Source organism: Dermacentor variabilis, chromosome 3 (assembly GCF_050947875.1).
Source record: "Dermacentor variabilis isolate Ectoservices chromosome 3, ASM5094787v1, whole genome shotgun sequence".
NCBI classification, from domain to species: Eukaryota; Metazoa; Arthropoda; class Arachnida; order Ixodida; family Ixodidae; genus Dermacentor; species Dermacentor variabilis.
In genome coordinates, this window is record NC_134570.1 from 85,682,488 (window position 1) to 85,752,312 (window position 69,825).

The 69,825-nt window shown below is 45.4% G+C and overlaps 1 long non-coding RNA gene across 1 annotated transcript; it reads left to right on the forward strand.

The window, feature by feature from the left end:
* Positions 1–24,233: 24,233 nt before the first annotated feature.
* LOC142574033 (uncharacterized) lies at positions 24,234–49,121 on the forward strand. Its single transcript, XR_012826398.1, has 3 exons — positions 24,234–24,440; positions 37,405–37,456; positions 48,798–49,121. It is a non-coding gene; the product is annotated as an uncharacterized LOC142574033 (long non-coding RNA).
* The last annotated feature ends 20,704 nt before the right edge of the window (positions 49,122–69,825 follow it).

Below are 69,825 nucleotides of genomic sequence, written 5' to 3' on the forward strand. Positions count from 1 at the left end.
CAAGTTTATAATGATGCAGGATGTCCTGGTAGGACGCCAGTTTGCCCCGCCCTGACCGTTGCTGAGATGTTCCTAATGAAGTCCAAGGGCGATGACAACGTCGCTGCGCGCCGCATGCTGTCTTTGCGCATGAAAGCGCGCTGAGGGAGCAGACGATCGCGGCTCAATCTGGCGCCCCCAAGGCGATAAATCTTAGAGGAAACACGCCGTCTTCCCCCGGCCGAAAGGCCGTGGCGTCCCGAAGAGAGGGCGGTGGCGTTGTTCCCCGGCAGCAACTGCGTATTTCAGGGCGACGTGCAAGAGGTGCCGATGATTGCATCTCAATGTTGCGCGCGCAAGGAAGGAAAGCAAGCAGTCAGCGGGGGAGGGAGGCGGGGCGGTGGGGGTGGTGAAAAACTTTTATTGCTCTCAGAAGAGAAGCACACAGAGGTACGCATGGGCCGGTCCTTAAGGGCCCGCCCCTTAATATACTAGGTGGAATCCCTAGTACGGGACCCCAGTGGTGACGGCCGCTGCCCGGGTGGACTCGACCAAGGCCCTTTGGGCCTGCAGGTCATAGCAGCCGAGCAGGGTCGCCTCCCAGTCCTCCCGAGTGGTGGTTAGGGTGAGGGGCAATAGCTGGGTTAGATGGGCTGGCCCCCACCATGTGGTAGATGTCCGAAGACTTCCTCGCACAGTGCGGACAACTGCCCGTGAAGGAAGGATCAAAACTGAGTGCTGCCGGGCACAGCAGAGTGTTCGTATAGAGACGGAGTAGAAGCCGCTCCTCCGTCTTACATAGTCATTTACTCAGGCGAGGTTAAAGGCTATGGCCAGATTGATAATGCAGGACAACGCCTTTAAAAGCTTACGCGGAAATGAATTCGAGATCCTGATCTAGCGGGTCGAGAAAGGAAGGCCGGAGAGAGAGTGCGCGGGCGGCGGCATCGGCTGCCTTATTTCCCTCGAAACCCATATGAGCCGGAGCCCATACTATGTGCCGGTGAACGCGGTCCCCGGTGTAGGTGCAACTTTGAAGTAGTCGGTAGGCTAAGTATGGAGCCCAGCCTTGCTCAACGTTGCGACAGGCCCCTCGCGAGTCGGAGATAATTGTTCTGGAATCAGAGTGGGTATCAGACACTGAAATGACGACCTCCTCCGCATGAGTCATGTCACGGGCGCGAAATGTAAGCCTGTTAACTGTTTAGGATTGGTGGACGGCTGCGGCCATGTGCCATCCCCTATGGATCAAAAGGACAGAATAACACCAAAAAGGACAGTGACAAAAGTGACATGGTGGAGCCGAAATAACAGCGCTGGTACGACAACGAGGAACCAAGATGGGGCAACGATTACGACGGCTAATGGATAAAAAGGACGTGAGAACAATGGTGCGTCGAGCATTGTGTGATGCAGATAGCTTTCAGTTGCGGGCAAGACGACGATAGGATGACGAAGGTGAAATCGCGGAGATCGACCAAAGGGAACAGCTTAACGACGGTATTGTAACACAAATGCATCATGAAGAGTGCATGAAAACAGAATAACCTGAATGACATAAAAACTACGGCATGCTTTATCGGCTACAACATAATGACGACTGATGTTTGAGTGAGCATGACGGCATGACGACTGCTGTATGACGACCACGCAATCACAACAATGAAACGACGAAGGCGACACGACGACAGCGACATGAGAACAAAGGAATAACGATTCTAAAACGGGGGAGATGTTATGGCAACAGCATAACGAATAAAATGGAATGACGACGGCTGAATGGCAACAATGACGCGGCGTCGATGGCATGACGGTAATTGAGTGACGAAGCTGGAATGACGGCAGAACAAGCAAGATGCATCACGATGTTAAGACCACAAATGCGTGACGACTGTACGACGATGACATACTGACATCGATGTGATGACAACGGCGGGGTGACCACGATAGATTAGCAGCAGCATGAATAAGGTGGCAGGACGTCCCGGTTTGATGATAGTAGAATGACGTCGATAGAATGATGGTGACGGAATGATGATGACAAAATGTCAACGCAGTGGAGACGAGCCAATGAAGATCGTGGAAGGATGACGACAGTATTACAATAAAAGAATGACTATCGTTTAATGAAGGCGACGAAATCGCGATGACAGAAAAATAACGAAAGCTTGATGACGTAGGCGCTTTTGTGTTGGAACAGCGACCGCGCTTACGTACGCCACCTGCATTTTTTTATTTATTTATGAATACTGCGATCTTGTACACAAGATCATAGCAGGTGGGAAACATTGTGTTAAGATACAGAATTACAGACACAAAGAAAACAAAATTGCACATAGAAATTCAACAAGAGAATACAGCGACAAGGTCAATTAACAACAATCAATTCAAATGCTCTTGAAATGAATGTAATGATGTCTGTGTGACAACATTATCCGTGAGGTTATTCCAATCAGTGATGGTCCTTGGAAAAAAGGAATCTTGAAAACCGATCTGAAAGCCTCGCAAAATTCTTTCCCTTGTCTGTCTATGGAAGACTGGATACGTACATGCCACATGCCGTTCCTTGAAGTGACCCTGAACTATCCCTAGAACTTGGTGAAATAATGTAACCCGTAGGTATCATACACTTCTGTGAACATCTCGACCAAGTTTTGCTGCCGTACTCGGTGCGTGAAGCACGCAAATGGACCACGAAATCACCGTTCTTTCAAAAGCTTTCTTTTCAAAAAGAAGCCTGCTCCTTACTCTCTTCTGGTTGCTTTATTTCCCAATAAAGAGGGTCCCATGCGCGGCTGCTATTGGTAGCCGTGCTCGGCTACGCATCCTAGACACCGTGGCCGCCGCTGGGTGCCGCTACGAGTGCTCTCGCTAAGCGCACTGCAGCTCGCTGGGGACAACCGCGTTTCGCTTGCGTTTAGCGCGTCCTATAAACACCAAAATCGTAAGTTCTGGCATCTACGTCAGCCTCCAAAATGACATTTTAACTGCGCGCCACGGTGATATTTAGAAGGTGGAGTTTTGAGGGCAGGCCCCATTCCGCCGTAACCTTCGCATTGCAAGGTATTGATAAAGGAAAGGGAGCCCAGCGGAGGCCGTATTTCGTCGCCAATAGCTTCACTTCTCCTGAACGCATTGAAGTAATTTCTGCGGCAAAGTATTTCTGAAATAGCCTGTTATCACTTGACGTGCCTTTGTCTACTTCGACAAAAAGGAGTTAAGGGCCCCTTTAACCTTGGGCAAAAGCGCACGCAAGTGGAGTGATCGGTGGTTTTGTGTTGTATTTATGAATAGCGCTTCTACGCTTGTGTTTCTTAGAGTAAACGCAAGTGCACCTTCGTTCATTAATTAGTTCATGTGTGTCCATCCCTGCAACACTCCCTCCACCCCTCTGTAAATTTATAACTTCCTCTTGCTGTAGCTGTTCTTCGCAAAGAAAAAGCTTGGCTTGACATTTTGTATCAATCTTAGAAAGAAAGACTGCATGGAAGTTCATTGTTTTCCTTGGTTCCCAATTTTGATGGCAACCTTCCTGCTAGCATCTTCCGATTGCGGGCTTTCTGGCTGCCGTACTCGAACTGATGAACTCCTAGAGGAAATAACTTTTTTTCACTAAATTCTGTCAAGTGAACAATATTTGCTTTTGAAAGTACACTAAAGAAACATGTTGAGTTAAGTAGTATTAATACACGACGGCTTCGCTAATGCCAAGAAGTCCCATTTCCCATTGAAGGAGGGGATGGGTAGTGCAGTGAAGTTTTAAAAATATATAGGGGTGGTGACATTGCATTGGAGTTTCCCGCACTGGCTCGTCAGGACGTCATGAATTTGGCAGCGTTTGCATGTTTGGATGTAGATTTAATTGTTATTTAAAGAAAGACATTACGTCATGTAATTATTATGTACGGCGTTGCTTTTACATTAAGAGCATAGAAAGGGTTTTATCACGGCATGTCTATTTTTTTTATTTCTATTGTTCTTTTTGTGGACGATTTCAGGATAGCGGGCACTTTACTAGCAAAACTGCCAATACTATCGCACTGAGTAAAACAAAAACCGTGAGCGTGTATTATGAAAGCACTCAAGTGACAACAGTAAGTTTCGGCAGTATATCTTGCTCCAAACTCATCATTTACTTTTAAAAAAATGTGAAATTGGCGACGTCACACTTGCATACACTCATTGATGGTTTTGACAAGAAAATTCAAAAACAAATCAATTTTTCAATTCAATTTTTTTTCCAAATATATTGCAAAGGCTTTCGGGAGAATAAAAAAATACAGTTTCGCAAGAATACGTGACCATTCTCAAGTTATTTCAAGCTGGTCACAGTACAGAGAATGTAGACACAACCTAGAAGACACAATGTGTTTATGGCCGCAGCTTTCTTACCCTTCCTTCTCAGGCACCCGCCCGTTTGTTCTATCTTTGCAATGGTAAAAGCGCAACTTCTAATCAGCCGCCTAGCAAGCACACTGTATTCACAATGAAAAATAAGCTAACGTTGCGAAAGTTTGAGGGCATCAAGTTAGCCTGCCCTCCCGAATACAGCGAAAGAGGAGCATTCATGGCCCTTGGATGAGAATTACCAAAGCTGCCAACGACTCGCGTGGGCTTTAAACTCAGCTGATGGTTACACAATTTTAACACTTTTCCACACGTTTTTGAATCTGCCTTGGTAGGACGCTAGCATGTGTTTTCTACTTCGTGTATATATATATATATATATATATATATATATATATATATATATATATATATATATATATATATATATCGCAGTTCTGCATTACGTAAGCGTTCTCACCAAAGTTATAAGGCAAGTGCTGCTAAGTTCACATAACATCTATAAATTGTTCGCTACGTTCCACAAAGGCCGGACGTCGGTAGCAGTCACCCTAGGTCAAATTATCAAAATAGAGCAATTCTGCACCATCAATCTGAAAGCAGTTGGCGAATCGGGCTTGGACTGCCAATCATTCGTCGCAAAGAGAACTCCGCACTAAAACATGCGTTCACTTAAAGTAGACCAAGTTTTCTGAGATTTAGGCAATTATGAAAATTAAACTTCTTTCAAGCAAAGGTGAAACTTTTGAGGAGCTCTGCAGAACATTCTTTTTTTTATTTTTCGAGGTATTAACGCACTTCACTGTTTTCAAAGGCAAAACCTCAGAAGTTCACTGATATTTACATGGGGCCAAGTGGCTATGCCATTATCATTCGCTGCGTACACAAAGCATTACAATAGTCGCAGCAAGGAAGAAGAGTTGTGGAGACTTGGAAACAGACTGTGAATGTAAACCGAGCAGACGAAGAAGTATGCGGGCCAAAGCCGATGCTTCCCGTTAACCTTCGCCATATTTTATATACCCACGCTTACACCCTTGTGCATTCTACCCTAAAACTTTGTATACGAAATTCGCTTATATTCATAACATTTGAATTTTGGTGAGGTGACATGGTAAAAGGCCACACTAAAAATCTATTTCAAGAAGTCACGAATGAACTCTCTATTGTCACACCGTTTTGCAGTTCATGATATATGCGATATACTGGCGCAAGCGCTATTCAATGTAACAAACGCGCCATTGTTTTTCAGCAGTTAATATTCTAGTATTTTCCTTTGTTGATTGTCAAGCATCAACGTGTTTCGCTCTGATGAAGCATGTGCAATGCGTGTATATGTTCACAGCATCCCAATTGTTGCGTCATAAAAAGCAACTGATGAACTGCACTATATAACACTATTGATTATGCACTATTGCACTATTGATTATCCGTTGATGTCGGTGGGGGCGAAATGTAAAAACGCCCTGTCCCGTGCATTTGGGTAACGCTATAGCGTGATCACCATGGCATCTGTGTACAGATCCTTGGTGATCAAAATTCTTACGGAGTCTCCCACATCGCCGTGCCTCATAGGAAAATCATGCTTTTCGCTCGTAAAAGCCCAGAATTCAATTTTTTTAATTATGGAGTTTTATGTGGCACACCACTTTCTGATTATGAGGCAAGCGGATGTGGTAGACTCCAGAAATTTCAATCACCTGGGGCTCTTTGACGTCCACCTAAATCTAAGTACACGGGTGTTTTCGCATTAAGCCCCCATCGAAAAGCGGCCGCCGTGGCCGGGATTCGATTCCGCGACCTCAGTAGCCTAGCACCATAGCAACTGAGCAACCACGGCGGGTAGAAATCAATTCAGTTGTCTGTCTATCTAGCTTCTTACGGTGACCCAGTAGCACAAGTTGGCTCGCTGCTTGGACAAAATGAGCTCGTGATCGGGATGCCATCGAGGAAATCGCATCGTCATAATTCCAGGTTTGTATAACGGCTCTCATCATGCCTTCGTCGTTACACCATCGTAGTCATACAGTCGTACTGCATTCATTGTCACACCGCCATCATGATGCTGTCGTGTCCGTTCCATCGTCGCCATTCCACCTTCGTGATTTTACTTTTCTCATGCCGTCGCCATCACGCTTTCCACCCCTGACCCAGTGGTTCAGGTTGTCTAACAGCTTGGGCCACTAGGTGTGGGATCGTGGTGTGAAGCCCTCATAGTTGTTGCATTGTGGTCATTTTAACTTTTCCATCCGACTTTCGTCATTTCCTTGTCGGCACGGCAACGTCGGCATAGGGCCGTTTTGCGTTCCTGGTCACACAGACATTGTGGTGCCGTCGTGGTCGTTCCACCATCGTCATAGCATCTTCGTGATCTTACTGTCGTCAAGCCGTCGTCGTCACACGATCCACGTCGCAAGGTCTTTGTCATGTCGTCGTCGTCGTGCTATCACTTTATAGTTGTCATCGCTGCAGTTACGTCACCCCACTTTCGTCATACCAACACCGACGTTTCATTGACGCTAGTCTTTCTGCATTCATTCAAGCAAAATTATGCAGGCCTTTTCATGCAGTCAGCGTCAGACAGTCGGTACCAAGCATCCGTTCTAGGACGAGCTTCATTGCCCGACTACCGTTATGCCGTCGTCGCCATGCCAACTTCGTCATACAAGTTTCATGATACTGCCATCGTTGCGCCATTGTCATCATACGATCTTCGTGGTCCCATTGCCTTTACGCCGCTGTAACGCCATTGTCGCTATGGTGTCGCCGCAATACAGTCATCATACACTCGTCATTCCGTCGTTGCGATGCAGTCGCGTTCGTTAAATCGTCGGAATAACTTCGACATCCCATTTCTCTCATACCGCCATCTCAGACTACGGTCATCATAATGTCATCCTTTACCGGTGTCATCATGCTATTGTCGTCATGGCGTCGTTTCACCGTCTTCATTGGTTTCTTCTTCATTGCTTTTATGACGTCATTCCGTTGTCTTCAAGCCCAACGTCGTAATACCGCCTTCGTCGATCCATCGATGACCTTTTGCGCTCGTAAGGATATCGTAATCTTGCTCTCATCATTAAATCGTAAATCCCACCCTTGTCAGACAGACGCTATCATGCATTTGTTGTCATACGTCGTCGTCATGCCACCGCGGTAGGTGGTGGTAGCTTCTTTATCCCGTTGTCGTCATGCCTTCGTCGTCACCTCATCGTCTTCTTACTGTGATCGTCATCATTTATGTAGTGTCATCTGATTTCAATATGCCATCTTCGTCATACAACCTTCGCCATTACGAGAACTTCCTTACTTCTTCATTATTCGATCGTTGTTGCTGCAATGGCAAAAGACATTTGTCGTTGTACCGCCGTGCTCATGCGCGTCTTTAGCAAGCGAGTGTCATAGCAAAGGGGAAGGATAGCGAAGGGTGTCGCATCTAGCTGAAGCAACGGAAGTCTCAGAAGGACCACTAAATATGTTAAATAGGTGAGACTTCAGAAATAGGGTTTGCAGTCATCACCATCATCATCATCATCATCATCAGCCTAGTTACGCCCACTGCAGGGCAAAGGCCTCTCCCATACTTCTCCAACTACCCCGGTCATGTACTAATTGTGGCCATGTCCCTGCAAACGTCTTAATTTCATCCGCCCACCTAACTTTCTGCCGCCCCCTGCTACGCTTCCCTTCCCTTGGAATCCAGTCCGTAACCCTTAATGACCATCGGTTATCTTCCCTCCTCATTACATGTCCTGCCCATGCCCATTTCTTTTTCTTGATTTCAACTAAGATGTCGTTTACCCGCGTTTGTTGCCTCACCCAATCTGCTCTTTTCTTATCCCTTAACGTTACACCCATCATTCTTCTTTCCATAGCTCGTTGCGTCGTCCTCAATTTCAGCAGAACCCTTTTCGTAAGCCTCCAGGTTTCCGCCCCATATGTGAGTACTGGTAACACACAGCTGTTATACACTTTCCTTTTGAGGGATAGTGGCAACCTGCTGTTCATGATTTGAGAATGCCTGCCAAACGCACCCCAGGCCATTCTTATTCTGGTTATTTCAGTCTCATGATCCGGATCCGTGGTCACTACCTGCCCTAAGTAGATGTATTCCCTTACCACTTCCAGTGCTTCGCTACCTATCGTAAACTGCTGTTCTCTTCCGAGACTGTTAAACAATACTTTAGTTTTCTGTAAATTAATTTTCAGACCCACCCTTCTGCTTTGCCTCTCCAGGTCAGTGAGCATGCATTGCAATTGGTCTCCTGAGTTACTAAGCAAGGCAATATCATCAGTGAATTCAATTCTTCCCACTCCAGGCCTCGGAATACCTCCTGTAAACATGCTGTGAATAGCATTGGAGATATCGTATCTCCCTGTCTGACGCCTTTCTTTATAGGGATTTTGTTACTTTCTTTGTGGAGGACTACGGTGGCTGTGGAGCCGCTATAGATATCTTCCAGTATTTTAACATATGGCTCATCTACACCCTGATTCCGTAATACCTCCATGACTGCTGAGGTTTCGACTGAATCAAACGCTTTCTCGTAATCAATGAAAGCTATATATAAGGGTTGGTTATATTCTGCACATTTCTCTATCACTTGATTGACAGTGTGAATATGGTCTATTGTTGAGTAGCCTTTACGGAATCCTGCCTGGTCCTTTGGTTGACAGAAGTCTAAGGTGTTCCTGATTCTATTTGCGATTACCTTAGTAAATACTTTGTAGGCAACGGACAGTAAGCTGATCGGTCTATAATTTTTCAAGTCTTTGGCGTCCCCTTTCTTATGGATTAGGATTATGTTAGCGTTCTTCCAAGATTCCGGTACGCTCGAGGTTATGAGGCATTGCGTATACAGGGTGGCCAGTTTCTCTGGAACAATCTGACCACCATCTTTCAACAAATCTGCTGTTACCTGATCCTCCCCAGCTGCCTTCCCCCTTTGCGTAGCTCCTAAGGCTTTCTTTACTTCTTCTGGCGTTACCTGTGGGATTTCGAATTCCTCTAGACTATTCTCTCTTCCACTATTGTCGTGGGTACCACTGGTACTGTATAAATCTCTATAGAACTCCTCAGCCACTTGAACTATCTCATCCATATTAGTAACGATATTGCCGGCTTTGTCTCTTAACGCACACGTCTCATTCTCGCCTATTCCTAGTTTCTTCTTCACTGTTTTTTGGCTTCCTCCGTTCCTGAGAGCCTGTTCAATTCTGGCCATATTATAGTTTCTGATGTCCGCTGTCTTACGCTTGTTGATTAACTTAGAAAGTTCTGCCAGTTCTATTCTAGCAGTAGGCTTAGAGGCGTTCATACATTGGCGTTTCTTGATCAGATCTTTCGTCTCCTGCGATAGCTTACTGGTTTCCTGTATAACGGCGCTACCACCGACTTCTATTGCGCACTCCTTAATGATGCCCATGAGATTGTCGTTCATTGCTGCAACACTAAGGTCCTCTTCCTGAGTTAAAGCCGAGTACCTGTTCTGTAGCTTGATCCGGAATTCCTCTAGTTTCCCTCTTACCGCTAACTCATTGATTGGCTTCTTGTGTACCAGTTTCTTCCGTTCCCTCGTCAAGTCTAGGCTAATTCGAGTTCTTACCATTCTATGGTCACTGCAGCGTACCTTGCCGAGCACGTCTACATCTTGTATGATGCCAGGGTTCGCGCAGAGTATGAAGTCGATTTCATTTCTAGTCTCACCATTCGGGCTCCTCCACGTCCACTTTCGACTAACCCGCTTGCGGAAAAAGGTGTTCATTATCCGCATATTATTCTGTTCTGCAAACTCTACTAATAATTCTCCTCTGCTATTCCTAGAGCCTATGCCATATTCCCCCACTGACTTGTCTCCAGCCTGCTTCTTGCCTACTCTGGCATTGAAGTCGCCCATCAGTATAGTGTATTTTGTTTTGACTTTACCCATCGCCGATTCCACGTCTTCATAAAACCTTTCGACTTCCTGGTCATCATGACTGCATGTAGGGGCATAGACTTGTACCACCTTCAATTTGTACCTCTTATTAAGCTTCACAACAAGACCTGCCACCCTCTCGTTAATGCTATAGAATTCCTGTATGTTACCAGCTATTTCCTTATTAATCAGGAATCCGACTCCTAGTTCTCGTCTCTCTGCTAAGCCCCGGTAACACAGTACATGCCCGCTTTTTAGCACTGTATATGCTTCTTTTGTCCTCCTAACCTCACTGAGCCCTATTATATCCCATTTACTACCCTCAAATTCCTCCAATAACACTGCTAGACTCGCCTCGCTAGATAGCGTTCTAACGTTAAACGTTGCCAGGTTCAGATTCCAATGGCGGCCTGTCCGGAGCCAGGTATTCTTAGCACCCTCTGCAGCGTCACAGATCTGACCGCCGCCGTGGTCAGTTGTATCGCGGCTGCTGGGGACTGAGGGCCGGGGTTTGATTGTTGTATTCATATAGGAGGTTGTGGCCAAGTACTGCACCAGGGTGGCCAATCCTGCTCTGGTGAGAGAGTGCGTTACCGGTTCTGGTCACCGGGATCAGGCCGCACTCCAGGCCTGTTTGTGCAATTTTCTCAACACACGTTTTTTTGTATTTTCCGGTGGAGATTTGCGCTGCACCGGGATTTGAATCACGGTCCTTTTGCACTGGAGACGGATACTCTATCGTCCCCGCAGGAGTTAAATTAAAAATTAGATTATGGGGTTTTGCGCGACAAAACCACTTTCTGATTATGCACGCCTTAGTGGAGGACTCCGAAAATTTCGACCACCTGGGGTTCTTTAACGTGCACCAAATTCTAAGTACACGGGTGTTTTCGCATTTCGCCCCCATCGAAATGCGGCCGCCGTGGCCGGGGTCCGATCCCGCGACCTCGTGCTCAGCAGTCTAACACCATGACCACTGAGCAACCACGGCGGGTCCCGCAGGAGTTGTACGCCTCATTTAACCTACAGTGGTGCCCAATTTGATCAGTCAAGGTGGGCCAATCTGAGCTCGGTTATACCGCATGGATGGCACTCGCCTAGAGAACCTGGTATTTATGACCTGCACATGTGTGGCCACACATAATTGAGGATATATAATTTTTTTAGGAGGGTTTCCGTACAGTGATAAAATGAAGGAAAAGACATTAAAAAGAAAGAAAAAAAAGGGGGAAAAGAGGAACATAACTTGTGATTTGAACTCGTGATCCTTCAATGTTGCCCGGAAAGGTAGCTCAGTCGGTTGGTTCGTCAAGCCAGCGGTTACTTTCAAGAGCCATAGCTCCTGCTCCGGGCCTCATACTTATGTGGAAAGGGGCTGGTGTTTTCTGCGACAGTTGACAGTCGGTTGGAAGGCATACTTTTTTGGAAAAATGGCCGCCAGAGGAGTAGCGTGAACTCGAGCGGCTTTAGAGACTAGAAAAACTGCCTTACAATATTTAGACTTGAGGGGAAGCTTCGTTAACAAACTATAACACGGCAATCAGCACTCGAATACGACGAGAGAAATTATTGAGACGTGGAAAATTCCCTTGAAATAAATCTGGTTTGCGAGACAAATGCTTGTATGTATTGAATCTCTTAAAAGGTGAGGGGGGAAATATGCGCTCACCGAGAGGGCATCGTCAGCGCGAGACCACCACCAGGCACCTTAGGGGATGTGGAGAGCTTCGCAGCCGGAACGAAGCCTCCCCTCTCCGCCGGCCAGGCGTGGAAAACGCGCTTTCCGATCGCTCAAGGTTGCGCAGGAATAGTATAGCTCTAGCGTCTAGGAAAAGCTTTCACAGGTACGAGGGCGGCACGCATAGCGTGGGAAGCTAGCCGCCGGAATAGCTATCTTCGAGAGCTATTCTATATTATATTCTATTATACTTCGAGAGCTATGACTGATGCTTTTCTATATATATGTATTCATCTCATCTATGCGATCGCATGCGCGCGCTGTTTCTTTGTCTCTGCGTGTAGTAAAGAGAGCCAGTTTAATGGCGGAGAAGAGGGAAGGAAAGGAAAGCAAACTTTCAGCGCCGTGGTTTTAAAGCACAACCGTGGTAGAGAAACGGAAAGGCGATATAAGCATGCGTGGCCATGATACGCACACGACAAACTGCCTTACAATATTTAGACTTGAGGGGTAGTTTCGTTAACAAACTATAACACGGCAATCAGCACTCGAATATAATTATAACCCTAATAATAATTGTAAATATTGATCTCATCTATAGGATCTAAAGCGCGCACTGTTTCTTGTCTCTGCGTGTAGTAGTTAAGAGAGCCAGTTTAAGGGCGGAGAAGAGGGAAGGAAAGGAAAGCAAACTTGCAGCGCCGTGGTTTTAAAGCGCAACCGTGGTAGAGAAACGGAAAGGCGATATAAACATGCGTGGCCATGATACGCACACGACAAACTGCCTTACAATATTTAGACTTGAGGGGTAGTTTCGTTAACAAATTATAACACGGCAATCAGCACTCGAATATAATTATAACCCTAATAATAATTGTAAATATTCATCTCATCTATAGGATCTAAAGCGTGCGCTGTTTCTTGCCTCACGTGTAGTAGTTAAGAGAGCCAGTTTAAGGGCGGAGAAGAGGGAAGGAAAGGAAAGCAAACTTGCAGCGCCGTGGTTTTAAAGCACAACCGTGGTAGAGAAACGGAAAGGCGATATAAGCATGCGTGGCCATGATACGCACGCGACAAACTGCCTTACAATATTTAGACTTGAGGGGTAGTTTCGTTAACAAACTATAACACGGCAATCAGCACTCGAATTTAATTATAACCCTAATAATAATTGTAAATATTCATCTCATCTCTAATATCTAAAGCGCGCACTGTTTCTTGTCTCTGCGTGTACTAGTTAAGAGAGCCAGTTTAAGGGCGGAGAAGAGGGAAGGAAAGGAAAGCAAACTTGCAGCGCCGTGGTTTTAAAGCGCAACCGTGGTAGAGAAACGGAAAGGCGATATAAGCATGCGTGGCCATGATACGCACACGACAAACTGCCTTACAATATTTAGACTTGAGGGGTAGTTTCGTTAACAAACTATAACACGGCAATCAGCACTCGAATATAATTATAACCCTAATAATAATTGTAAATATTCATCTCATCTATAGGATCTAAAGCGCGCGCTGTTTCTTGCCTGTGCGCGTAGTAGTTAAGAGAGCCAGTTTAAGGGCGGAGAAGAGGGAAGGAAAGGAAAGCAAACTTGCAGCGCCGTGGTTTTAAAGAGCAACCGTGGTAGAGAAACGGAAAGGCGATATAAGCATGCGTGGCCATGATACGCACACGACAAACTGCCTTACAATATTTAGACTTGAGGGGAAGCTTCGTTAACGAACTATAACATGGCAATCAGCACTCGAATACGACGAGAGAAATTATTGAGACGTGGAAAATTCCCTTGAAATAAATCTGGTTTGCGAGACAAATGCTTGTATGTATTGAATCTCTTAAAAGATGAGGGGGGAAATATGCGCTCACCGAGAGGGCGCCGTCAGCACGAGACCACCACCAGGCACCTTACGGGGATGTGGAGAGCTTCGCGGCCGGAACGAAGCCTCCCCTCTCCGCCGGCCAGGCGTGGAAAACGCGCTTTCCGATCGCTCAAGGTTGCGCAGGAATAGTATAGCTCTAGCGTCTAGGAAAAGCTTTAACAGGTGCGAGGGCGGCACGCATAGCGTGGGAAGCTAGCCGCCGGAATAGCTATCTTCGAGAGCTATTCTATATTATATTATATTATACTTCGAGAGCTATGACTGATGCTTTTCTATATATATGTATTCATCTCATCTATGCGATCGCATGCGAGCGCTGTTTCTTTGTCTCTGCGTGTAGTAAAGAGAGCCAGTTTAAGGGCGGAGAAGAGGGAAGGAAAGGAAAGCAAACTTGCAGCGCCGTGGTTTTAAAGCACAACCGTGGTAAGAAACGGAAAGGCGACACAAGCATGCGTGGCCATGATACGCACACGACAAACTGCCTTACAATATTTAGACTTGAGGGGTAGTTTCGTTAACAAACTGTAACACGGCAATCAGCACTCGAATATAATTATAACCCTAATAATAATTGTAAATATTCATCTCATGTATAGGATCTAAAGCGCGCGCTGTTTCTTGCCTCTGCGTGTAGTAGTTAAGAGAGCCAGTTTAAGGGCGGAGAAGAGGGAAGGAAAGGAAAGCAAACTTGCAGCGCCGTGGTTTTAACGCGCAACCGTGGTAGAGAAACGGAAAGGCGATATAAGCATGCGTGGCCATGACACGCACACGACAAACTGCCTTACAATATTTAGACTTGAGGGGAAGCTTCCTTAACAAACTATAACACGCCAATCAGCACTCGAATGCGACGAGAGAAATTATTGAGACGTGGAAAATTCCCTTGAAATAAATCTGGTTTGCGAGACATATGCTTGTATGTTTTGAATCTCTTAAAAGATGAGGGGGGAAATATGCGCTCACCGAGAGGGCGCCGTCAGCACGAGACCACCACCAGGCACCTTACGGGGATGTGGAGAGCTTCGCGGCCGGAACGAAGCCTCCCCTCTCCGCCGGCCAGGCGTGGAAAACGCGCTTTCCGATCGCTCAAGGTTGCGCAGGAATAGTATAGCTCTAGCGTCTAGGAAAAGCTTTAACAGGTGCGAGGGCGGCACGCATAGCGTGGGAAGCTAGCCGCCGGAATAGCTATCTTCGAGAGCTATTCTATATTATATTATATTATACTTCGAGAGCTATGACTGATGCTTTTCTATATATATGTATTCATCTCATCTATGCGATCGCATGCGAGCGCTGTTTCTTTGTCTCTGCGTGTAGTAAAGAGAGCCAGTTTAAGGGCGGAGAAGAGGGAAGGAAAGGAAAGCAAACTTGCAGCGCCGTGGTTTTAAAGCACAACCGTGGTAGAGAAACGGAAAGGCGACATAAGCATGCGTGGCCATGATACGCACACGACAAACTGCCTTACAATATTTAGACTTGAGGTGTAGTTTCGTTAACAAACTATAACACGGCAATCAGCACTCGAATATAATTATAACCCTAATAATAATTGTAAATATTCATCTCATCTATAGGATCTAAAGCGCGCGCTGTTTCTTGCCTCTGCGTGTAGTACTTAAGAGAGCCAGTTTAAGGGCGGAGAAGAGGGAAGGAAAGGAAAGCAAACTTGCAGCGCCGTGGTTTTAACGCGCAACCGTGGTAGAGAAACGGAAAGGCGATATAAGCATGCGTGGCCATGACACGCACACGACAAACTGCCCTACAATATTTAGACTTGAGGGGAAGCTTCGTTAACAAACTATAACACGCCAATCAGCACTCGAATGCGACGAGCGAAATTATTGAGACGTGGAAAATTCCCTTGAAATAAATCTGGTTTGCGAGACAAATGGTTGTATGGTTTGAATCTCTTAAAAGATGAGGGGCAAATATGCGCTCACCGAGAGGGCATCGTCAGCACGAGATCACCACCAGGCACCTTACGGGGATGTGCAGAGCTTCGCGGCCGGAACGAAGCCTCCCCTCTGCGCCGGCCAGGCGTGGAAAACGCGCTTTCCGATCGCTCAAGGTTGCGCAGGAATAGTATAGCTCTAGCGTCTAGGAAAAGCTTTAACAGGTGCGAGAACGGCACGCATAGCGTGGGAAGCTAGCCGCCGGAATAGCTATCTTCGAGAGCTATTCTATATTATATTATATTATACTTCGAGAGCTATGACTGATGCTTTTCTATATATATGTATTCATCTCATCTATGCGATCGCATGCGCGCGCTGTTTCTTTGTCTCTGCGTGTAGTAAAGAGAGCCAGTTTAAGGGCGGAGAAGAGGGAAGGAAAGGAAAGCAAACTTGCAGCGCCGTGGTTTTAAAGCACAACCGTGGTAGAGAAACGGAAAGGCGATATAAGCATGCGTGGCCATGATACGCACACGACAAACTGCCTTACAATATTTAGACTTGAGGGGTAGTTTCGTTAACAAACTATAACACGGCAATCAGCACTCGAATATAATTATAACCCTAATAATAATTGTAAATATTCATCTCATCTCTAGGATCTAAAGCGCGCACTGTTTCTTGTCTCTGCGTGTAGTAGTTAAGAGAGCCAGTTTAAGGGCGGAGAAGAGGGAAGGAAAGGAAAGCAAACTTGCAGCGCCGTGGTTTTAAAGCGCAACCGTGGTAGAGAAACGGAAAGGCGATATAAGCATGCGTGGCCACGATACGCACACGACAAACTGCCTTACAAAATTTAGACTTGAGGGGTAGTTTCGTTAACAAACTATAGCACGGCAATCAGCACTCGAATATAATTATAACCCTAATAATAATTGTAAATATTCATCTCATCTATAGGATCTAAAGCGCGCGCTGTTTCTTGCCTCTGCGTGTAGTAGTTAAGAGAGCCAGTTTAAGGGCGAGAAGAGGGAAGGAAAGGAAAGCAAACTTGCAGCGCCATGGTTTTAACGCGCAACCGTGGTAGAGAAACGGAAAGGCGATATAAGCATGCGTGGCCATGATACGCACACGACAAACTGCCTTACAATATTTAGACTTGAGGGGAAGCTTCGTTAACAAACTATAACACGGCAATCAGCACTCGAATACGACGAGAGAAATTATTGAGACGTGGAAAATTCCCTTGAAATAAATCTGGTTTGCGAGACAAATGCTTGTATGTATTGAATCTCTTAAAAGATGAGGGGGGAAATATGCGCTCACCGAGAGGGCATCGTCAGCACGAGACCACCACCAGGCACCTTACGGGGATGTGGAGAGCTTCGCGGCCTGAACGAAGCCTCCCCTCTCCGCCGGCCAGGCGTGGAAAACGCGCTTTCCGATCACTCAAGGTTGCGCAGGAATAGTATAGCTCTAGCGTCTAGGAAAAGCTTTAACAGCTGCGAGGGCGGCACGCATAGCGTGGAAAGCTAGCCGCCGGAATAGCTACCTTCGAGAGCTATTCTATATTATATTATATTATACTTCGAGAGCTATGACTGATGCTTTTCTATATATATGTATTCATCTCATCTATGCGATCGCATGCGCGCACTGTTTCTTGTCTCTGCGTGTAGTAGTTAAGAGCGCCAGTTTAAGGGCGGAGAAGAGGGAAGGAAAGGAAAGCAAACTTGCAGCGCCGCGGTTTTAAAGCACAACCGTGGTAGAGAAACGGAAAGGCGATATAAGCATGCGTGGCCATGATACGCACACGACAAACTGCCTTACAATATTTAGACTTGAGGGGTAGTTTCGTTAACAAACTATAACACGGCAATCAGCACTCGAATAGAATTATAACCCTAATAATAATTGTAAATATTCATCTCATCTATAGGATCTAAAGCGCGCACTGTTTCTTGTCTCTGCGTGTAGTAGTTAAGAGAGCCAGTTTAAGGGCGGAGAAGAGGGAAGGAAAGGAAAGAAAACTTGCAGCGCCGTGGTTTTAAAGCGCAACCGTGGTAGAGAAACGGAAAGGCGATATAAGCATGCGTGGCCATGATACGCACACGAAAAACTGCCTTACAATATTTAGACTTGAGGGGTAGTTTCGTTAACAAACTATAACACGGCAATCAGCACTCGAATATAATTATAACCCTAATAATAATTGTAAATATTCATCTCATCTCTAGGATCTAAAGCGCGCACTGTTTCTTGTCTCTGCGTGTAGTAGTTAAGAGAGCCAGTTTAAGGGCGGAGAAGAGGGAAGGAAAGGAAAGCAAACTTGCAGCGCCGTGGTTTTAAAGCGCAACCGTGGTAGAGAAACGGAAAGGCGATATAAGCATGCGTGGCCATGATACGCACACGACAAACTGCCTTACAATATTTAGACTTGAGGGGAAGCTTCGTTAACAAACTATAACACGGCAATCAGCACTCGAATACGACGAGAGAAATTATTGAGACGTGGAAAGTTCCCTTGAAATAAATCAGGTTTGCGAGACAAATGCTTGTATGTATTGAATCTCTTAAAAGATGAGGGGGGAAATATGCGCTCACCGAGAGGGCATCGTCAGCACGAGACCACCACCAGGGTTTGCAGTAACATTTCCCAAATACTAATCCCATTAGCATCGATAGTCATCTTGAGATAAGTTCTTCTCTTGTTAATGCCAGCTCGAATAACTGCTACGCCCGTTTTCTCTCTGATTCACGCCGCTCTTTTCTGTCTCCTATGGTTACACCTAACAGTTTTCTTTCCATCACTCTTTGCGCGGTCCCTAACTTACACTGAAGCTTCTGTTTTGTCCTCCAAGTTCCTGCCCATATGTTAGTACTGGTAGAATGCAATGATTGTATACTTATCTTTTCACGGATAGAGGTAAGCTCCCGGTTAAGATGTAGTAATACCTGCCGTTTGCGCTACAACCCATCCTTATTCTTCTGCAAATTATTTATAAATGTTTCTGCAAGTGCGGGTGCCAGTAAACATGCATAAATGACGCCGTCAATTTTGTCAAATGTCAGCAGTATTGGCACATGCAGTCATATTAAAGTCATTTCTTTTTTCGGACGCCCTCATGGAGGTGTTAAAACATCAATGATGAACCGGGCTCAGATGCAAGCACACTGACCCCACTGTGACGCTGAGTGCTATTTTGGACGTGATTGGTGTGAGGACAAACATATTACCATCGTTGCCAAAGGTTAACGAATCCCTAGGCGAATGCCTTGACGTCGTAAATCGGCTATGCGTGGAATTAATGGAAAGTTAGGGAGCGTAAGCTGCGTGTGGCCTTTGTACGAGATGTGATGCCCTAGAAAACGATGTGCTGATCTGGAAAAATTGCTTTGATCTGGAACGTAGCATCAAACACGTAATGGCCGTACAATTCCAATTTAGCAATTATACAGTTTCGTGGTATAGATGAAATTGAACCAACACCCAACCTGCTCTGTTTCTGTTTTTACCTGGATGTTCCCGCATTCGAATTCAAATTTCGGTTTAGTTGTAATGGCTTTTAGATTATAAAATAACCTTGTCTTAGTACACCAGCTGTTGCCCGTCTAAATTTTATGGGAAATCAGGCGCGCTATAACGTAAAGCTTTCCTAGCTTTTCTATTCCTATTCAACAATCAGCCCTAATCGATTTGTCAAAAACTTTTTTGGATCACCCCCACTTCGCCTGTCGACGTCACGAAAACCGTGATTGCTCCCCATCTGATATGACGTAAACACACTGATTGTGCATGATTGGAAAGAACTAATAAAACATGGGTATTTGTGATTCTACGCCTCTTCGTCATTAGCCCTCGGCTAAGAGTGAAATATTTTTGTGCGCGACCCACTTTACCTGCCTATCACCGGGTTTCACAAAACCACGAGAACTCGCCACGTCAATGCGTACTGTACGCGCTAAAGATGCACAAATATGCCGAACAAACTGAATTTTCTTCTGAATAGCCGCAGGCTGCCCCGTTCCGAAAGGAATAAAAGACCACAGCCGCCGATGACTCAGGCGCTAGCTACTGGCACCTGCCAGAGAGCATGGGTTTATTTGCATACAATAAAGCTTTTTGCGTGGCCATGTAACGTTCGCGAACCATTTCGGCACGTTTACGACCTCGTTCTGCCAACTCTTCTTTGCTGAGGATTAGGTTTAGCGCATTCATAACCTTCAGTTGAAGGCCTTCGCGAATTTAGACAAGCCACTGCAAGCAAAGAAAGGGAAAGCGGACCAATCGCAGACACCAGCATCACCCTCTTCATCCGGTTATTCTCAGTGCACCGGCTTGGCCCCATCGAATGCCTCTCCACTTCAGCGTGCTTCTCGCCTCTGGCCCGCCAATTAGTTAAGACAAGCCGCTCAGTGTAGGCAATGTTATTCGCTTTTAAAGCAAAGAAAAGTAAGCTCCTATAAACGAGCAGAGCGTTTGATTGGTCTGTTCACAAAACATTGCGGGTCACCACCCGATGCTTACGTCAGCGGTTACACAAATTTCACTTCAGGGGATTGGAATAAAAACATATCGAAATAGTTTCCAATATAGGGCCCCAGATGTGCGTCATCAGAAAAATAAGCGAAAGATGTTTTTAGCAATGATTCCGGTAGTGCGAATTTAGCGTGTCAACTGATTGCCTGCATTCACGTATGTCCTAACAGTGAGCAATTGTTCTGAAATAAGCTTCTGTACTTTACATGTGCGCGGAACGTGTGCAGCACAGGCTCATGAACAATGTCCTCTTCGCCGAAGCACAAGTGTCTATCTTACCAGCTTGCCTGCACTGACAATAGGCGGCGTTGACACCGTCCTACAAGGTCTTCAATGAGAAAGAAGTGTTTGCGGCAGCTATATTGTTCTGAGTTGAAAGTTAGCAGATGCACTGTACTGTCACCTGATTTAATCGTCATCGCTTGAAGGACCACTTGGACATGTTATGCATGACACCGTGAAGGCGCGTTGTTGTTGCTGTGCTCAGATTGTCGAGGCGAACAGCATAACCGAGCACTGTTAGGAGCAATCTCGTTAGTGTGCGCAACGACGGGTGGTGCCAGCAAAAGTTTATCAAGCCAACCGTTCAAACCGAAGGTAACCACTGGGAACGTGCTCACAAGGGCACTCAGAATCCATCCACAAGTAGAAAGAAAGCACTAACTGCTCGTGTTAGGGCGCAGATCGTAGTGCTGGCAACAGAGAGCAGAAACAATCTGATATTAGGGCTAACTTCGCCTATTTTGCTGTCTCGCTTCTTAAAATATTTTTTTCAAACTACACTGTCGATAGTAGATAGATACGTGTAAATAACAAGTCGCATTAGTGGTTCACAAAGTCCATTCCGTTGACTGTCATACTGCCATCCCCAATTCTTCACGTCGAATCATCTTTACAATAACATAAATACTTTTATCTAGGACACATGTGTGACGCGACGTGAGGCGAAGTTTTAGTGAAGCGGCAATAAAGTTTTAAACAACTAAATGCGGTCCGTAGAATTATGTTGATTTTCATCCTGTGCAACGTGTAACGTCTTGCAACGCTTCTGTTTACGCCCTACACAAGTGAAAAGGAAGGGTAAAAAATTAAAAAAAGAATATGTGCAGATGCAATGCACATATCAAAATTTATGTGAAGTTTTCGTGAGGCAGTTAACATCACAAAACTCATATGTGGCGTTGGAATTAATCTTAAGCATTTTGCAGGTGTAGCCGGGCGGCCGGTGTCGTCAGACGTTTTTCAAGGCATTATCAGGCGGGCCAAAGTATGAGAAGTGCCAGCACTTGTGCGTGTGATGCAAGCATGTGTGTACAACTGCAGCAACATGATGACGGCGACAGTGTCTGACGACTACATTTCGCACTACGATGAAAAAAACCTTACAAGTTGTTCTGTCGCGGCCCCAGCTAATTCCAAAGGCAGTACACCAGCGCCTAAGGCGTGTGGGGTGGTAGGTGCTATGAAGGAAGGGGTGACCCACATTACCCATCTTGAAGTCACGCCCCGGCCTTTAAAGTGCAGTGTACAAACCTCTTCCTGCGGGCTAATTTATTGTCACTATTGAGCTAGTGTACTTCCTTGGTAAACTCCCTGGCAGGCTGGCATATGTAAACGTTTAATGGCTCTCGCTGTGGAACGCAGAAGCCACGATATAGAGCCTCGAAAATAAATTACACTCAGTGCAGTTTCGCACTCACTTTTAAACCACCGTTTTCTTTTACATTTTTACTTCGACTTTTATAACTTAGCATTGTTTGTGAGCGAGAAGATATTTATCCGGCTACAAAAACCAACTTGTTCTATAGGGGCTGATGTTTAGAGATGTTATTCACTTTTACGTGCGCAGTGCGTCGCGCGCTTGTTTCGCCAGTACTGAATAATCGTGTAATGTAGAATAAAATGACAAATAGTGGCTACAACGAAAAGCAATTCGCTGGCACGGTTGGTGATAGACGCTTCCACAAATTCTAAATAGCAATTTCCTATGCTATCTAGTTACGCCACCGATGTAACACTCGAGGTGCCAAAGCAAACTCGTTCAAAGTTCTGTTGATTTCATCACCTCACTTGTGCACACCATGGCGTCTCAAAGCACTCGGTACTGCAAGGTAAGGATCCCAGAGATTCACACGCCCTCTTTTCCTACGTTCTAACATTGCGGCTTTACAAAGGTTGTATAAATTAGTTGCATACGACATGACGTATGTGACATACGGAAGTAACTTTGGCTGCCATTTGCGCATGTTATTGATGGATTTGTGTCCTTTTGATGGTTGGGGTGGGCACTCGTGCATTAAGTCGTGCTTTGCGACCTCTCGAACAGAAGCGTTGCAAGACGTTACACGTTGCACAGGATGAACATCAACATAATTCCACGGACCGCATTTAGTTGTTTAAAACTTTATTGCCGCTTCACTAAAACTTCGCCTCACGTCGCGTCACACATGTGTCCTAGATAAAAGTATTTATGTTATTGTAAAGATGATTCGACGTGAAGAATTGGGGATGGCAGTATGACAGTCAACGGAACACGCTAAATGTTTGGCGTCTCCAAGAGAAAAGTGCGGTACTCGGTACTGCAAGGTAAGCATCACAGAGATTCACACGCCCTCCTTTCCTACATTCTAACATTGCGGCTTTACAAAGGTTGTATAAATTAGTTGCATACGACGTGACGCATGTGACATACGGAAGTAACTTTGGCTGCCATTTGCGAATTTTACTGATGCATTTGTGTCCTTTTGATGGTTGGGGTGGGCACTCATGCATTTAGTCGTGCTTCGCGACCTCTCGAACACGCTAAATGTTTGGCGTCTCCAAGAGAAAAGTGCGCCAGCAATTGTGGCAATTGTGCTGAATGGTTTGAGCATTGGGCTGTTGTGCTGAGATATAAAACTTAGGAGCATTAACCGCATAATTACTTCCACAACAGTTCTCGTGCCCCTATGTGTCCGTATAAACAATCAGTCATAGAAGTGTCGAAAACGCAGCGTGAACCTGAGCATTTAAGCGGCACGCGAACCCAGCTGGGGCATCGGTGAGAACGTGCACTCGGATGAGCAGGGAGAAGAGAGCATTCGCAGGTGTACGACAATCTGAGAAACTCATGCATGAGTGATAGCGAAGCAATATGATCGAGTTCCCACTCTCTTTAGTTGTACTATGGATCTCTTTAGTCACAGCCCAATATCTTCCCAATATTTTGCAAACGCCTTTCCTTTATTCGCTGCAGTTCTTTCGGGAAACCAGATCCCTTGCAAATGCTACGCTCTATCCGACCACGCTACCTCTGTGTATAATATTCAGTACAAATTTCTCTATTCTGCGCTAGCTCTACAGACGGCTTCTATGGGCAGCGTTCTTGCACGCCGTCGCAAGACTACCTTACTGGCTTTTCTTTGTAATGATTCATAACCTTCGTCAGCTACGCGGTCTCACTGATACCATGACTTCAGGGCTCCCGCGCAGGCTTTATTGCTGGCTTCGCCTTGTCTGACATGTCTGCCCTCAGAAATGTAACCGCCTCTAAGCAGTAAGTTCATTTTGTAAATAAAATATCAGAGGCGGCAACAAGTGCCTCTATGACTTGTTTAGAAGCAATGCGCATATTACAACTTCGGTTTGTCTGTTGTCTGTTGTGTGGTATCACTGGGAAATATTTATATAAAAACATCTAGCGGTCATAAACGAGCACAATACCAACCTGGACGATTGCCCATATCACCTATATTTCAGGCCCCAAAGCTCAACGCCGTGACTTGCTCATTGTGCACGCATTTCCATAGTGGCAGAATTTCTCTTGCGAACTCCTCCTTCTTTTTTGGAGTCTCCTTCAGCGAACTTGTAATAACAGATTAGCAGGTACTATCTATGTGCTTGCGCAATGCCGTCCCTGTACTTTTCCGCGCCAATCCATCAGGCCCATTGTGTTAGGCTAGCGAAGGCTACTTTCAACGAGCGTCAACTGGATGGGCACTTCTTATTGGGCAGAACAATGTGCATTTCATGTATCTCTGCTTAGGCAGCTCCTCGTTTGAAAAGAAGCGCCGCTGAATGCCGTGCAAGGCTAGCATCAGGAATTATTCCTCAATAGGACATCAAGATTTTAGAGGCACCCAGTGGCATATCAAGAAAAAACGACAACTGGCAGGTCGGTCCTATCTTGCGATGTCTGAACTGAATACATTCGTGTTACTGGCAATATTTTTGGCGTAAGTATCACAGGGTACGCATATGTTTGATTTCTTCATTGGCATTATTGAGTTTCATATTGCTATCCTACTCATTTCGTTTTAGAACATTAGTGACATAACCGCAAATTTCGTCGATGCCAGGAAATATTGCCCTTAGTATCTGATTTGCTTCGATGTGTTAACGGCGTGCTTTGTGAAATTTGGATCATTGTCTTTTTGCTTACGTGGCTTTCGGATAAGGAAATAATTTGATAGAGAGGGGGCATGCGAAGCCCTTCTTGTGCTTATACCTTAATATTCACTTCATCGATCCCTGTGCTGCTGCTCATAACTTGAGGGTGACCGGACATATGTGCTTCAACCTACCGTTATTGTTTTAGAGTACATCTACTAGGTGCCAGTTCCTGCGGCAAGCGTCGGCGTCGTCTCTCTCGGCGTCCTCGTAACTGAGCGAACCAACAGCGCCATGCTGCGCATGACTGGCTTTGCAGCTACGATAGATACGCGATGGCGCCAACGTAGCGCACGTTCTCTCTACGGAAGCAAAGCGTTGCATGAGCGTAGGTCGCTCTGTGTCGGCTGCTGTGAATGGCACCCACGCGTCAGGACTAGCGAGGCAGTCACGCGGCACTTCGCTCTGTTTTCAATGAGCCGCACCCAACAGATTGTCCGCGTTTTCATCGCAAAAAGAACACACGTATATAGAGGCCCTCAAAGCATGCGGCTTCTAAAAAAAGTCATTCTTCGTCAATGCCACCGAAGATAGAACCCACGCCATTATGCCCAGGAGTAGCTAAAACCTAGACGCCCTAACTAACGGCGTGCTGGAAAACGTACAGTAAGCCACGAAACGTGCTTGAAGTGATCTTTGCAGTTGCTTACTCGAAATATTCACAGGAAACCAGCAATGTAGGCGTATTTTGTTATCATATACAGAAGACATAACATATATAAAAAAGCATCACACTTTGTACTGTGTGCCTTTCCAATTACGCGTCCCTGTGCGACACTGTAACATACATCGGATTGTTGCTAGGGCACACGAGCACTTGCTCAATATCATTGGCTATGTTAGAGAACTGGCGTACTGTGCCTCTTCAACAGCCTACAACAGAAGTTGTGTATTCAAAACATGGACCGGTACTGTCTAAAACGAGATTCAACCAGGGTGATAATCGGAGATTTCAGAAATGCGTACTTTACTAAACAATAATATTTTTGAATACGTTATGGGTTAATTCTGTTGGTAAATAATTCTTTGCTAATGTTGCTAAGTTAAACGTCCCAGTTCTCTATGGCTTTTCGGACACCGCATTTTCTTCTGTTATTCACACCTATGATCTTGAACGCGTCTTAGCGGATGGAGCAAGCGCTCTTCTTTACTGGGCCTTAGTATTGGCCTTAAATCAAATTTTTGTTCCTTCCTTCCTTCCTTACTTCCTTCTTCCTGCTTTTCTTATAGCATGTCACGCTCTTTCGAAAACTCTTGCCCACATTTGAATAAGCCAGCCTAAATTTGGCAGGCGGCAGTCAGGAGCGCTGCCGCTTACGCTTGAGGCTCTAATTTATATAATGCATATTACATGTAAAGTTCCAACTGTTCCAATAATACGCGGCGCAATGTTATGCCTAGTGCTGAAATTGATGCAGTGAAAGATGCAATAATCTATGTCAGCGTCGGTTATCATTAAAGATAGCGATATGACGTTAAACATCAACTGCAACAAAATTTTCGACCGCGTAAAAAAGTCTAGTTTCAGATAATTATACATGCAGTAGCCTCTGTGCAAAATCTTAAGCTTGGAATAGCGGCAAATTTATTTTTAAAAAAATTAAATTATGGGGTTTTACGTGCCAAAACCACTTTCTGATTATGAGGCACGCCGTAGTGGAGGACTCCGGAAATTTCGACCACCTGGGGTTCTTTAACGTGCACCTAAATCTAAGTACACGGGTGTTTTCGCATTACGCCCCCATCGAAATGCGGCCGCCGTGGCCGGGATTCGATCTCGCGACCTTGTGCTCAGCAGCCCAACACGGCAAATTTATCAAAAAGAACTCGCAAATATTGATCTTGTTGAAGCCGAAACTGCGGGAAAAAACGCGTCGTTATCGTACGGCAGAAGTGGCATAGAGTGAAGAATGTGGAGAACCAGCGCTCGTGCTGTCAGCTTTGGTTGCTTGTATTCCATTCTGGTGTATCAGCAAACAGTTCTTGCACGTCTGCTAGCCACAAAAAATGCGAAGTATTCTCCGAGTCCAGACAGTTCGCTCTATCTGGTTGTTGACTTTCAACGTCAGGGCCTCGATGCGGTCTGCCTCCGTCCGAAGAAGAGTGCAATGGAGCGGCCAAACTAGTCCGGCTTAACGCTGGCGCAATCCACGCGTGGCGCAGTTACGCTGCATCAGCGAAAACTCGATACGCTGGCGCGACAATAAAGTCCTATCGCACGCCGGAGCAGCTGGAACAGGGCGCATCGCGCGCTAGCTTGTCTCACATACAGCATGCTGTGCGGGTTCACTGAAGCGAGCGTGTTGCACTCGCGCGTTCCACAAACAGAAATGCACTCGCTCGCAGCGCCCTTATCCGCTAGCACTGTGGCAACAACTGATCGCCGTGCTGCTGCGGGTCAAATTTGGAGCGCATGGTAAAATTTTAGCAACCTTAGCGGCTCCGGCATGACGTATCCGACTTCACCGACCGCTGCCTGGGACGCTAGAAACGCCGGACTCATCAACCGATTAAACTACCGCCATATGTAGCAAATGATGATAAGTAGCTGAGGCTTGTCGCGGCTGGGCTAGAGGGGCTTGGTGCTTGTAAAGTCATGGCGAAACAGACCAGACTGCGGCCGTGACGATCGAAGCTTGAGCGATTTCGTTCAAGCGGCATTGTCGGTTGGTTCTTTATGGCATTTCATTCCTGCATGACTTGCCACAGTATCTGCACCCTGGCCGCCGCGTCCCGTTCTCCTTCGTGAGAAATTCAGCATCTGGTGAATCGTTTCTGGTGTTGTGTCAGAAAGGCTTTCATTCATCTAATTCGACGCCTACCATGGAGAGACACGCTAAGTGTCTTGAAGCTGATGAACTACCGGAACTAATCGCCCTGAATACAACTTTGGTTTTCGTGCGCCATCGCGGCTTATAGCACTTATAGCCACCCAGAGAAGGCGTTTGCCAAGCAGACCTTGATGGGTAAGTTACTGTGATGCTGAAATGTAGTGTGTGCAGCTTGGTGAACTGCAGTTTTTATGCTTTGTCAGCGTTAGTTGGTCTGCGTGGCACTTGCCTGCTGTGCAGCTGTGGATGCTTTCGCTCTGAAAGCTGAGTCAGGAAAGACGTGTTCGGCCTTTCGCTACTCGGTGTTGTATACTACACAGCCACTGCGCGTGTTCGAGTGCGTATTCTAGCATCTGACGACCATGCTATGCATCGGGCATTCTTGCAACCGCTCACATGACGAGCGCAGCAGGCAGAACGAATGATGAGAGGGACGCCCGTGAACTCGCAAATGATGAGGGAGGAATTGGCCTGGTTGGCTACGCGCCACATGGCGCAACGGAGAGATCAATGGATGCGTACGGTTCTTTAATATTCACCATATCCGCATCGCTACCGCTTTGCCGCCGGGTGCACGCGTCGTATGCATACGCGCTATTTATTAGCTGTAAATAACAACATTAGGCAATTACCAGCCCTGCGGGTTTGCCAAGATTACTTTGAGAGTATACGTTTGGCATTTCTAGTCAATTTTGCACAAGTGAAAGTTCCTTGCAGTGGGGCCTTTAACAAATAGCTGGATATGCTAGCCTGGCTGTTCCCTTGGCATGCAAGTCCAGATGCTTTTTTTGATAAATATGGTATGCACGGTGATTACACGAACAAAATAGCAGCACATAGACCTGAAGATCCTCCGTATGCATAAAAAATATATGCGTACGCAATTTCATTTTTGGCACCTAGACCTGAAGGACTCTGGCAGCGCTTTCTTCAAGCGCCACTGCGCTTTTAGATTCCATACCAGCAAAAAATATTACGCCAATCAAAGTTTGAGTCGTGGTGCAAGCACAGTGTAGCATTTGAGATTGTCTCCCTGACGAGTGATGGTAGTAATCACACAGGTCATGTAAGTCCGAAGGAACGCTACACACCGAGCATATTGGCGAGCTTTCTCGCTGAATTTGTCTCATTTATTATTTTATTTTATTTATTTGACAATACTGCAGACTCCCATTGGAGTCCAAGCAAGAATAGGCACTCGAACATAATCAAAACAGAAGTACAAAACAAAGGCAAAGAACAAAAAATCCTGCATTTTCACTTTTCAAACAGGCAAGAATATCAACAACACCATTTTAGAGTCAACGGCACTCTGTGAAACTGTATTAGGAAAAAACAATATTTAAATGAATCGGTACGAACCCGTTACTCTTGTAAAAGTTTTCCGTGGTTAAAGCGAGTGTTTGCTCGTGATACAGGGGCGAGATAGGGAGCCTTGTCCACCTGGGTATTATTATTGTATAACATATATAAGAACTTAAGCCTGTGTTCTATGCGTCTTGATCGGAGAGTCTCAAGGTCTAACATATTAATCATATCGTTCACGCTGTCTCTCTGTAGCGGTTTCCAATGAAGCGAACGGACATTCACGGCACTTTTTCCAATTTTTCTATGTATGCTTTAGTGTAAGGGCCACATAAGCAGGACATATGCTCCAAAATGAGTCTAACCAGTATACACAGTAAGTTTCACGTTTGTCGGAGCTCTCGACAAATTCCTTCAAATGTTCCATAGGACCTTGTGTGGATTAATGTAGTTCATGTGAGCCACATTAAATATAACATGATAGAAGCATCTTTGACGGGCCTCGTGACAAAAGTTGCAATATACATAATAGAAAAAGATAAGCGACCATTGTAACATTGTAAGATACAGCAAGGTTTATAGTTGCAGTTGCAGTTGAATTCGTATTCCTCTTGTTGTAACAATACGGGAAGGCGACATAACGTAACTCAGAACACGAGACCATAACCTGCTGCTGTGCAGAACCTTGTTCTGGCAGTCACCAGGCTTGTCACGCAGCTGGTGCGATGATGAATGCCGTCAGGGATGGTACAGGAGTCACGCCTCGTTGGCTGTTTATAATGTTTTGCCTAGACTCCAGCCCCGAGTCAACAACTTTGCGAGAGAGAGAGCGAGAAAACAAAGTTATGAAAGGCAGGGAGGTCAACCAGAAGAGCATCCGGTTCGCTACCCTACACTTGGGGTGGGGGAAAGGGGAATAGAAAGAGGAAAAAGAGTGAGAGTAAGCACTGAGTTCATATGGAAGGGACACCATAAACTGTCTCTTAAGCCGGTGCACTTCAAGTATTGCACTTGTGCACGAATCTCTTTTCGAACTAGTGACGGGTGTGGCCATGGTCCGAGTATTTTTGACTCGTTGAACGGCTTCGAGTCCAGTCCGTGTAAAGTAGTCCGCAGAGAGAGGCGTTGAACATTGTAGCGAGGGCAGGTGCACAATATGTGCTTGATGGTTTCCTCGCACTCACAAGAGTCGCCCAATGGGCTCTCGGCCATTCCCAAAGGATAGGAGTATGCGTTCGTGAACGCCACTCCCAGACACAAGCGGCACAGCAAGGTTGTTTAGCCGCGGGCAGGGCTAGATGGCAGTTGTAGCCGTAGCGTGGGGTCCAGTTCATGTAATTTGCAACTGAAGGCACCTGAACTCCAGAGATCCTGTGGCTTCTTGCGTGCAAGTAGGGGAACTTCCCTGGCAGCTTCTGACCTCGCTAAAAGTGTTGGACGCGTCTGTGTATCTTCGTGGGCAGACGGGGCAGCCATGTCAGCTAGGTTGTTGCCGAATATGCCACAGTAAGCAGGAATCTATTGAAATATAATGTGGTGCCATCTTTTCAGAGCATGGCGGGGCACTTCGCGGATGTTAGATATCATCTGCTCGTAAGTTCTGTGATGTAATGCAGACTTCATACTGTGAAGCGCTGCCTTAGAATCACATAATACGACTTATTTCTTTGTCTGCTCTTCGGTGACGTCCGTCATAGCATCATGAGAGCTGCAAGTTCTGCCAACGTAGATGTAGTCATGTGTGACAATTTGAATCTAAATGTAACCTGCCTATCTGGAACGACGAATACGGTAGTTGAGCTGGTAGGTGACGTCGAACCATCGGTATATATATGAATGTGGTCATGATACGCCTGGTGCAGTAATAGGAGCATAAGTGGCTTCAGAGACGGCGATGGATGATTGGACTTTTTGTAGTTCCAGGAATAGCAAAATTCACTTGAGGTTGTCGCAGGCACCGCAGGGGAGATGAAGGCTTCACCACCAGTGTAAAAGATGTTGGTATGCACTCTTGATGAGCGCTACACCCTCGTGAAAAGGTGGCTTGAGGTCTCTCGGCTGGTAGGGTGGCCAAATGATGGTCGGGGATCCTTGACAGATGGCGAATGCGCGCTCTGAGAGAGTCGACAGCTACATGTGTCTGGATTATATGTAGGACTTGACCTTGTATGCACTCCAAAGCGCGAAAGTTAGTCTTGCATGCATTTGACAACATTTGTAGACTGTAACATAGCAGTCCGAGAAGCAGTACACTATACAGCTGCATCAAAGAATGTACTGGTGTACCGTAGATTTTCCCGCAAAGAAACTTGAAGACCTGAAAAATGGCAACGAACTTCCTCTTCAGATAGACACAGGGAGGGCTCCACGAGAGCTTGCGGTCAATGAAAACGCCCAGAAATAGATGCGTTTTAACACACATCTTGGCCATTGAACAAGGACATTTGTTGGCGCGTAAAACCAACCAATGCGCACTTTTCCGTAGACGCACTGAGGCCTTGTTCTCGGAGATAAGATGCCGTCATCATTGCCGCCCGCTGAATCCTAGCTCGTACCTGGGGGCGAGTCACCGCAGGGGCCCAGATGCAAATGTCGTCTGCGTATATGTATATACGCGTCTGCGCATATACATGAACTGCCTGCGGTAGGTACCCCGCTAGTCCTACCAGGACAAGGTTGAACAAAACAGGGCTCAACACTCCACGGTGCGGCACACCACGGAAGATGTTGTGGTCTGGAGTTGGGCCTTCTACCGTCTGTAAGAAAAAGCACCTCTCAGTCAAATAATCCTGAATCCATTGATACATCCGGCCACCAACTCCAAAACAAAAACAAATTATGGGGTTTTATGTGCCAAAACCACTTTCTGATTATGAGGTACGCCGTAGTGGAGGACTCCGGAAATTTCGACCGCCTGGGTTTTTTAACGTGCACCTAAATCTAAGTACACGAGTGTTTTCGCATTTCGCCCCAATCGAAATGTGGCCGCCGTGGTCGGGATTCGATCCCGCGACCTTGTGCTCAGCAGCCGAACGCCATAGCCACTGAGCAACCACGGCGGGTACGAACTCCAACAGCCTCAAGTGAGTTCATTATGGCCTCATGGGTGACGTTGTCGTATTCTCCTTTTATATCTAGAAAAAGTGCCACTGATAGGCGCTTGAGGCTTTTTTCTTATTTTGGACCAAGCTTACGGTGCCAATGACGTTGTCGATGGACGAGTGGCCTCGACGAAAGCCCGTCATGGCATCCGGATATATGTTGAATCGTTCTACGTACCATTCCAAGCAAGCAAGAATGATTTTTTCATCACTTTGCCGACGCATCTCGAAGCGCAATCGGATGATACGATGAGAGCTCAAGCGAAGACTTCCCAGGTTTCAGAATGGGGATCAAGCGGCTCGATTTCCATTGTTTCGGAACGGCGCCGTTCTGCCAAGAGTCATTGTAGCCGTTGAGCAGCTCATCACGTGCGTCGTGTCCAAGGTGGCATAGGGCAGCATACGAGATGCCCTTAGGTCCTGGTTATGAAGAATGCCTGCAGGTCGCCAAAGCAGCATCGAGCTCTGCGAGTGAACACAGCACGTTCATTTTTGGTACACGTTCCTCAGGGATGTCCTTCAGTGCGGCGTTAGTAATGACGGCCATCGACCTAGCAACCCGTGCACAGGACTCTTCAGCCACTTGAACTTCCGAGCTGAGTTGGTAGAGGGCCAGAACAGCAATGGGCTTCCTTTGATGCGGAGATAAACGAAGACCCCTAATCGTTCCTCATATGCGCGAGAGCGATTTTCGGGGATCAATCGACTGACAGAATGTTTTCCATCACATGTTTTACAATTTATCCATACGACGCTAGACAATCTTTTGTATGCGTCGTGAAGCCCTCAGATCCAAGACGGACTTCGTGCGCCGATACCTCTTCTCCGCCTTTCGGCATGCCGCACGCAGCCTGTCCAGTTCCATGTCCAAGTCTGTTCGCCTTGCTGACCTAAGCGAGCAGATGGGTGTTTTCAATGCCTCTGCGATTGCTTCTTCGATAGTTTGTGAAAGGCCGTCCCGACAAGTGTCATCGATATCCTTCTTAAACCTTTACCAATCAACTGTACGCAAAACTGCAGAGGAGTGTTGCTCAACTCCTCTAATTTTTATGTAAGTAGGAATATGGTCGCTTCCATGTGTTTCTATGTTCGTAAACCATTGGACACCCGAGGCAAATCGCCGTGACACCAAAGTCCAGGCAGCTGCTGTAGGTCGTGCCTCGCAGAAATGTAGGGCTGCCGTCCCTCACACAGCCCAAATCATGGTCGGCAAGATAGGAGGCAAGACTCCTGCCTTTGGAGTCAGTGTTAGTGCTTCCCCATAGCTGGTGATGCGCGTTGAGGTCACCTGTGATAGCCCAGGTGCCATTGTTCACTAGTAATATTTTCGTGAGTCGTTCGCCGTCAAAGTAACCCGCTGGGGATATGTATGCTCCAATTAGCGTAAACGACACATCCTTCTTTTGTACATTCAGGCAGACATATTGGTTGTGGTCATGAGGCTCTACCACGTTAGCGACATATGTAGAGTCCGTACGGCTGTAGATGATTACTTTCGTGCTTGCACCGCATTTGGACGAGACGAAAGATTCATGACAGGAAAGTCTGAGTGGAGTTGATGTATTTGCTTCGCAAATGACCAGTATTGGGAAGCGATTTGTAATAATGAATTGGCAGAAGTTTGCTATACGGGTCCCTAGACCCCTGGCATTCCACTGAAAGATCGACGCACCTTTAACTTCAGTGCAGAAGGGGACTATTGGTCGAGCCATGATGATTAAACGATGCTAGAAAGCACTGCATATAGTGCTTCCAGTATTTACAGTGCACTTCGAGCTGCTGGTGTTTGCAGTTTGTCCAGTATGATGCGCATTGTATTAATTAGCGATTGCAGCACAGCAGCCGCCTGCCTGCCTTGTTAGCACAAATCGCCTACCGTAGACGTCGGGGGTTGTCCAGCAAAAGTTTGCTGTGATTCTGTTGGTGGATGCTGCTGTTTCGGCAGAGTCGGCCAACATTCGGCATATGTGCTCTTCTCAGTGGACTTGCTCTTCGCGGTCCTTTCCACAGTGTGGTTCCGCCCAGTTATTTTGACAAGTTGTTTATGCAAAGTAATGGAGAAAATGATTGACGCGCGACTTCAATGGTGGTGTAATGAAACGAATGTGTTGTTCAACTACTCAGTAGGTTTTACAAAACAAAGATGCACAATGGATGCAATATTAGATATAGTAACCTGTGTGGAACACGAGGGTGCACGTGGAAACATGACGATAGCACTATTCCTTGACATCGAGCGGGCATTTGACACTGTTAGCCACGTTCATGCTCTGCTAAGTATGTTGGAGCTTGGAATGTCTGGCAGGTTCTTGCGATGGATTTCTAATTTTTTATCAGGTGGCAAATTATTTGTTCAGATGGGTGAAGGAGAGAGTGCTGAACATTTTGCCAAGCAGGGAGTAGTACAGCGAAGCGGACTCAGCCCCTTTCTTTTTCACTGCGTCATGGCTGATTAAACAAGAAAGCTGCCATTACAGTTATGGTTTTCTCTGTATGCAGATGATGTGTGCACTTAGACCATCTGGGTCAAATGCTCAACTACTTCAGATAGCATTGCAAGACGGCATAAATACCATTAACCAATTTTTGAGGCAGAAAGGAATGGTTCTATCCCGCGCAAAAACAGCTGTATTTCCCTTCCCTCGGTGGCAGTTAAAAAATGCCACTCTCAGTCTGGAAGGACACCCTCGAATGATTGTCACACAGCATCGATTTCTTGGTATTACTTGATAGGCAGCTATCCTGGGCACCCCACATAAAAAAACTCGAAAACGAGGTCAATGATCTAGTGACTGTGCTTTGCAGACTTGCAGGCACGTCATGAGGCGGATCAGTATCGTCCATGCTAATTGTTTACAATGCATTAATACGACAATAAAGTGCGTATTGCGCACCCATCTTACGCGGACTTTCCTACACGTCAGAAGAGCAAATTCAAAGACCTTCAGCTAGACGACTACGCATATGTCATGGAGTTCCGCGATCGACTTCTAGCTCTCTTGTAATAGCTGAGGGTCGCCAATCACCATTTCCAGTTATGCGAACTACAGAAACATGCAGACATTATTTCCGTCTTCAAACACAGCATGAAAACCACCCATTAGCTCTAGACATAATGAAACTAGATAGAAGCTATGTTCATATAGCAATTCGAGAATATCTTTGCATATTGCCAAGAAATATGAATTTTGACGGAAATTCAGACGTCGAATATCCTCCATGGCTGCTTGCGCTTCCAAAAATCGAATTGTCAGTAGACGGGACATTCAGAAAAAGAGATGTTCATTCAAGCTGCTCAACGGCTAACACCTTACCAGATATACGTGCAATATTCAGGATACACACACGTCTATACAGATGGCTCCAGTACAGCAACTTCTTCAACTACGTCATTCGTTATACCACCCATCAACAAACAAGAATCATTTATGTTATCTCGTGCGACTTCGTCCACAACGGCTGAACTGTTCGCAATGCTATGAAGGATGAAATTTTTATTGTCAGTAAGAGATGCCCAAAAATGGGCAATTTTCAGCGATTCACAGGCAGCTCTAACATCACTCTGCAGCACAAACGGGAAAACATTCAGGTATAGTATAATATACGAAACACTTAAACACCTCACAAAGGCAAGCGAAGCGAAACATGCAATAGCATTCCACTGCGCACCAGGACATTGCAACATTCCTGGCAACACAGCAGCCGATGAAGCAGCACGACAAGCACACCGCATAGATGATGCGGTTCCCCTCACAATATCAAAGAATGAATTACGCTGCATTAAAATGACAACATCTTTCAAAATGTGTAGAAACACTTGGTTTGACCAGAATTCTAAGAGCTCGGTCTTATACCGTATTGATCCGTTCATTGAATTCAAATTTTCATTGTCATTAGACAGAACTATGAAAACCCTTATTCATCGATTAAGGCTAGGCACTGCCTACACAAAGCATTTCTTACACAGAATTGGCCGTGCGGAAACCCCCGAATGTGATTCTGGATTTGCAGAAGAAGATATATATCATCTCCTTCTAGATTGCCCACAACACGACACACCAAGATTCTGACTTAAATCAACCCTAATTAAATTAGGCCGCAGACCTTTCAGTTTAAAGAAACTTTTGGGTCCTTGGCCAACAACGTCGTTGCAGAAGAGCGCTTTAAAAGCACTAAAGACTTTTCTTGAAGGCAGCGGCATTGTTGGACATTATTAAGGCTTTTATTGTTCCTTTCATTTCAATGTCACTGCATATATGCACGTGTTTGTGAAATACGTTATGTTGACTGTTCTGTTGTGACGATCCGTGATAATGTATTTACACGATGTATGTAGCAACCCGCTGACTATAGGCTGTGTTATTAGGCAACAGTATCGTTTATATTTTTGAGACATTTATCTACATACCTGTGGAGACATTTACCTTGTATATTGCATGTAACATGTGTTTATTACGTCACAGTCTTCCTGTGAAAACGTTGCGTGATAAGTCTTGGTACTTCTGTGAAAAGGTTATTTGATACGCAATCTTAAACCCTATATGTTCTAACATGAAACCATTCAAGAGATAAGGAGTAGCCGGCACGTTGAATTGTTCGTCAACATCTCCTTATATAATATCAATAGCAAAAAAAACCCCAGTCATGCTCCCGAAGGAATGGAATTGAATAGCATTGTTCTCGCTTAGAACGAAATGAGTGTTTGGTCCTTGTGGCAGATAAAATTTGAACTTTCCGATTCGTATGGGTTGGCTTGAAATTCGATTTTATTGCCGATAAATTCAATATCATTGTGGTTGTCATTTCCCTTCGGGACATGCCTCCACCTTTTCACAATATTATTGATGCTTTCATTACAGAATTCTTTAAACTTCAAGTTATTTTCCAGCAGATGATGGCAGCACCATTATGATGTGCACTTTGGTTTGCTTAATTAACTCGTGTCTGCGTTTCTGGTTCACTGCCGATGTGTTTTATTTTTGTTTTGTTTTGCTACAGTATATAAAAATCATGTTGTGGCATAGATTGTGTCATGGTTCCCAGCTCGTAGTTGTTGGGAAGCTAGTTGTTGTTTTGCTTTTTTTCTAGTTGTTAAAATATGCACTATCGCGCTAGTCTAGTAAATGAAAAGAAGAGTTCCACAGCATCCGTAATGCACACCTCCTTAGCTCTCCTTGACAGTGTGCTTGTTATTTAGCCTTTTTCTTCTTACAATCATTTTTGTACCCTCCGCTGAGCTCAGCTGCCATGCGCCATACGGAAAACTCCGTTAAATGTAGCAGCGCCTCGAAAAAAAAAACTAATGCTGCATAAAATCATGTGTTGGTCAAGAGAAGCAAATAAAGTATGCTGTGGAATCAGTGAAATGTGCTTTTCTAGGTTAGGTGCCAGGTCACAGAAGGGGCGCGTTTCTGTGACGTACATACAGATCGTAATGAATTCTTATGCGACTGCACTTTTGCTGGCGTGGATTTCTTATATGAATAAGAAAACAGCGCCCTTTACCCTTTCAGAACACAGATTTCCTATTCATACAGTTATTGCAACTTGGAGTATATTGGAATGGTAAGAGGATTTTTTCAACCATGTTTTTTGTTTCGTTCATTTTCCATAACACATTATGCTTGCGTTTCTTCTTCCTTAGCGCTCAATATTGTAGAAAGCTGGATATAACTGCTTCAGACTTAGCAGCGTGACATGCGAAGAATTTCGCGGTCAGAATGTCCGTCCAGATATTGTAGAAAGGTCGACACTCCGGCTAAATGATTATGACTGATACTCGTTAGCGCACGCACACAAGAAAACGAAAACGTAAGGGTAATAAATGGAAAAACGCTGACTAAGCAAGCAAGCTTAATTGGCAAAAGGAGGGAATACTAAAAGATCAACCCTCGTGTTAGACAGAATCACATTTGAAAAAAAGACTAGCGAACACCAAGTGATTGGAATTCAAAATTTAATCACACAGTCTTTTCGAATACCTTCGTCGTTGAAAGTTTATATTAGGCAAACAGACTGTTGCATAAGCAAAAAGTTGCGGCAGCCTATAGCAAAATGAAAGGTCCGCATTGCTCATATCCGCTTACCGTCTCCCACGCGGTCTTTCGCTGCTCCTCGAAGCCCTCCGAGCGCAGCGCAGGAACGGTCACGAAGTCCTCGCCGCGAAATCTAAGAACAGCAACCTTTGTGTGCGAGGTCGCTGAAAATCGCGCTTCCGAAGAACTCCCATGGACGCGAGCACGTTCTATTCGACACGATTCAGCGACGACAGCAGCTGAACACAGTGACAGACTCGCGTAAGACTTACCTGTTCTGCTCGATGGTCTCCCTGTTAGGGCGTTATTACACACTGCGGCCGACTAGTCAACCTTCTGCGGGAAACCTAGTGGTCTGACTTAGGTAAATTTTCACCTCTTGGTCTAGAACGCAGATTTGTACTGCTGACGGGTGCATCATAACATCGCCTGGTAAGTGCACAGTAAGAGTACAAATACGTGGATGTACGTTTCCGGCCAGCAGCCCTATACTCCGCGATTGTTCTCTAGACGTCATGTTCGGCGTCAAATTTCTGCGAGAATATGGAGTCATTGTAGACCTCCGGGAACGCACAGGGACTTTCCCGACAAAAATAGCAGCGAACAGTCTTGACAATTTCCGTCGTAAGGCGCTTCAGGTTTACGCCGACAATGTAGCCTTAACAGCACGCGCAAGTGTCCTGGTAGCGGTCGTATGCGAGGTTCTAGGGGACGGTGAAGCTGTTTCAGAGGGAAATTTCTCGCTTATGCTGTCCCATGGTGTTTGTACAGCCCGCAGTCTCGTCATGCTTCGAGGCGGACGTTCTGCGCTCATCGTAACAAATTTCAGCCACAAGCTGCAGCAACTATTTCGTCATACTGCTATCAGTTTCGCTCAGCCCTTAGCAGGCGTTGCTGACTGCTTGGCGTCTATGAGAATGGACGGCCCATCTGCGACACTCAGCGATATTGACATCAATTCTGGCCTTTCGGAGGAAAAGCAGAAAGCGCAGCGCGAATTGTTACGTCGATTGAAAGATTGCTTCGTATTTTCTGAGGTACGCCGGACGCCCACCACGAGACACCGAATAATCATGTAAGACGATACCCATCCTATACGACAACTATGCCTCACCGCATTTTGGCTAAAGATCGCAACGTGCGTAACGCACAAGTCAAAGATATGTTTGACAATAGCGTTATACAACCGTCCTAAAGCACGTGGTTGTCGTCAGTGGTTCTCGTCAAAAAAAAAACGGAACGTTTTGGTTTTGCGTAGAATACAGAAAGTTAAAAAAAGTATGCAGTTTTACGTGCCAAAACCACTTTCTGATTATGAGGCACGCCGTAGTGGAGGACTCCGGAAATTTTGACCACGTGGAGTTCTTTAACGTGCACCTAAATCTAATTACACGGATGTTTTCGCATTTCGCCCCCATCAGAATGCGACAACCGTGGCAGTGTTTCGATCCCGCGACCTCGTGCTCAGCACCTGAACACCATAGCCACTGAGCAACCTTCGCGGGTGACTACAGAAAGTTGAATAACATCAAGAAAAAGACGTCTACCCCTTCCTCGGTTGAATGACTCGTTAGATCGACTCTGGCGAGCCACGTATTTTTCATCCATGCATCTGAAGAGTGGATAGTGGAAAATCGAAGTTGACGAATGAGATCATAAAGAAACGGCCATTGTTAGCCCGTGTGGAGTGTACGAGTTTATTTTGTATTCCCATTGGCTCGGTGTTCTGCACCGTCCACGTTCCAGAGAGTGATGCACACTGTCCTGACAAGTCTAAAGAGGCATAATTGTTTGGTGTACCTAGATGACGTCACCGTTGTCGCAGTGGCCTTCGAAGAACAGCTGAAGCGTTCAGAGGCGGTACTTGAGGCACTCCGATCCGCTAATCTCAGGCTAAAGACAGTAAAGTGTCACTTCGGTTACGAAGAGCTAAAGTTTCTCGGGTATGTCGTGAGCACCGACAGCGTTGACCCCGACAAAATATCCCCTGTTGCTGCTTTTCCTCTTCGTCGTACAAAGAAAGCGGCATGCTGCTTTCTCAGTGTGTGTGCGTGCTATCGCCGCTTCATCGCCAATTTCTTCCGGATCGCTGAAGAACTCATTCGCTTCGCGCGAGATGACATACCCTTGGTTTGGACTGACGAGCAAGAGGCAGCTTTGACATTGCTGCGGCAGTGCCTATAGAAACCACCCGTCCTTGCTCAATATGAAGAGGACGCTGAACCGACGCAAGTAACATTGATCTTGGCACTGTACTCGTTCAACATCACGACGGCGTTGCGCGAGTGATCCCTTACGCCATCCGCACTCTTTCACGCGCCGAAATCAGCGACCCAGCACCACCACCAATTTTGTGAGGAATTTACACTTGCAGATGTGCACAGCGTCGGCAAGACATACAGCTGGACAAGATGGCGTGGGATTGCTTAAACCCGCGCCCTCAGTGTCCAATTCTTTTTCAGTGCCACATCTTGCAGAGCACGCGTCCCTGTAGCAATTTCTTTTTTTAGTGCTCGGTCCTGATGCCTAGTGGCAATATCAGTTCGCGGTCAATGGCAGCGCTCCGTATGAATACCCACAATGACGCAAATGGGTAGCCGCCTGCAGCCCGAAACGGATGAGGAGGCCTCAGTTTAAAAGAGGGTTTTTGAAGAAAATTTAAATTAGCGCTCCGCTTGTGAGCTCCGCGCGCCACGCATGACTGTAAAATTCGGCTGAGATGTTCAAAGCAACGTATGCTATCTGAGGAATGTGCTTTTCAGTAAGGCAGAGAAGTTGTAATGGGCCCTTTAAAGGAATGCACGGCCTAGCATATTTGTGGAAGCCAGGCATTCCTTGCCTTGTTTATTGATGCGACCAATACAATAGCTACATCATGAGCGCACGCATTTTAGCGAAACCTCAGAAGATAATGCACAGCTTTCAGTAGGTGAATTGCAGTGAGAAGGCAGAGACAGTACGTGGTATTATTTCCCGAAGTCAGCATTTCATTTCGACGCACCACACATATAGGACAAATAAGAGAACTGAACGAGAAGAAAGGGGGTTAAGTTAGGGGCCCGATATCAATTAATCATAGCATAAGAAGCGAACAAGAACATCAAGGACAACACAGGGGAAACCACTTGTGCTTACTAATTGAATAAAAGAAATAATAAATTAAAGGAAATGAAAGTGGATTGGAAGTGGAAATGGAAGTAGATCCCGTGTCCTTGCATTACGCGTGCTATGCTCTACCAATTGAGCTACCGCGGCGCCGTCTTCGCATCCACTTTCCGGGGTATTTATATGTTACTACTAGAACTAACCCTGGAAGTGTTAGATGCCGCCATAAAGACGGCGTCGCGTTAGGTGCCGCCGTAGCTCAATTGGTAGAGCATCGCACGCGCAATGCGAACACGAAAGGTCGTTCCCCACTTGCGGCAAATTGTTTTTCCACCCAGTTTCATTTTCATTAATTTATCATTTCTTTATTTCATTTAGTAAGTACAAGTCATTGCCCCTCTGTAGTCCTTGGCGTTTTTGTTTAGTGGCTTGTTATGCTGTAAATAGGACAACTGTAACTTGAAGCACTTCAGCATGGTCAGGCCGTGACCTGTTTACGGAAGCAGTTTCTCCACGAGCGCTATTTTGTAGCTGTGCCTGTCGTCTCCCAAACCAAAGTGAAGCGAGGAACCTTCTGCGACATGTTTGTTACTTCTTAATGCCATGGAAGTATGTAGGTAGCGATTCTTTGATGCTGAACACCTTACTAAATACCATCAATAAATTAAAGCACCTGGATTTCTTTAGAGAACATAAGACGTAACAATTCCGGTGTCGGAAAAAAATTTATCGCCATTTGGAAAGAGACAAGAGGTGTTGCTGCTGATCAACACTGGGCATTTGCGGTCGTGCTACGTGGAACACCCTGGAGCATTTCTGGTTTAGCGAAAGACAAAAATGCACCTTGTATTTGGCGCAGTGGACAAAAGTGCGTTCAGCTGTGCAGTACCTCAGATCACGGTGAATTCAGGCCAGTGGTTCAAACCATCCTATCTCATGTATACTGTCTTGGGGCTAAAGGATGAACGATTTTCTTCACCGGAAGAACTAGAAAGCGTATGAAGATTTCAATAGGAGGTGTCTTGTCGCCCATAGTTTCTTCCAAGCATGCGGGCAAGGCTGTATGCATGAAATGAAACACGAAAAACTGTCCTCCGAATATTCACGCACCTGCCTTATCCATTTAAGAGTAGCGCAAACGCATGCCGTTGGAAGACAGCACTACCTGGTATGCATACATGTTTTCCAAGAGTGCACACAGCGGACTCACACAGCAGTCACTACCACGTTAGGAGCATTTATATCCTATGATGCTACAGCAAACACCGAGTGAGCGAGCCACCCAGTGAGTGCACAAAACGTACACAGTGCCACCTATGCCATCATGTTCCAGTCCAATAGCCTCCCCATGTCAACCAGGCGCTCACACTGAGCAGCCCGTTGAGTTACGCCCAGGTAGTCGTTACTCATGCCACAGCAACAACAACCGCTGCAATGAGCAATGTCCTATCTGAGAATGGCGGCCTCCGCGGTAGCATGGAGTATTACGTATACAGAATATCCGAGGGCTGACAACTGGTCTGGTCTGGGCTACTCCTCAGCATTGCAGTGTTAATGATCTGCGCCAGTGTGTTAAGGTGGATCGGCGGTGCCAGTGCAAGTGAGCCAAAGCACCCGCTTACAAAGTCCCTGCCTGTCATGCTCCGCACGGAAAAAAAGAGACTGACTGAACTTTGTGAGGGTGGTAGTCACATACTTTTGGTCTTGTTCTATCTTGAACTTTCTATCTTGATTCAACTTCAACATTTATGTCAAACGGCACTTGGGACGCCCCATTACTGTTATAAAACATCAATTTAAGTGCATCGTTCCAACAGAAAGGCCATACCCATAGTTAAGCAATATAGATACATGGGAGGATATATAAAGACGTACTGATGCACCAATCACGAAAATCTAAGAACGAAAGGCAAGTTGAGTGCGGCAAACGCGAAACATAGGGGACTTTGGGCCTACAATACATACAAGGTGGTGCGAAGAATTGGGAAAGGAGTACCGGTGCTGGCATTAGGGGGGGGGGGGGGGGGGGCGGCGTTCGCAAACGCCGATCTGTGCTTGCATTCAGGCATGTCGGGGTTGGAAGGAAGCCAGCGTTCGGAAGGCTGTTTGGTTCTGAGGGTCCACGGTACGGCCAAAAATGTTACATTGCAGCGTGACATCGGTTGGGCATCATTTGAAGACAGAGAAGCACAGAACAAAATTAGTTATCAATAAAGACTCCGAAACACGGGTGCGTCTAATACACACAAACATTTGAAATTCGAAAGTGCGGACATGGCATGCAGGGAAAGTCGAGAAAGTTAGATACCAAATACAGTTTAATACAAATTGTAAACACACAACGAAGTCTCATCAAAAATAAAGTGAGAGAAGCAGAGACAGTGCACTGGATGCAATGAATTAAACGAAAAGAAGACCACGGATGTATACATGAATAGAAATAAAGAAATTAGAAAGACAAATCTGTGAAATAACACAAAGGCCAGTGCTTTGCTATTTGAGGCTTAGGCTAGTTGCCTAAAGACAAAAACATACTGGAGCAAATATTCGCAACAAGACGAAGACTGGATCTGGTGCACGAACAATGCGGAGCCAAGTCATCACATCTTAATTCAATGCAGGTATTTAAACAGCGATACCCGTAGGCAACCTCCACTTTCTCGTAGCACTAAGATTCGAAGCGTATGGAAGCATTAACTGATCAGCAGTGCAGATATACTACAAGATATTTAGAATATTGGAGCAAGAAACGAAGACACTTATGGGACGAAGTTCATTACCATCACAGCTGAATTGTTCAAGGTATATATAGATGTGTTTTTTTCAAAAGAAAGGAAGAAAATGAGATGGAGGCGATATACTAGACTAATAAGCTCGCATAGTTTAGGTGAACAGCTCAAGCAGGCAATAGGTGAATATGTCAGCGCCCCGCTTGCAAGGGGGTGCTAATAAATGACCATTATCGGGGTTGGAAGACATGGTATGTTAATTGTAACGCATGTTTCGTTCCTCCAAGCTGCCGACAGTGCACGGCGCTTCCCTTCATAAGTGCCACAGTTAGGTACTTGAATGTCACTGCTCCTTTGCAAACCAGCAACTACTACTCTACTTGCCTGAGGTGTCGTGCCCAGAAAAATAAATTCTGTGGTTTAACGTTCAAACACCACTTTTTGATAAGGCTACTATCTACTTTTTGATCTAAACACCATTTTTGATAAGGCACTCCATATAGGAGGACTCCGGAAATTTGTACCAGCTGGGGTTCTTTAACGTGCACCTAAATCTAAGTACACGGGTGTTTTCGCATTTCGCCCCCATCGAAATGAGGCCGCCGCTGCCGGCATTCGATCCCGCTATCTCGTGCTCAGCAGCCCAACACCATAACCACAGATCAACCAGGGCGGGTGCGGTGCCCAGCTGATTTTCTTGGTTCACTGGAGCAAGCGCGAGCTCCTTCAAAATAAATGTTTTCTTTGAGCTTTTTGTTGTGCTGTCTGGGGCCGTCGAATGAAATCCCTGTTCGAAGAGCAAAGTGGAGGGGAATTATCCTACCAGTACATGGGAAACAATACGTCGTCGAGAGCAAGCACAAACCGATAAAATAAAGATATACGCAAGTTTCTGGAAGGGCAGGCTACTAAGCTCGCGGAACGAAATCGTGTCAATCATGAACGTGCAGCTTCTTCGGAGTGGGTGTTTGAAATGAAACAAGGGAACACGACTTTAAATGCCGATCCACAGTTCGGCAATATCAATACTCAACTGCATGCGGCAGGACAGTGTTATTTCATGCTAATGTTCTTGAACTGCAACAAAATTAGGCACTATAAACGGCACAGCAGGTTCGAACATGGCATCTGATACGTTAGGCCTTTTTCTAAGCAGAAAAAAATTGTTTCTAGATGCGACGTTCTAACATGCCATTCTCAAGAATAAAAGTTTGTTCTGAGCAAGACTGGGCTGTGTCAGAGAAGTGAATAAATTCTTTTTGTTCTGAAAAGCTTAGTATTGCTGAAAGGGGCGCCCCATGTGACAGAGAAAGTTTTGGGATGCTTTTCCGTTATGGGCTTAAAATCGTCATGTGCAAAAATCATGACACGATGATAAGGTACGTATTGACGACCCGTGGTTGTATGCCATTTACATCTATCCAAGGAACACAATTAGTAGTGTACTTAGTACTGCAGCTGTCTAACTTTTTCTGATGATCAATTATTGCAGCCATACTTCTTAGAAGCTTAGTGGATGGTGGTTGCACTGCTGAGGTCCAGTTTATGGGCAACTACTGGAAACCACCTTCTAGTGCTGTTTACAAAAACAGCAATACCTCCCTGGCGTCGGCAGCAGCGTAAACAAACCATAATTCGACTAAACTAAATTGCACGTGTCAAATGTGTTCGCTGCTGCAGTAACTTCCTAACTAATGCAATAATTAAATAAAACTTTTATTGCCTGAAATAAGCGAAAGCGGTTGCCCTTTCCTTCACTTCAGTTTGAAAGTCTACCGGTTTCGTCTGAGACGGCTGACGCTGGCTCAGCTTAGCTGGCTTGGCCGCCCATGCGTGTTTTGGGTATTGTTGAACATAGAGCGCGTTGTCCTTGTTCTGCGCGGCAATTTCCGCTTTTATTGAAGAATTACCGGCCATGAGGAACTTCGGAACCATTCGAATTTGCGAGGTGTCAAGGAACGACTAATGCAGACGAGCTCCGATCTGAAGACGAGATGGGCATAAGTGTGCTTTCTCTGTGATCGTTTATTTGCGCAGTTAAAAAAATGTTTGGAAATGTGCACCAACTCGCCCAACAACAAATTGTTCTAAACTATATAAGGAGAGAACCTTCATGGAAAATTAGGGCACATAACAGACCGCATAAAGGAGGGCGGAAGGCGAAAAGCAGAGTGTTGACATCACCGCCATGTTTGTTCTGTTTGTGACATACTTTTACGCCGTCTACCGACCGGGGACTGATTGTAGGCCGGATGTAAAGGTGACGTGATTTTACTCAGCAAATGGGAGCCATACGGAGCTTCCATTCCCCAACGAGGGCTTGACCCTGCCTGCGGCAGCAACGTTCCCATGGGGTGAAATGCAAGAAACGCTCGTGTGCACTGATTATTGCAGGCGTTAATGAACCCCAGCTAGTCAAAATAAATCCGCTGCGCCCCCTACAGCGTGTCTCATAGACATCATATATATTTCACTTCAAGATGTACAATAAGAATGTCATTATTGGAAAGTTTTTTTTTACGTTTTGGTGACACACAAGGGTCAGAAAAAGATTTATTGCAATTGTTTTTGTACAAATATATATGAACTCAAAAACCATTTCCTTCGGATTCTACTGCACCATATTCGATGAAGATAACCCTTTTTTAAGAATCAGTGCAGTTGTTTGGACAATATCTGTTAGTTAGGCCATCATCTGTTTGTTTTTTTCAATAGCATAACCCTACTGCGGCATTTATTGCTCTGACCACAACACACCTTAAAAAAGATTGAAATAAAAACATAAAATGCCGTGGGTTGGATTAAACAATGCCATATCTCGCCAGGTTGTAAAATTGTAACTCTGCGTGTCTATTCGAGCACGGCTAGTCGCCATACTCTGGCGCCTAATTTTTTTTAGTGTAGCTGACCGATCCTTGTACAATACATATAATTCATTTTGAATATTTTACAAAATAGCGTCTAGAAAAGTAGCAATAGGATCTGTCAAAAAATGAATATTCAGAATGTTATCTTTGTGAATATAAACGTTCGAGAACATGATTAAGAGCATGTCTAAAACTGGAATTTTTCCGCGCACCTTTAAGAAGACAAAAGTCATACCCAAATTTAAGAAAGGTGATAGGCCTATTAGTACTCATCACCGACCTAGTTCTATGTTATCCTCTGATACAAAATTAATTGAGATGCTATTTGTTAGTCGCATGAATAATTATTTGAAAAAGTTTAATCACCTGAATAACTCCCAATTTGGTTTTTGTTCAAGTAGCTAAACTAACTTGGCGGTAAACTCAATTAACAGTCTGCACTATGAATTCTATTGACAAAGGACTTATTGTTGGTTCTATATTTTTAGACTTCTCGAAACTTACGAACCAATTAATCACGGGATCTTACTAAAAAATGAGATGCGTATGGAATAACAGGTCCAGCGTTAATCTTTTTGGGAAACCACTGGTGTAACAGAAAACTAACGGATTATTTATCTAACGGAGTTTATCTAACGGAAAACTAACGGAGTTTTCAGACACCAAAACAATTAATCAAGGGGCCACAGGGCTCCAATCTGGGACAATTATTATTTATTCTCTACATAAATGACCTTCCGCAACATGCTTCACCTTCACAATGCATGTTATTAGCTGATGACTACCTCAGACTCATATTTTTCACCTCATTAACTTATAGATTAAACAATGTGTTAGCTAAAATTTTTACTTGGTGTCGCAGTAATCACTTGATTTTTAATTCAAACAAAACTAAATTCATGGTTTCCCACTCCGCTCAAAGAAAACTACCATTTTCACTTCAGATTTTCCTTGACCCGCACTTTATTTCTACTACTGACTCTGTATCATTTCTTCGTACATACCTCGATCAACAACTAAAATATCTCAAATATATCGCACAAGTTAAGAAAAGAACTTCTTTCGGTCTACGAGCACTCACTAAAGCTAGAACTTGCCTCTCTACTCCTGCTCTCTTTTCACTTTCTTATGCATTGATTCATAGTCATATTAATTACGCGATTGCTGCTTATGGCAACACGTATCAGTGCCACTTAACATCTGTTCAGTACATACAAAACCAAGCTCTGCGCATTATTTCTAACTTTCGTCGAGATAATAATATTATCATACGCATGGAGTGTAAGTTGCTGACAACTACAGATTTATTCGCACTCAACTTAGTCGCTCTGTTAGTTAGACTTATTAAAAAAGATCTCACACACAAGTTCATTTCCTTAGATTCCTTGAAGAATACCAACCCTACTCCATTTGCTCAAAAAAAGTAATTTCTTTCTGCCTAAAGCTCCTACTAATTACGTTAAAATGACAGCATCATCCTGCGCTAATGAAATGTCTAATTCACTTCCCTACCCATGAAAACATCATCTCTTACTACATTTATGAAAACACTTAAACGTCTTCTTTTAAATAAGAAATGCTGTTATGATTTATTTCATTTACTCTGTTCTCTTGTTCGTTTGTTGCGTTTCTTTCTTCTTTGTAGTTTATCTTGGTAATTTTTTGTACGTGAAAACAATGCACTGTTACGGTTCATGTTAATTTTGCATGCGTATTTTTAGTGTTAGTATCAATTTATATTTTGCTATCACATATTTATGGCATAACGAAACAAACTTATGCACACACACACAAATATATATACATGTATATATATATATATATATATATATATATATATATATATATATATATATATATGTATATGTATATATTTGTACCCATTTTTTCTGTTGCCTTGGTTAATTCTATATTTCTCTGCTAATTTCGTAATTTGTATCCAAGAATCACATAGAGAGAGTCCCGGTGTGGTCTTGTGACCTTGGGACCGTCTTCTGCATATCCTTCCTGTTGTCATCATGCTTTGAAAAAAAAACTAATAAATGTTTGATTTCGTTTGAGTTGAACATAATAAATAAAACCTGAATGATGATTAGGTCGAACAGACTTTGGATGCGTTGTTCTATTCCTCCGCCATACCTGACATTTTTATTTGGATGTATCTTTCTAGGATTGCAGTTCTGGCAATCGCACCTGCCCACCAGGTTGCGAATGCAGCCGTTGCACACCGGTCGGAAGGAATGTCGAAAAATGGTTGTGTGGTCCACATAAGGTTAACAGGTTGATATAGACTGCCATGTATCCTTCATAGCACGCGATGAAAACGACATTCAGGTATCCTTTTCGAACTACGAATAATTATAAAAAAACAACGGTGCTGATTCAGTGTACGTGTTGGAGTCCACGGAAAGCGATCTTTGAGGAAAAGGGGGAAATAAATGCTTTACCACTCAGGGTGATGCGTACAATTCGTTCTACTTCCATCGCGTGCAATAGTTCTGCTTATACACAGTGAAGGTAACGGCTAACATATACCTTTTGTCCCATCGGCATATACATGTGGATATATTTGGGAGTTCTGTACGTCTTCTGTCACAGTTGGATTTACCCATTCCGGAATGGTACATGCCAATTCTGTAGTATTAGCACAGAATGAGCACACACCTAGCGATACACAGCGAATTGTTAATTCATAAAAGGCAAAGTAAAGAATAGAAGTCACTGAGCGTAATGAGCTTTTCGATTATAAGGTCGATGTGCATTCTAGAAGCCGATGGGCCGACGGTATCGGGTGGTATTTATAGTAAAAATGTAATTTTAAAGCGAACAATTCTCCGAGTAAAGTCACTTATTTGTGAACGATTCTACCTCGCCATTTTTGTGCGCTGATCCCAGTGATAGTGGCGGCTATCTCGCCGATTTAATCAGCCGGTCACGGTATAGTAGTGAGGTCTAAGTCTAGGTGGCACAGGCCAACCGTGTATGTGCCGTTGAGTGACATGGTAAGTGCACTGGGTTCCCAATCAAGAAATTTGCCATTACTAGGTAAGCTGGGTTGGCATTACGTGACTGAGTCCTCAGAAGTGAGCTGCATACTCGGGCTTCACTATTTCGAAGATTTCCTCCCGTCCCTATTTTTCGACAAAATACAGAGGGCCTCATCCGCAAAAGGGCCTCGTTGAAAGCGGATCCTGGTAGCTGAAATCACAAGAATAGGTGCCTTCACATCGGAAGCTACGAAGAAATAGCTAATTCTTAGCACCCTCCCTTGTGATCCTATTTATTTTGTTATTACAAGAATAATTTCTGTGGTTCAGCGTGCCAAAGCGATGATATCATATAAGGCCCACCACATTGTGGGACTCCGGAATCATTTTGACCACCTGGTACTCCTTAACGTGCACCCAATGCACGTTACACGGGCGTTTTCGCTCCCCATCGAAATGCGACTGCTGTAGCCGGGATTCATCCCAATGACCTCGTCCTTAGCAGCGTAACTCCAAAGTAATTCAGAAACCATGACGCGCGTGTCTATTTTGACGCGACTTTCTATTGCAATGCTGTCTAACACATTAGTAAATGAAAACATTTTACAAGAAAAAGGGGATCAGATAAAGGAGCTTTTTGTGCGTATACTTCCAGTCCTCTCTGCTGTTGCTGCGCGTCCCCATCTGCTTACGCATCTGGCTGTACAAAAAGTTACTGTTTTATTTGTTAGAAGGAAGAAATCAAGCGGACAGCTGAAACTTAACTTGGAGCCTGGGCCAGCAGAGCAAATGGGCTCAGAGTGGACGGCATTGAGAAAGTATAGTGACCGAAAAAATAGCAGGAAGAAGAAAAGTATCGACAGCAGCTACTATTACAATACTATGCCTTTGCGCACGAGACATCAGTTCATTCCAGCTCGCGGACACAAGGTGGCTGAGCACACAACCAGCGATACTATTTCAAGAGCGACAAGCTCATTGGCCATTGTGGATTGAATAGTTTGGACTGCAGGAAGTTTCGGGTACGACATCTTTGTTCGCAGGCCCATTTCAAGGAGTTAAAGAAATTGACACTGATCACCGGAAGCGCGTATACCGATGCTTAACAAGAACATACATCCGCGAATTCCGCGTGTCTCACCGCGCCAGACTAGTATGAGAGGCACATGTCGGTGGCGAGAAGAGTGATAGCGCAACATTTTATTGAATGAAGTGTTTAGTTTCTTGGACGCAGTTAGTTTACAGCATTGGATTCTGGCATAGGGGCTCCGAGGCGCTCTCTAAGGGCGAAAATCGAACCCGTCTCTACGCATGAAAACACACCGTGGTGAGTGGCAATGCCTCTCGGATGCAGCACTGAAAGTGCTTTTCTTTTTTGTAGGTTGTGTCAAGGTGGAGCACAGCTTTTCGTAAATGCGAATGATAAGGAAAAAAGCTCGTGTCCAGCTCTCCGACCAGAACCATTTAGGCATTGGACACCTGTTTTAGGAACTTCAAATATTTTGTCACACTGTCATTGTGACAAAAAAGCTTTCTTGTTTTATTGTTTCTGCGTCAAAATAAATGCATGCGAAACGATTTGCAAAGCGCAGCGTTGAAAATGCCGTCACAGCGGCAATGTACCATATATATTTATACAGGGTGTCCCAACTATCATGCACCAAGACTTAAAAATACAAAAATGACAACTAGCTGGGCAGAACCAAGGTAATGTAAAAGGACTTCTTCTTGGGCAAGTTGGTACTTGGATTTCGAAGGTATACTTTGTGGCGCAAAATACATTCTTGAAAATGGACAGAACAAAGGAAGACAGTGCAGCGCCAAACTACCAACTGTTTAATGACAGTCTGAAAAAATGTACCGATGAAAAGACTTTTTCTGGCAAGGTAATGTAGTCTGCCGTCGCTTGGAGATTCTCAGATTATTTTTGCTTTATACCTAATCGCATAAATTATCTTAATTATTTAATAAACTTCTGAAATGCTATCATTTGTTCACAAATATCAATAAAAAAATTAAAGAGCAGCATGAAAAACTCGTGGTACAGCTTTCCGTTGCTCAATGCGTGGTACATAAAATTGTTTTTACGAGCGTGAAACATGCCCGCGTATACACGCAAGACTGCCGTGCGACTGGCCGCTCCTGGCGCTTTGCGTGTATTCGCGGGCTTCGTTCGCACGGGGCAAAACACTTTTATGTAGCACGTATTGAGCAACGGAAAGATGTACCGAGTGTTTTTCATCTTGCTCTACAATTTTCTCACTTATCCGTTTCAACTAAGTATAATATTTGAGAAGCTGATTTATTAATTAAGAATAGTTTTGAAAGTAGGCGGAATGCACAAAAATGAGCAAAATGCACTGAACATGCGCGCACACACATACACACACACACAAAGATACTTATATATATCAGTATCTCTGTGTGTGTGTGTGTGTCTGTGTGTGTGTGTATGCGTGTGTGTGTATGCGTGTGTGTGTATGCGTGTGTGTGTATGCGTGTGTGTGTATGCGTGTGCGTGCGTGCGTGCGTGCGTGCGTGTGTGTGTGTGTGTGTGTGTGTGTGTGTGTGTGTGTGTGTGTGTGTGTGTGTGTGTGTGTGTGTGTGTGTGTGTGTGTGTGTGTGTGTGTGTGTGTGTGTGTGTGTGTGTGTGTGTGCGTGTGCGTGCGTGCGTGCGTGCGCGTGTATATGTTTGTGGGGGGTGCGTGTGTGGGTGGGTGTGTATCACGACCACAAAAAGCCAGCAGTCAATCACGCCAAGAAAGGCATAGGGGCGATTGGCTGTGGTTGACATTGAAATGCAGAAACTAATTAAGACAATAACAAATGACAGTGCATCAAAAGGTAATTGTCTCCAGTGCTGACGAAGCCACAACCTTCGAATTAGGCATGCGTTGCACAACAAGTAGTGTTCAAGCGATGGCCATCAGTGCGTCCACTAACTTGGGCACTTATGTGTAGCCATAGAGGTGCGATCGAGTGCCACTCAGAGCCATGGCGGGCGGATTTGGAACACCATTTTCTTGCCCGATGGCGTTACATCATGCGTGTACTTAGGAGCGCAGGCACGCGGCTAATAAACACTCGTGTGCTGCCCCATGCACACATAGGCTACTTGAATAAAAATCGAGTACATCTGTTTTCATTCTCTCTCGTTCACGTATATATCTATATATATCCACGTGCGTCGTCTCCTAAGTTCACATGTTACGTCACGTCGTCGGGCAGAAAATGGTGTGCCACATCCCCCCACCATGGCTCTCTCTGACACTGGCTAACACTGGTGGGGCTAGATCTAGTAAACACATTTAGCCTACTTAGTTTGATTGATAGCCGTTGTCGTAGCACAATTGGTAGTGCAGCACACGCGTAATGCGAAGGTCGCGCGTGCGGCTCGCACCGGCGACAAGTCATCTTTTCGTCCACTTCCTGTTCAGTTTTCTTTAATATTTTCTACATTTCAATTTCAGCCGCAGCTGGTTTCCCCTATGCTTTCCCCTATGATTTCCCCTTGGCTTGATTGTCGGCTGGCTTCCTGATGCGTGATCTGCGTGATCCGGGGACGCTCAGCAGCACCAATGGCGTGGATGTTGAAGACTCGCTGGCAATGTACGATCGTGTCAGCAACATTAATGATGGGATTCCAAGTTTATGCTTGCCAATGTCATCTTTTATTTTGGAGGCAGAAAACGCATGTAATTTGAGACGCATAAGGAGGACGTGACCATTTTAGACACTCATAAAACCGCTCACGAGAGATGTAGAGACTACATCTAAGAGAATGGGGAAAACCAAGGCGAAAAATTTTTGCGGTAGCAATATTATCTGATCACACACAATAATTAGTGCACCATACGTCCTGGTTCCATGATATGCCACTGCACGACAGTGCATTTCCAATGGCTTCACTTGCATCCGGGGTACCGAGCGGCATCCAGCAATACAAATTAGAAATCGGTGGTGCACATTGTTTTGTATCCCCTTTCTCGACGCCAACTGAACACATGGTAAACTGTTCACAACGCAGAAAAACAGACGGCAAGGGCTCTGAAGACATTGCATTTTAAAGTGGCTGGTACTGGGAAAATCAAGTACTGTGGCAGAGTAGATTTGCACGAGGCGAGCTACTAGTAGCCAAAGATACTGCTTGTTTATTGCAAATAGCCAACGTATTGTTAGCATGTTGAAGTTCTTTGTTTTATTGCGTATTTACGTTGTGTAGACAGCTTTCACAACTGCAGAAGAAGCCTTGGAAGCATGAAATACTTCACGAAACAAGCTTCAATATACCATGTGTCGGCATCACGTAATTTCATGGCTGCGTGAATGATTTCATGGCTGCGTGAGCAAAGGTGTACTCCGCATAAGCTGGTGGCTTTCTGCTGTATGTTCTAAAAACTCGTTTCTTGTTTAGTTGAGATTTTCAAACTTTAAATTGTTTGTTGGGTGTTGTGTCCTGTTTTCTTTTTATACAGCTTCGTAGCTAAACATCTGAATAGTGAACATAACTTGACCTTTTGCTTGATTTTCTAGCTTGCACGCCCTTGCTCCAAAATCGCTTAACTTAACAGGCTGTTCTTTATTGTGTTATGGTCATACACAGGTTAATATTACGTCCTTATTTTTCAATATTTGGTCAATTTATTTTTTTCTTCATTGGCTTTCAACAACATGTGTATTCATATCGCGCGAATAAAATCTTTGCAATAAAGGAAAACATAATGAGCATCATTTTCTGCTCTTCACGCTCAAATGACGAGTCTTGAAGAGACCATGTGCATATTGATACAAAATTTACTTTCCTTAATTCTTCGTTGCCTTTTTCCAAATACGCAAACAGTTTATCTTAATACCTATTTTGACTTCTGGAAAGATCAAGTCTACTGAAATAATGACTGCTTACATGTGTACATCGTTTCTTGTTTTGGTCATCTCTACTCTTTGGAAGAACTGAGAGCAGTGCCCCTACCCACTCCACCGTGATTACCACTTCTAAGCACGCCCTTCCTGCCTTTATTTTAACACTTTGGCTGCCCTTGACCCGTTATATGCATCAGCTTCTACTCGCCCAATGAGGGTAGGCGCATGTGAGCTATGCACAAACAAAGAAACACAGCCAAGGAAAACATTTGCTACCCTGATGACAAGCACCTATGTCGAAATGTTGGCTACAGCTACATCCCATGTTCCAACAATGTTGGCCTACGTAGATGTTTCTCTAACACAGAAGTTACTGCTTTTTGTGTTCTCTGATTATACTTTTTTGCCGCTTTCTTTAGGATGGCAGTTCACGAACACTATTTGTTTCTCCTAACAGCAGCAAGTTTACCTTCGCAAGGCGTTTGGGTAAACAACATCTTTCACCAGGAAAAAGTGGAAGAGGATTGAATGAAGAAAATGAAGTTGCTTCTGTGATCAAAAGAACTTGATTGCAATTTTCCACCTTTTAGTATATATGCTATCCAATCCATTCATATCACAAAGTGCAAAGTGCTTTATCTTTGCAGCTATGTCAGTGTGTTGTGAAGAAAATTTTCTACATGGTGAACGGCTGCTTTGGCTATGAGCTACCTTTATGACATTTGCATTAAAGGGTATGTACTATCGTGGACAAAAGTACCCTGGAAGTGCGAACGTTGACCAAATTGCTTCTCTGTGTACAAATTTAACAGGGATAAGCGGGCTAGTTGGTGGTCGTTATTGGAATGCATCATGTAACCGCACAAAAACAAGGGACAAAGAAGGAACACACAAGAAAGGCGCGGAACAAGACAAGACCGCTGGACATTACCGCTGGACCGCTGGTACAAGACCGCTGGACACAGTGGGTCACGTATGCACATTCCGCACGCAGATGTTAGCGTGGCTGATCCCAACTGATAGTGCACCAATAAAATTCGGTCGACGATCGTGCGTCCTGGGCAATTTTGTCCCCGATGGTACATTCTCCAAACAATGGATATGGTCTCTGAGACGAAATAGGCGAAGTGCCTGTACTTTAGCGGATATATTAGAGATTCAGCATACAGAGGCTTTCGTTTTTTGAATACGGGAAGCACCTGTATTTTAACGGTTACAGACCAGAATGGGGCTCGAGTGCGTTTGGCAAGCATTCTCAGATCATGAACAGCAGGTTGCCATTATCCCTCAAGAGAAAAGTTTATAACAACTGTGCCTTACCAGTACTCACCTAGGGGGCAGAAACCTGGAGGCTTACGAAAAGGGTTCTACTTAAAATGAGGACGACGCAACGAGCTATGGAAAGAAGAATGAGAGGTCTAACGTTAAGGGATAAGAAAAGAGCAGATTGGGTGAGGGAACAAACGCGAGTTAAGGATGTCTTAGTTGGAATCAAGAAAAATAAATGGGCATGGGCAGGACACGTAATGAGGAGGGAAGATAACCGATGGTCATTAAGAGTTACGGAATCAATTCCAAGGGAAGGGAAGCGTAGCAGGGGGCGGAAGAAAGTTAGGTGGGCAGATGAGATTAAGAAGTTCGCAGGGATAACATCGCTACAATTAGTACATGACCTGGGTAGTTGGAGAAGTATGGGAGATGCCTTTGCCCTGCAGTTGGCGTAACCAGGCTATGATGATGATGATGATGAGACCAGACTCCGCATATAGTGTGTTCCGTTTTCTGAATACGAGAAGCACCTGTACTTTAACGGTTATAGTACAGATTCAGCATACAGAGTCTTCCGTTTTTTTAGTTACGAAAGCACTCGTATGTTGTATTATGGTCTCTCTTCTGCGGCTGTCCGTTCTACAGAAATTACCGTTCTTCAGTTATGGAAAATGTTCAGTCGCACATTACCAGCAGATTTGCCGTAAAATTGGGAAACTTTTTTACAGTTTAGCAAGCATGTAATTTAAACACTTTTTAGATGTTCCTCGGCGCTTATCCGCTGGTATTTCCATCAATAACCACTCCATAGATTTTTCAGGAGTTTCTGGCTTCTTCAATTCTGAGCAGCCCTTGTTCTGGAAATAAATCAATGAAAAACTTTTACTTCGGCCGAATTGTTATAAGAGTAACAGCGGTTGCCTAGACTTCGCATGTTCCTTCTTAGTAGCGGGGAGGCGACGATGAAAAAGGAATGGTCGTATTGGGGTTTTTGTTGTTGCCTCAAAACATGCCTCGTACCCATGAGGGCTTCTGACCACATTGGATTGATTGAAAAGTACACCCAATCTCAAAAGGTATAAAGGCAAACATTCAAAACGAAGCATTAGGCAACTAAGTGATAGTGTAGATTTCGAGAGCGTGTGATCATAAACATAGAAAAATAAATAAAAATAAAATAAAGTGTCGTATATTTGCTGCCTGAGACTGTACGCTTCGTTCTCTTTTACTAGTGGCTCTCACCCATTGTGCCGACTTGGAGAAGACGTGCAAGGTACCTTAAATATAATTTGCATGTTACAGAAAACAGCTAACATGCTGAGAAGGCGCAAAACAATGAAAAATATCATGTATAAGGAAGTCCTCGAGATAACTTGTATGACTGTATCTATAGTGAACTCCTTTTTGCTTTTGTGTAGTCTTGGTCAACGAGGTGCGTTACGCATGATTATCATTCTAACTCTCTCTCGTTACATCTATTAATATTCTTGCTTAGACATAGCTATATCCTACTTAGTCTGCAACCAATCCAGGGGTGTTCTCTTTCTGTCTGTACTGCATCTGCACTACTCTCTGTACTGTACTGCATTTAACCGAGCTTGAGAGCTGTAGTGCTGTAGCTTATCCGAATAAGAGCAATGGCATATTATTGGCACTTGACCTATGTTGCTATTTTAAAGCTAAACGTTCTTTGCCTCTTCCCACTTCTCCGGTGCTGGTTTTTGGCTTCTGACTGCTTTCTTGTTCGGTTGAGCGGTACGGAAGTTAGTGCGAGCATGTACCAGATATAGAGGAAGCCCTGATGGCCCGCAGTGGCAGGTAGTGCACGGAAGTGCGATCATGAGCTTCGTTGACACATATTACTTCGTTGTCATGCCGTCATAATCATTTCGCTGCCTTCATACTGTAGTAGTCAATGCCTTGTAAGACTGTCGCCATGACACCGCCATCGTCGTCATTACGTCGTCACTGAATTGACCTCGCAACGTCGTCATCGTGCGCCCGCGGCACTCTGTCCTCGTCGTTCTATTTTATTTATTCCAGTGTCTTCCTTTCATTGTGGCCGTACCTTTCTCGTCACGCCATCTTTGTCATTATATAGTCGTCTGTGATGAGTAAAGTGCGCGAAACCGAGCTTACCAGTAGTGCACTGAAGGTGAAGAAGCTCGCAACAGATAGTCCACGTTCGGGCGTAATTGCTGCGCTTCTCAAGAGACGGCGACGACGATGAGCAAAGTACGGGAATGCGCGCAGCAAGGAAGAAGTGAAAGAAGAAGGAGCCAATCTCGCGGGAATCCAGGTGCTTCCATTCTGCTGGTACATTCTCAAGTTACCAGAATGACTAAGAGAATCTCCACTCGTCGGACAGGACTGCGGCAACAGGACATTATCAAACTAGCATGAAACGTAGTCATCAGCCGAGTCACGTATAGCCTACCGTACCAATGGCTGAACCTTCATAAGGAGAAACAAGCGGAAGTAACCATTTGGAAAACGTACAAGACGGCACTAAAACTCCCAATCAGTAGGCCTACAGAGAAACTCCTTGCCTTAGTGGTGCACAATAGCTTCCAAAAACATAAGGAAGCTCAGCTCCAGGAACAAAAAGACTCCTACATACAACAACGGGACGAGCACTCCTCAAATGCCTTGATGATGATGATGATCGTGGCAATACACGTAGTTAGAAAAACTTATCCCTTCGAAGAGCACCAACGCTGTGGGACACTGAAGTGACGGATAAGAAAAAAATAGGGCAGAAAGAGCCATCTGGAAAATGGTCATTTACTGCGCATCATTCTTTCTAATCATTGCCTATGAATCCTACTCTACTCTGAAATAATCTACTTCATCATCATTGTGACTGGATGTTGGGGCGTAGGCTTGTACTAGCTTTAATCTACACCTTTTATTAAGTTTGATGCGACTACTGCTACTTTCTGATTAATGGTGTAGAATTCATCAATGCTACCCGCTATATCCTTATGGATTAGGAATCCTACCCCGTACTGCTTCTTATCTGGGAGACCTCTATAGCAGAGGGCATGTCCTTTAGTCAGCACTGTATAAGGTTCACCAGTCCTTCTAATCTCACTAAGGCTTTTTAATCTCCCTAAGAGCTTGTTTCTTCACGTAAAGAACAATCACTCAAGTTTTGGACTCACCTTTTCAGTACTCATCTTTTAGTGCGATTAGCATTTTTGCCTATTTCAGGCGTTTTGAGCTCATCTATCTATCGTATCTACGCGTCTACAATTTCGCCTAGGGTTTTCAGGGCTGGTAGGTAGGTAGCCCGAGTCTGGCTACTGCTTTCGCACGGTGTGGTCAAGGTTGGCGTTCGCACACGTCAAAGGGGTTTGGTATAGGTTGGCGCATGATTCGAAAGGAGTTTTTTGCTGACACAATGACCCAAGTTGTCAACCAGCTTGGGCCACTAGGTATATGATCATGGTCCGGATGCCATCATGGTCATTAAATTATCGTCACTCAAGCTTTGTCATGTCACTCTCGTCATGCCGTCGTCGTCCCGCCTGTTACGCCGACCCAGTGGGCCAAGTTGTCTAGCAGCTCGTGCCACTATGTATGTGGTGAAAAGGTATACCAATAGCGCAGCAAAACAAGGACATAAGAAGGAACGAAGACGTTTTCGCTTCTTGTGCCCTTGTTTTACCACGCTATCCAAATACATTTCCATGATGACCGACCAAAAAGCCCATATCGCCATCCTCGTCACTAGGTTCGTCGTGGTGATGCCGTCGTGGTTGTTGCAACATCATTCCAGCTTTGCGAACCACCTCTTGTCATGCCGTCGTCGTGGCCCCATCGTCGTCAGGCCATCGTCGTCATACAGGTTTCGTGATGCAATCGCCGTTACGCCATTGTTGTGATTCACTCCTTATATCCGATTGAGCTCATACCTTTTCACGCCATCGTCGTCATTGTAACATTGTCATGCAACTCTCGTCATGCCGCGTTACCTTTGTTCCCATGTCGTCGTCGTCACGCTGTCGTTTTAAAATTGCCATAACTTAAGCAACGTCATCCCCTTGTGGCCCTGCTATCGTGGTCATAGTACCTTCGTCGTTCGATTCACGTCAATCTGTTTTCGTAATTTTACCGTAATTATGCTTTCGTCATTCAATCGTGCTGATGCCGCCGCTTTCATGCCATCGTTGTCATGGCGGCGTCGTCAGACAGTCGCTATCATGGATCCGTTGTCAAATCGTCGTCGCCATGCCGTCTTCTTCATGCCATCATCATCATTCCAGCTTCATCATCCGGTTGTCGCCATTCTTTGTCGTCATACACTCATAGTCAACAATTTGTCCTCATTTGGAGTCGTCATGCTGTCGTTGTTATACTGACGTCCCATTTAATGGTAGTCATATGATTGTCATCATCTCCTTGACGTCATATTGCCGTTGTCATTTTATCGACGGCAGAGCTTATTTCATTTCATAGTCGTTATTACGCCGGCGCCAGGCAGCCATGCCCACGCCGCCATGTTCTAGCCTTACTATGGTAAGTGAATGCCATAGGAACACCGGAGGATACCGGCTTAGGCCGCACCAACAAAAATCTCACAATTACAACTACAGATGTTAAACAAACGTGACTTCAGAAATATGGTTCGTTGCTACACGTTTGAAAGCTAAGCATTACTATCGAGAGTGATCGTGAGATTAGTTCTGCACTAATCTTCTTTAATATTTTTTCCAGTAATGATTGTAGGTTGGAGTCCACTACCTGCGGATACAAATCCACTCCACTATATCAGTCCACTACCTGCATATCACGTATGAAATAAGAATAAAGAATAGAGTTAGAGCAATCCGCGCTCTAACTTTATACAACACATAAATTTACATTTGTTAGCTTTTCTTTCTGTGAGACATTGGTTATACCTACTAGCTAAGGCGTCATTGTAAGAAAGGTCTTTATTGATATCTCAGCCATGTTTTATTTATCTGTAGATAACTCAATAATAAGCGCACCAATGAACCCTGCAGAATTTCACTTAATCACACTATGGTGTCGTGTTTACAAAATTCAAGTCTAGATTGCTTGAGTCGTGGGTAAAGAAATCAAAATAGACAGATTCGTAATACTTCAAAACATTTCTGAAATTAAATTTTCGGTCAGCATTTACCACGGTTCACCTTTTCTTGTACTATGGCTGTGTTCCTTTGTTTTTCAAACACGACATTGTTGACAGGTACTTTAAATACTGGGTAATTTCCCGGGCAAATTACCCGCTGAATCGATAGCTGTTTGATTGGACGATGCTTATCACACCTGCATAGCGAAAAAAATTAGCAATTGCTTCCCCGCAGCAAGAAATAAGCATTGTCTGGGCTAATAATGAGCTTTTGGATAAATGTGTGAATACTGCTTTTTTGAACTATTGTTCTGGGTGAGCTGAACCAGGCAACGACTTCATAGTGTTTAGAAACGATGCACAATACGTCACACATACGTGCAAAGTTTAATTCCTTTCGATTAGTTACAGCGTTATGCGAGTGCTATACTCATGTTCTTAGGTGCCTTGGGAGAACGATACGTGTCACTGGCTTTCAATGGGGAGGAAATGGGGTTCGAGCGCGCATACTTTGCAATGTTTAAGCAGGCAAAGCTTGAAGCTGTTGCGTTAATATTACTAGCAATTCAAATTCCTACTGCAACTGCTCGACAGAATGAGCATCGCTACAAATATCGCTGAATTTTGTAAGGTCGCACAGAGGCTGTGCATTTCTTATATTGTCAGGGTCTACCTTGTTCATACTTCAGCCTTATATTGAGAATAACTACAGAAAAACAAAACGTGTGTCATGCGACTTGTAGCGTTCCGTTTTGCAACATTCTGGTGTACACTGAAGCAACATGTAAATTATTTAAGTTGGCAGTTATATATTTAATGATGTAGGCACCTAGTAACTTTAGCCAACCAAACGCTCTTCCACATAACCTTCCATTCTTCTCTCTTTCTTTTCTCATCTTCCTTCCCAAGCTGCTTGACAAACACATCCTACCAACAAATTTAATACTCTAACTCGAACTTGAGCTTTAGTTCGGGGCCTCCTGTCTAAACTCATGCGAAAGGAGAAATCGTTTTATTCGGCTACGAATGCACCAAATTTGATTAGGTGTGTTTCACTTAAAATAAACTGAAATCTAGTAATTGTTGCCATGGAGTTTCTGAGTAAGGCCATAAATGTTTTTATAAAGTTTGTTAAAAATCGAAAATATAGACGAAACGCAACTATCAAGTTTACAACTCTGTAACACAAAAATGAAAAAGGATATTGAAATTCTGTAAATTTCATCTAATAGTACATCTAAAGCGGATAAAATTGATGTATAAGACAAAATTGCCAACTTGACCACTAATATGTCAGTTGGCGTTTTGCAATACCCTTGTAAACAATGTAACATATTTGCATAAGATAAAATTTGATACACCAAATTTGTCCGCTTTGGATGCTCTCAAGGATAAAGTTTATATTGCTGCAATATCTCCTGTTAATGCACAGCTACAAATTTGTAAAGTTACTGCTTCCATTTTTCGTATCTTACCAATATATGAAAGTTCCTTTTGAAATATTCTGGCCTCAATCACAATTCCACTTGCAACAGTGACTGGCATTTTAATTTTTCTATCAAATGCCTCAGGTTTCATTAAATTCGGTCAAGTGGTTGTCTCAGAAAAGAGTTTCTGCGTTTTACATGTATTTAAATAGACGGCACAGGAGTTCGGCACGAGCTAAAATTTTAGCTCGTTTTCCAGAGCAACCGCAGCACAAAGTCGTATGAGATATGTTGAATTTAAAAGAAAACGTGTAAACCTGATTTTTCAGCAATATTTAATTTAGGATGTTTGCATTCTTTATATAAATTAAAAAATCGCAAAATTTCCATAGCCAAAACTTGACGTCTGCAACTACACCTTAGCAACTAAAATGATATTGTAATTTTGTAAACTGCATATGATAAGACATCTAAAGCTGGCAGCAATGATATATCATACGCTAACCTGAAATATACCACTCATTTGTGGGTTCTCCATTTCCAAACCCTTCGAAACCTCGTAACAAATTCACATAAGTTGTAAATTCATGCGTAACATTTGTTGGTTTTCCTGCTCCAACGGTTAGTTTATACTATTGCGTATTTGTTTTACATGGCGGAGTTGCGGATTTGTAAACTTCAGGCTTTTATATTCTTTCTGTCAAGTTTGCCGATTTCCCGCAATTCTTGTGAAGAATTACATTGTTTCAACCAAATTCTATTTGCTACAGTCCCTGCAATTAACCTTTCGCTCTTAAATGCTACACATTTCAATCAAATCAGTTCAGCGGTTTTTTCTTGAAAGTATTCCTGCGCTTTACATGTATTTGAGTAGACGGCATCGGAGATAGGCCGGAGCTAAAGCTTTTTATACGGTGCGTCACGCCGGTTCTGTATGAAACCATGAAACAGAAGCCTGACGTATGCGCAAGTAGACGGCCACCATGGTGCATCAATAAAAACGCTCTCTCGATACCAGATTTCGGCAGGCGAGCCCGTTTTCCCGTCACTTTTCGATGATTTCCCGCGTCGGCACGACAGCCAGGCTGATAGGCAAGGCACGGTAGGTCCAAGTGTCAGCGGAGCCCCGATCCGCTGCGCCGGCTCCCGAGATGGAAGTCGTACAAGTCGAAGGAGAGAGAGAGAAAAAAAAACTTTATTGTTAAGTGAAACGATTCATGTAGTTGGGGCCCTCAGCTCAGGGCAGCAATGGCTGTCGCTACCGCTCGTGCTCGTCGTATCAGGGCCAGCTAGACGTGAGGCTCGGAACGGCGGAGGATCGGCTCCCACTGCGCATATGTTGGTTGGGGGGATTGTAGAACAGGGATATCCTTAGGTAGTTTTTGGCACTCAATCGTGATGTGGAACGTCGTCGGTGGTGCACCACAGCCGGGGCAGGTGGTGGGATATAAGGTTGGGGAGAGCTTGTTGAGAAGGAGGAGGTTCGGATATGAGTTGGTTTGAAGCCGTCTCAGGGATACGGCTTCATTCCGGGAGATGAATTTGGGTGGAGGGTGATATCGCAAGCGCCCTAGTCTGTAAAAATCTAGAGTGTCACAGTATGTGTTGGGCAAATTCTTGGAGGCTTAATATGGGTTGCTCGCCTCACTGCCAGGTGCACGGCAGGTTAGCCCTCGGGCAGCCGCATGAGAGCGGTCATTGCCCAACAGTGAGGCATGAGCAGGTGTCCAAATCACCCTGATGCGGGGTATTGAGGGATCTGGAATGGCGGGGAGCTTATGTGTGCTGGTGAGAGCGCTATCGGCTTCCTGAGGTATATGACCCCAGAGGTAGGCTCGACGTGCGTCTTGGGAGTCTATAATGAGGATGTGGTCCTGTTTTGGTGATCTTTTCTTGTGACTGACGATATGGATGATGGCGAGTGCTATGGCCAACGTCTCCCCTGTGAGCGTAGCCTCGGTTTGGTTGCTACCCGAGGTGACTATATCACCCTGAACGTACGCCACCACCGACACTTGTCTTTCTTTATTTCTGATCGCAAGAGCATAGTGGGCAGCGTCGGTATAATAGACGGCGCCCTCCGGCTGGGCGTTGAGGAGTTTCCGAAGGTATCTAACACGCGCATCCCGGCGACCATTATGATGCTCTGGATGCCTATTGCGTGGTATGGGCGCTATGGTGAATAAGGTTCGGATGTTTGAGGGGACTGGGACATGTTCTCGCGTAGAGGGTGAATGCTGTGGGTAGCCCAGCCGTGATAGCAAATGCCTGCTAGTGGTGGTCAGTCTCAAGTTCGAGTTGCGCCATTATGTGTGCTTCGATGTGTTCCTAGATGGTATTTTGTACCCCGAGAGCAAGTAGTCGTTCCGCGGAAGCGTATACAGGAATTCCGAGTGCTTGTTTAACGGCTCTTCTAATAATTGTGTTTATACAGTTGGTCTGGGAGAGTGTCAGGTTGTGGTGTGGGAGGTGATATGTTAGCCTGCTGATAATGAATGCCGTGACCAACCGCGGCATGTCGAATTCCTTGAGTCCTGAGCGGGGATTACGAACGCGCCTCATCATACCGATAATTTGCTCGCACTGGCGTCCAAGGAGATCTATCGTGAAGTGAGCTTTGCCGTTTGGTTGCAGATGATAACCTAGGATTCTGACCCTTTCTGCAGTGGAAATTGGTATGCCTTGTATTTTCATTTCAATCACAGGAATTGGCGTTTCACAGCTGCTTTGGTGTCGGATTACTAATAGTTCTTATTTATGTGGCGCACATTCGAGGTTTCCAGTCGCCAAGTACACCTTCCCTATATCCACCGCCGTCTGTAAGCGGTCCTGAATGTCTCCATTCGAGCCGGTGCACAGCCAGAGAGTCGACTGGTCAGCATATATTGCGTGGAATAGCCCTTCGACCTTCTCCAGTAACTGAGGTAGTCTCGCCATAGCTATGTTGAATAGCGTCAGCGAGAGCACGGACCCCTGAAGTGTCCCCGCTCCGGTAACTTTAATGTCTGATGACCGATATGGGCCCATTCCCACTGTGGCTACACGGTCCTTGAGAAAGGCTCGCACATACTTGTAGATACAGGAGCCACAGTGGGAGTGGGCTAGGTTCTCGAGGATGAGACGACGGGAAACGTTATCGAAAGCTCCCTTGATATCAAGTGCCAAAAGAGCTCTCGTCTGCACCCTGATGGGGGGGTCAACGAGATCCTCTTTTATCTGAAGAAGAACATCGTGAGTGGACAACTGTGTGTGGGAGAAGAAATTTTGCTTCTCCAAGAAAGGTTGAAGCCGTTTTACGATTGCATACTCAAGCAACTTTCCGACGCACGATGTGAGGGAAAATGGCCGTAAATTTTGGATTGAAAGGGGTTTTCCGGGCTTGAGCATGAAAGTGATCTCGGCACGTCGCCATTCCAGAGGCAGAGTGCCGGCGTGCCAGTGCTGATTGTACATAGCACAGAGCGTTTCCAGGTCCTTATCCGTGAGATTTCGCAGTAGAGTATACCGTATCCCGTCCGCTCTGGGTGCGGTGTTCCTATGAGTGTCCGCTAGTGCAGCTTTGATTTCGTGGACAGTTAGGGCAGTGCGTAGCGGGTCGCTTTCTTCTCTATACGGATAGTCCGAACAGCTGTGCTTAGAGCCACGAGAGAGATACTTTTGTTCAAGGTCCTTCCAGAGCTGGTCTCCGTCTCCTCCGTACTGGTGGATGAATACTTGAAGCTGGCGATTTTCATGGGATTTCGTGTTTGTCGGATCTATTAGCGACGGAAGGATTGCCCAGGTTCTCACGGTGCCCAGCGTACCACTTAGCTTACCACAAAACGTTTGCCAGTTAGCACTGGTTAGCTGGTCTGCGTATTCCTGGGCTGCTCTCGTGATTTGGGATATTCTGTAGCTCAATTTTCGATAGAACTTTTGCCGCTTCCATCGCTTCGTGAGACTTCGGTGCGCGTCCCACAGATGTAGGAGATGCGGGTCAACCTCGGGAGTCTCTGTCGTTGTGATTATGCGGCTAGTCGTTTCGTTTAGATCGTTACGTAAATCACTGAGTCAACTGGCATAATTTTGGGGGCTTGCATCACCTGTTGCTCGATCCGTACGGATAGCACGGAGTTTGGCCGAATTTGTAGTGCAACATTTCTTTTCAGGGTGTTTATAACTTGTGCGACTGAGCGGACGATGAGAATGTGGTGATCGCTACCCGGCGTCTCGCCAGTGTTGGACTGTACCCCCCTCGTGAAAGTGAGATGCGGGCAAGTGTCGCTCTCGACACTATTTCCCTGTAGACTAGGCTGGGTATGAACTCTTATGAGGGTGAATCGGTGATTATGTGTGTGGTCCCAAAGTCGGGTGCCCTTTGGTGTGTTACTGCAATAGCGCCAGGCCACGTGAGCGGCATTGAAGTCACCGCACACCACGGACATAGGGCCCAACTTGATGAGTTTCAATAGTAGGTACTGAAAATTGTCCCACTGAGCACGAGGTGCACTGTACACATTTAATATGTACAGGTTATTTTGTCGCGTGTCTGCGGAGACAATCTCAATGATTTGGTGAGGGATGTCTGACGTGAGAGTAGTATGGGTATAGGTGAGTTGCCTGGACACGAGCACGAACACTTTCACCTCGTCTGAGCCCCTAATGGTCTCGTAGGCACTGGTAGGTACAAGTGTGGCGCCCGGCTCTTGGAGAAGTATGATTTCCAGCGGTTCTGACGCTGCGGCAACGTATTGTTGCAGCGAGCCCCGTTTAGATCGGTACCCCCTGCAATTGCATTGCCACGGCGTCAGACCCGCCGTTCTATTTTGAATTTGCGTTGCAGTAGCCATCATTCTGTAGCTGGGCTGGGCGAACGTACGGGTCAACGCGCTCGTTTGTCGCTAATGACGGCGTTGAGGTTGGTGTAGCCCGTGCGACTAGTGAGGATGAGGAGGAGGCTGATTTAGGGGGAGGGGTTGTGCCGTGAGCTCTCTCACGCTCTGCTTGAGTTCGTTGGTAATTTCAAGTAGCATTGGTTTCAGCACGGTGGTTTGAAAGTCTACAAATACGGCTTGGATCATTTTCTTGACCTCCGTGAGAATGCTTCCTCGAATCTCCTGTATAGCTCGGTGCAATTCTCGTCGAAGCTCATGCTGGATCGCGGTAGCGACACAATGAAGTTGTGGGCAGGGGAGGGATCTTGGCGCGGGGCGCCTGTGTTTGAGATTGGATTTGTGGTAGCGACTGAGGTTCGGATGAGTGTGAGGGAGATTTGCGCAGTGAAGGTGGCGGGCCTTCCGCCCAACTTACCCCTTTAGGCCCGGCTGGCCCTTCGGCCACTGCTAGTGGTAGCTGTTGCGGTAGTAGTGGCGGCTTCTTCGTGGCCGGTGGTGGTGCCTCTGGCGGTGGGGACGATGGTGGTGATAAGGATGATGATGAAGGTGATGGTGGTGCCAGCTCGCGGTTCTTAGAACAGTCGACAGGGCCTCGGCTTTCAGATCGCGACCTGGATCGGGACCGATATCGTCTTCTTTGCTCTTTTGATTGGGCCAGAGGACGATGCTGCTGCCGCTTTTGTTTCTCGAATTTCTGGCGCACTCGTTGCTTGTTGGGTGGCTTTCGTGCCCGGCGTGGCCAGCTGGGATCGGTTGTCGGGACGTCAGGCACCGGGGCTGGCACTGGTGAGGTTCTGTGGTGGATGGGTTTTCAGTCCCACATATGGTGCAGAGCTTGATGCTTGGCGTCGGACAGACGTCTGCACGGTGGCCCACTGTAAGGCAAATGCTGCACACCTGGGCTCTCGGGGTGTGTATGTAGCATCGATACTTGGCCCCCTAATACCTCACGTAGCGCGGTACCTTGAGGCCAGCAAATGTAATGATGGCCGTGGTTGTTCGCCTCATCATGCGAGCATGGAGGATTTCCACCCCAGGTGCCAGCAGGTGGTCTAAATGTTCGGTTGGTGTAGTCCCTGTGTCGGGACCCGTGATTATGCCTTTTCAGGAATTATCGGAGGAGGCGATGTATGTTGAGATAGGGTAGCGATGCAGGCCAAGTGTAAGCGATGTCATCTTGTTAAGGCTGGTTGCGATTCTTTCGCTTGGCGTGCTGATGAGGGCGATGTTTCGGGCAGGTCGAACACGTAGGTGAAGTTCGTCGACCTCTCGTTCCTTGAAGCGCGCCTCGATGCCGATGGCGCAAGTCAGAGAGGGGCGAGGTCACTCACCGAACGTCCTTGGATGGCATACTGCGGCGTGGGCCCCTGGCGGTTATATTGCCGGGTGCGCATCTCCATAGTTTTTTTTCTCGTCGATGCCTCTGCAGAAAACTCAGCTGCAGTCTTCGGTTGGTTACGAAGAAGTCCGGTGAAAAGTTCTTGCTTGACGCCCCGCCTCAGGAAGCGGACTTTTTTCTCCTCCGACATTTCCGTGTCGGCGTGCCCGAAAAGACGGGCCATCTCCTCCGTGAAGATCGTGATTGTCTCATTTGGCAGCTGCGCTCTGGCTTCTGGTAGAGCTTGGGCTCACTCTTTTCGCACCACGCTTGTAAATGTTTGCAAGAAGCCGCTTAGGAACAGGTGCCACTTCGTTAAGGTGGCTTCTCGATTCTCGAACCACGTCCTGGCAGTGCGAAGAAGACATGTCGAAGTTTGTCGTCGCTGTTCCAGCTGTTAAATGCAGCGACCCTCTCATGCGTCTCGAGCCAGGTTTCCGAGTCCTCGAATGTTGAACCGCGGAACGTCGGAGGCTCCCTGGGCTGCTGCAGCACGATGGGCGACGCTGGGGCTGCCATTGGGGTTGCCTTGGCCACAACCTTCTTGGTCTTCTCAGGTAGAAGTCAGTGCTCCGGGGGCAGCTGTTGAAGACGGCGGCTTGATCGATTGTCCGGGACTACGTTGGCGTTCTCTTTGCGGTCCGGGCTTGGATCACGGCTTGTCGGGGGCGTCCGGTACATGAACGAAAAGCACCTCCACCTGATGTCACGAGGTGGTGACGTTGAAGAACACAGTAGCAATACTGTGAAAGACAAAGCTAACTTTTATTGGGTGAACCTGTGCCCACAAAAACAGGCTACACTTATAGCACAACGATAGCGGCGAACACGGTCGGCGATCGTCGAAAATCTGATTAGCGGGTCAAGTGCGTCTGCTTTTATAGATCAGTTGCCGAATGTTCCAGAGTAACCGCTGAGACCCGCGTGCCTTCCACAAAGTTCTACAGTATTCGCGTCGCTCATATATGCAATCAGATTAACAAGTTGCGGTGAAAGACAGTAGACGGAACCATCCATAACATTCCAGAAACTTTTTTTACATGCAGGTGCGTCATGCGCTGTGCGATAACATTTGTTAAGCGGTAAGAAGGGGTCACCCGATAAAGGAGTACACGTGTCAATATCTTTCTTAAATGAATGCGGCATTGGCCATAACTTCAACAGAAGGCAGATGGATTGATTGTATCGATATGGTGATTTATTTTCTTACAGTTAATGAGGCCTCTTGAACATGCTGACATGCTCGCAAGTTAGGTATACCAACTGAGCACCAGAAATTCCACGCGAGCACTTCATGTGTAATGG